Raw genomic sequence first — 72,089 nt, 5'->3', positions numbered from 1 at the left:
CATTTGGTATTTCGAGCCGAGTATACCTCTCCTATCTATATCTCGAAATATGTGTTGGTAAGCTTTTCGCTTCGACCAAGTTTATCTTTACCTAGTGACGAAAGTCATGAATGTTTTCAATCACTTTGAAAATTGCTTTGACGATAAATAGTGTAACAACTATATAACGTCCTCTAAGAATGTTTCAATGATTGGAATGAGAGTTTAGATTACATAACCAATGGATTCCTTGAACCGAAGTTTTCTAACTTTATTGATCAAGAGAACCGGAAGAATGGCAAGTGCCAAGTCCGCGAACTCAGTCCGCGAACTGCCGAAGTTCTCAAACCCGAGAATTTATGCTGGAGTTGACAAACTACTTGCGTGACCAAGTCCGAGAACCGGCGTAGTTCTCGAACTCGAGAATTTTTGCTGGAGTTTGTAAACTCTATCCGGTGTCTTAAGTCCGCGAACCTAGTCTGCGAACTTGAGAAGGTTATATATCTAAAGATGATTTCTGAACTTAATCTTAAAAGACTAAGGAATGCATTTGAAAACCATGGCTATTAAAGTTCATGAACCGATTCGAGTGAATAAAATCATCTTTGCTTCAATTATGTCTTGTGTAGTTACATAAGATTTCCTTGCAATTGAACAACTCTCTTAACTAGTTCATTTTAGTCAATTGAAATAGTTATGGTGAAGAAGGAAATGGTTGGTATGAAACGCTCATATGGTAAACCTCTTTGGGTAGACTATTGTTGAACCAACAATGTACACGTTTGGGTGCGGTTAACAAACCTAGAAGCGTACAGTCATTTGTGTATGACAAGCTAAGTTTTTGATCTAACGGTTGAGAAATATTATCTTGAATCTAAATCAGGTTTTCATCTAACGGTGAATATTGATTGCTTTGTAACTAAGGAAAAACCCTGATTTGAAAGGATATACAAAGGAGACATCTAGTATTGTGCAAAACTAATCCCCACACCTTACGTGTGATACTAGTTTGCATGCTAGAGTCGTTTCTCCTTTAACCTTAGGTTTTCTTCTTCTAAAACCAGTTTAACGACTTAAATACTTCATTGGGATTGTGAAGCCAGACCGATACTACTTTTATCGTAGTTGTGTGATCTGATTTTGCATCTTCTATCGTAACAGTACAATCATATTGATTGTCTAGATATCGTGAGAGTTCTCCGATAGGCAAGATATAAAAAGTAATCACAAACATCTTCGTCTCATTGTTTGTGATTCCGAAACATGTTGTTTTGCTACCATACGATTAAGATTGTTGTGAGGTGATTGATTAATTTAGGTTGTTCTTCGGGAATATAAGACCGGATTATCAATTGGTTCCTGTTCACCTTGATTATTATCGAAATACGGAATAAAAACTTTTAGGGTTTATCTGTGGGAGACAGATTTATCCTTTGATAGACTTTTCTGTGTGAGACAGATCTGTTTATTATCAAGTCTGTGATTTTGGGTTACAGCAACTCTTGGTTGTGGGTGAGATCAGCTAAGGGAATCAAGTGCGCAGTATCCTGCTGGGATCAGAGGCGTAGGAGTACAATTGTACCTTGGATCGGTGGGAGACTGATTGGGGTTCAATTATAGTCCAGTCCGAAGTTAGTTTGCAGTAGGCTAGTGTCTGTAGCGGCTTAATATAGTGTGTATTCAATCTGGACTAGGTCCCGGGGTTTTTCTGCATTTGCGGTTTCCTCGTTAACAAAATTTCTGGTGTCTGTGTTATTTATTTTCCGCATTATATTTTATATAATTGAAATAATACAGGTTGTGCGTTCGTGATCATCAGTTGGAAATCCAACCTTTGGTTGTTGATTGATATTGATTGATCCTTGGACATTGGTCTTTGGTACCGTCCAAGTATTCCTTGTATTTGATAAAGACTCGCTATTGTTTTTAGCTTGAGTAAAAATAAAATCAAGAGAGAGATATTAACCCCTTGAAATAATTTTATCTAGATTGAGTCTGACTGTCTAGTTGATTCTCTAGCAAAGTATTTCGGAGTTAGTCCATACAGATTGCTAAGCGAAATATTGGGTGGTGTTGTTAAACCCCCGCTTTTTCAGTACTCACATGGAGGTAGAACCGAAACTTGTTTTGGTAGAACCGTAAACCCATGATTGTGATTGAATGTTGGTTTGATGAATCACATAGTTCATGAAAGTCATATGAACCAATTCTAAACTTGTTTGGAAGTGTGGCAAATCGGTTTCAAGGTTGTAAGTGTGAAAGAGAACACACAAAGTTAAGATGTCGAAAAACTTTGAACACGTGCTGAGAATGTTTATTTCTATAATTGTTCAAAGATATTCCTTAACGGCTAAGGGAAGAGAATCCCAGGATCGAAACATAAGTAAGTTAAGAATCTTTTAATTAAGGTTATTAATTTCATTTTGTAGGGAAATTACAGAATTAGTAATGTGCATTTACTAATTAGATTTTCCGAGAGATTTCGATCGTTATTTTTGGACATAGCATTTCCAGGAATTATGAAAACCGAATGTATGCTTTTATGAATATCTTGAGAATATTTTCGGTTTTGGAAATTCCTTGGTGTCCAAACTTCCTTTTCTATAAATACACGAAGTTTTCCTTTCTAGCAAACTAATCCTTCGTAACAACCGACTTCCTCTTTTGTCTTTGTTATTGGTGTAGCCGCCTATCGGAGAGGAGAGTAATCTAATTAGGTGAAGTCTCTTACGACCGCTCGTTTTAAAGTCTTCTTTGGGATTGAGAAGCTCTAGCGCGACCCGTTGGTGGGAAACTAGATAATTGCGGTTTATCTTTGTTTTCGATTGATTTGATTGACTACGGTGGTTGACATCTGATTGCACCTAGTTTGTTTATTCTTGAGAATCTTCTCTTCTGATATAACATTCACTCAAACTAGTTCATAGTTTCGACAGGGATCTTTAGACTGTTGTTAGTTCTAAAGACGATCTTGTGATAATGCAACAGACTCCGTTCTGTGCGTGATTGATCACAAGAGATTCAAGTGATTGTGTGCAGGTTTTTATTGAAGATTTAAGAAGATTTGAAGACAAAGAAGATATTGAAGATCTGACTTGGGTTTTATAATCTTTGGTGTGCACAATACTTGTTTCGGTAAAAGAGGATCCAATTAATAATCGGTTTATCCTTGTGGTAGATTAGATTGATTAATTGAGTAGATCGGCATCAATACGTTTCCTTGTTATTAAAGGTATTGATTGGCTTAATCTTAAACGATTACCTTAGGGTGATTGAACATAAGATAGATCTAAGGACACGATGAAGGAGTTTATGTTAAGATAAACGGAAGAGCCTTTGTCTGACTCATATCACTTGGTTGAATAGAGTTAATACCACACAGATTTGTTGTTCCTTTACTGTTTGGAATACGAATCAAAAGAATTTTTCCAAGTACGTGACTTATTCATAAGTCGGTCGCGTGGGAATACAAACGGAAATAAGTGAACTATAGGGTTAGTTACTTGGTCTCAACTATACGAAGTTAGGTGTAATTTTGTGTAGCGGCTTAATCCTGAGAGTATTCATTTCTGGACTAGGTCCCGGGGTCTTTCTGCATTTGTGGTTTCCTCGTTAACAAAATCTTGCTGTGTCATTTACTTTTATTTTCCGCATTATAATTTTTTTATCATAATTAAAGTAAATCACACAAACGTTAATTCCTATTTACTTGATAAGCAATCCTATTGTGTTTGGTTAAGTCCGAACCTTGTATCAAGTAAACATACTTCGTTGTTGTATTGTACCGATCTCATATCCATAGACGATCACACGAAGTGTGAACCTATTAGTTGCATTATCTCGACTCAGTCCATAGACAATCACTTTCGGAGAAATGACTTATAGGTAGGAAAAGTTTTAGCTTGAGTTATATTTGGGTACCCTCACCTTTTTAATTGGTATCAGAGCAGGCAAACACGAAAATATCTAACAATCTGTGTTTGGCGCGATCCAACCGATAAGAATTGAATCTAATGTCTGATTCAGTCAACGTTGAGCAAGAAGATGATATACTTCTTAAAGAAAGTTTTTTTTCAAAAACTGATAAACAACTCTGTACTGTAAGTTCACTAGTTGAACAAAACAATATTAACCATGTTGTGTTAATAAGAAAACAAACTGATGTGGCAAAGTCAGATTCAGTTGATTGTAATGAGATCAAGTTTTTCAGAAAGCTTGCTGAAAAATATAATCTAAAGGATAATGCCTATTATCCATCTGTTCAAAAGATCGTCAGGGATTTCTTGATTCATGAAGATGCTGAATCTAATGGTCTTGAACCTTCTCAAGGCAAAGGAACTATATTAGTTAAAACAAGGATATGTGATTCTATCCATCAGAATATCTTAACTAATATACAATATTGTGATTCAAACGAGAATCATGATGGATGCATTTCTAGAGATAGTGATTTGACTAGTATCCAGTCAAGATCTATTGTCATCTATGATGAAGACGATTATCTCTCAGACAGTTGTAATAGTCAACTTGTACGCTCAAAAAGGAATGATTTCAGATCATGCTGTTTTGTTGTAAATCAACTGTATAAGATTAGATCCAGGAAACAAGTTCATCTAATGATGATGTCATATTTCGAAAAATTCCTGGGTCAATATAAGAGTTTTGTCCATCGCACAACTCAAAAAAACTTCATGTCACAATTACGATCATCAAGATGATTATTCTGTTAAATCAGATCACTCCTATTGTGACACTATGAAAGAAGTTTATTCTCGGAAGAATCCAAAATGGATAGATATTTAGAAATATCATAATGGATCCTGTTCCACAAATTCTGAGCTATCATTAGATCACACCAACAACTGAAGTTGGCCCATAGAATTTCCCTAGATGTGCTCTGTTCAAATAAAAAAAAAAGGGAAATTCTTAAAAGGAGCACAAGAATTTGTAGAACATCAAATAGACTCTTGAATATCTAAAGTATTTTTATACTTTGAGTATCCTTCCACGTTTGGAAAGTCCCAGGCAAAAGTTTTGGTAAGTTCTTCACGACCTTTTTGGTCATACTTTTTCGGAAAAACTTGTGTTGTTTCCTAGAAGTATATTTTCGAAAATAAGATACCACAATTAGGTATTTCATTCTTGGAAATCAAGTTTGAATTATTATATAAACCATCCTTTGGACCGATACTCTTCTATGTTTTGCTTGCGGTCAAAGATGGGTGAAAATACTATTGATACCGAATCTCAACTTCGAAAACTTGAAACCTTTCCTGTTGAATTCAAGTGTTACTTCTCGGAGGAACATAAAAGGAGTCATATCTCCCTTGAAGTTATGTTAGCTTTAATGGGAGATTTTGAAGTTACTCGTGAACTTTTGGAAACAGCAGTAGCGAATGAAAAACTGCTCGAATTGAACCTCTTAAAGTCGATTGTGAAATTGAATCTTCTGAAGCAAAGACTCAATCACCTGAAAGAGAAGAGAAGATCAAAGAATCAATACACCGAAGAATCTTCAGTAAACAATTAGAAGTCTTCTAAAAGATTAAGTGATATGTTGTATTACTTAATCTAGTTTAATAGACATCAATTTTTGATTTCTTTCATTGATTGTATTGGTCTATTATGAATAAAATTATTATGAATAAAATTATTTGTTTGAGTAATTTTTCTTGTGATAGTTTTTGGTTTACATGGCCTATGCTTAATTGCTTTTACCTTATTGCTATGTATGTTTATGGGATGTTTGATTTCGGTTTTACTACCTTAATATCCGATATCATATATTGTGAACCCTCATGGTTTGGGTGACTTTTTGATTTAGCGGGATTAAGTTTTAGCCCTAGTAGGTAGGCTTTATCAAAGGATTATGAGGGGTTCTGATAGAAACAATATGTGAAAAAGTCACAATATGTTGAATCGGTTTTGGTTTAGCATAAAAGCATATGTGTTTCGACGGTTTTCAACTTTTGCTTGCAATTGTTAAAACCAGTTTTCAACCTTTCTCTGGTAAAGGTTGAGGTGTGTTGTTATTCTTTAGTTCACGCATAAGGATGACAACGTGGTGATATTTCGATATCAATTCTCCCTGGACGAAGATGCAATCATATTGGAGAAGTGGATGCGAAATTTGAGGTAACAATCTTGTTAGTTAATTATTTTCCTGTTTAAGAAAAGCCTGAGTTTATATTATATATATTTGTTGCTTTTGCTTAACAAAATTTAGGTTCAATTGATATTTATTCCATGATGTGTGTGTGGATGTGTGTTTTAATTGGTTCTTTTTAAGAAAAACTATTGTTATCTTGATTTATTGTGTGATATCAATTGTTTAGGCTTACAAAAATTTCGGTACTATTGATGTGTGTGCGATTCAATTGGTTCCGATTAAGAAAAACTATGGTTATCTTGTTTTTGTATGGTATCAATCATTTAGGCTTACAAAATTACGGTGCAATTGCGGTGCTTATAATGTCTATGTTGTTTCAATTGCTTCCGGTTGAGGTGAGTAATTATGCAAGTTGATTTATTTTGGTTTGTATGAATTATTTATGGCTTAACGAAATAATATGTGTACGGGATGAGTTGTCTAGTCCAATTCGATTCCGGATAAGAGACTAAGTTAATTCTGATCTTAGTTAGACTTATCGAAGTAAGGTTTCGGTTATTCAAGTCTAATCGAATGCCTAAATAAGGAAATGCTAGTTAACTAACCTAGTATTTGGCTTGTTTAAAATTGAAAGGTATAAGTTTATGGATAATTAGAACCTGATGAGAAAAATGGAGTTTATTCTTTATTTAGGTCTTATCGAATTAAGCGGTTGTTTTTGAATCGGTTTAGCAAAGGAACTAATGTGCTTAGTTGTTTTTGGTTTGCTAAACTAATTTGGAAAAATTGTTTCGGACAATTGTTTCCTTGGTAACATATCAAAATAAGACTACTTGTAGTTTCGGTTTTGATATTGGTTATCAGAACATGATGTGTGGAACCCTCGTGCCTAATTCTACAGGTTTGCAAGTCTATTATGAGATTTGTAAGATTCTTTTCGTGTTGTCCTTTATTTTTTCGTTTCTTTGTCATTTTTGTGACAAAAAGGGGGAGAAATATATGGAGTAAACAGGTGATGCTGGCATTGATTTTATATTGATTGGCATAGCTAGGGAAAATAATATTGGTACTTGAATGTTTTTATCTAACGAAAGAGTGAAAGCACAGACTAAGGGGGAGTAACATGTCATATGAGTAGTATAACAAAGACGTGCGTATTGAATATCTACCTATCTTCCTTCGGGGGAGTATTTTCTTTGTTATTATAATGTCAACAACGGCATTTTCAAGGATTGAATGTAAGCAGTTTCACTGTGCTGTTGAATCGGGAAGCGGATTGTAATGAATTAATGTAATTTTTTTATCCATATGATGTAAGAGTTTTGTCACTAAAATTGAAAAAGGGGGAGATTGTTAGAGCATGGATCGGTTGAACCCACCAAGCGTTGGTATGTCAAGTTTGGTTGTCATATTTTAGTGAATCAAAACTCATGTTAAGAGTCGCTTGATTATGTACTAGAGTTAAACTTCGTATAGGTTAGCTTGAAAGTATTAGGACATGAGATATTACAAGTATTGCGAAGACTTGAAGATGTGAAAAAGCAAGGAGCTACAACGACAACAGTCATCCTTCCACTTGAGGTTAGTGATATTTGACTTGAACTGTTTCATTCCCTAACGTATCTTTCAAGTCGTGCATATTGAAAACATAACTGTGAAGCATATATGAACTCTAGATAAACATAGTATTAAGGAATACAATACGAGGTTTATTGCTTAACCATTAAACTTTGTAAATAAGCCATCGCCATAATTATTTGAATACTATTGTGATTATGTATGGGTATGAGGTGAGGATTTCATCATAGGGAACAATGTTTACATGTGTTCCAAGGAAGTAATTTCATAAACTTGTTTGTGAAGCGAAAAGGAAATTTCCAGGTGTTATTGGTTTTGTTATTCATTGCATATCTTATGAACAACCAATATGTGTGATAGAGTATAACCGCTCACAACTTGTTGTGTTCTTGGTAGAACTGTTCACAAAGGCCTGACTTATATATTGGTATAACTTTTATTAGTAAAACCAATCTTAAGTAATCACCTGTGGTATGATCGGATTTTGTATGTTTGGCCTTGTAAGGGAAAGGGAATCGATCCTTGTAAGGGAAAGGGAACCGATCCTAGTAAGGGAAAGGGAACTGATCCTAGTAAGGGAAAGGGAACCGATCCTAGTAAGGGGTGCAGTACATCAAAGGGAAACGATCCTTGTATGGGGTGCAACAAGGTTTATAGCAGAAAGGGGAACCGATCCTATGGACATGTGCAACACATATAAGTTAGATACCATATATATGTGGGGAACCGATCCTAGTACCTAGTCAACCGAACTTTTGGGAAGCTAGTGTGAATATGTGTAGTACTCACATGGAGGTATAACCAAAACTTATTTTGGTAGAAACGTAAACCCATGATTGTGATTGAATGCTGGTTTGATCAATCACATAGTTCTTGAAAGTTAGATGAACCAATTCTAAACTTGTTTGGAAGTGTGGCAAATACAAAGTTAAGATGTCAACAAACTTTGAATACGTGCTGAGAATGTTTATTTCTATAATTGTTCAAAGATATTCCTTAACGGCTAAGGGAAGAGAATCCCAGAATCGAACATAAGTAAGTTAATAATCTTTTAATTAAGGTTATTAATTTCACTTTGTAGGGAAATTACAAAATTAGTAATGTGCATTTACTAATTAGATTTTCTGAGAGATTTCGATCGTTATTTTTGGACAGAGCATTTCCAGGAATTATGAAAACCGAATCTGTGCTTTTATGAATATCTTGAGAATATTTTCAGTTTTGGAAATTCCTTGGTGTCCAAACTTCCTTGTCTATAAATACACGAAATTTTCCTTTCTAGCAAACTAATCCTTCGTAACAACAGACTTCCTCTTTTGTTTTTGTTACTGGTGTAGCCGCCTATCGGAGAGGAGAGTAATTTAATTAGGTGAAATCTCTTACGACCGCTCGTTTTAAAGTCTTCTTTGAGATTGAGAAGCTCTAGCGCGACCCGCTGGTGGGAAACTAGATAATTGCGGTTTATCTTTGTTTTCGATTGATTTGATTGACTAACGGTGGTTGAAATCTGATTGCACCTAGTTTGTTTATTCTTGAGAATCTTCTCTTCTGATATAAGATTTACTCAAACTAATTCATAGTTTCGACAGGGATCTTTAGACTGTTGTTAGTTCTAAAGACGATCTTGTGATAATCCATTGTTAACAGACTCCGTTCTGTGCGTGATTGATCACAAGAGATTCAAGTGATTGTGTGCAGGTTTTTATTGAAGATTTAAGAAGATTGGAAGACAAAGAAAATATTGAATATCTGACTTGGGTTTTATAATCTTTGGTGTGCACAACACTTATTTCGGTAAAAGAGGATCCAATTAATAATCGGTTTATCCTTGTGGTAGATTAGATTGATTAATTGAGTAGATCGGAATCAATACGTTTCCTTGTGATCAAAAGGTATTGATTGGCTTAATCTTAAACGATTACCTTAGGGTGATTGAACATAAGATAGATCTAAGGACCCGACGAAGGATTTTATGTTAAGATAAACAGAAGAGCCTTTGTCTGACTCATATCACTTGGTTGAATAGAGTTAATACCAAACAGATTTGTTGTTCCTTTACTGTTTGGAATACGAACCAAAGGAATTGTTTCAAGTACTTGACTTATTCATAATTCGGAGGCGTGGGAATACAGACGGAACTAAGTGAACTATAGGGTTAGTTACTTGGTCTCAACTATACGATGTTAGGTGTAATTTTGTGTAGCGGCTTAATCCTGAGAGTATTCAATTCTGGACTAGGTCCCGGGGTTTTTCTGCATTTGCGGTTTCCTCGTTAACAAAATCTTGCTGTGTCATTTACTTTTATTTTCCGCATTATAATTGTTTTATTATAATTAAAGTAAATCACACAAACGTTAATTCTTATTTACTTGATAAGCAATCCTATTGTGTTTGGTTAAGTCCGAACCTTGTATCAAGTAAACATACTTCGTTGTTGTATTGTCTCGATCTCGTATCCATAGACGATCACACGAAGTGTGAACCGATTAGTTACATTGTCTCGACTCAGTCCATAGACAATCACTTTCGGAGAAAGGACTTATAGGTAGGAAAAGTGTTAGCTTGAGGTATATTTGGGTACCCTCGCCTTTTCACACCATGCTTTAAGTCTTTAAGAGATTACCAACTGGTGTGAGCTGTGAAGCTTACTGAACTTACTTGCACTTAAATACCAACATCGAGAAGGAGTTGGATCCTGATAATTATCTATGACCTATTAACATGCTAATAAGTAAGAACCGAACTGAATAACTTCTATACATACTCCGCTAATAATCTCCAACAGTATGCCCTAGCCACTAAGTGTAAGCTTACACATTAGGCAAAACTAATAGTTCATTTTGCTTTTGTTTTTTTGCTTTAACAACCAAAATGGGGAAACATTATAAGAAATCACAACAGTGCGACTTACAGAAAAAGCAAGTACCAACGAAGCAAGAAAACTCCAAAGACGGGAACCCACAAACAAACAACCCTTAAACAAAGGCAGGACATAGCTAAAACAGAAATCAAAAGGCAACAAGCTATACAGACTCCACAAAACTTGTAATTGTGTTGATTGATGAGCACGCAAGTGTGACACATTTTCACCCATAAATACATTAGCTGGGACTCATTTTATCACTAATAAACTTGTTTGTAGGTGTTTTTGGCAATAACCATTTTTGGAAAAACAAGCTCAAAAAGTTGTTAAAGGCACCCCCGGAGGGCAGTTGTTATTTGGACTCTCACTGTTGGTTAAGGGGCACCTCTTTCTACTCACACTCAACAACATCATAAGGGGCACCTTCTTCTCAAATTCAAATTTCATATTTGGTGGGAAAATAGTGCAGACTCGGGCAGAATTAAGGTTGAAGTTTTGATCGTGATTCAAAGAGATTCAAGGGTTGATTTTTGTTGGTATGATCATGTTATAGCATAACAGGTCTGGTATGGTCGTTATGAACGTTCAGATTTGGCTGCATAATCTTGTTGGAGAAAACAGAGGTGTAGAAAGTTCACGGCGAGCTGCGGTATTTCCTGGATTCGGTTTGTATGTGTCTTACACGGATTCAGTTGCTGCTTGGGATTGGAATAATCCTGTTTCAACTAAACAGGATAAGTATATGAGCTGGATTCGAATAATTCACTGAGTTAGAGAAAATAGAGCAAGGATATAATGTGAGTTATTCTCGGGATTTCAGTTTATGGTTGGAGGTTACGTAAGCTACGAGGAGATTTTTCTGCAGATTTTCATTCCCACCATGTACACATGTCTTTCACGTGTTTTGAAGAAGCAAAACTCGGTTATTTTTGATGTTTGATCTAAAACAGGGAAGAGAATAATACTTGTGAGAGTATCTGCCGTATATTTGGAATAATGGTGTGTGGATAGAGCGAGTCTTACTCCAACTGAACGAGAACCCACCGTGTTGAATGAGTTGGATTGTTAGCAGACGAGTGGAGGAGATAATAATATGGAAATAAATCTCGTATCCTGCATGAAAATAAAGAGAATATTGTTGATTGATTGCGGGGATCTGATGGTGTTGTTGGATATAAATAGAGTCAGTGGAGATCAGAGAAGGCTATCGAGAGTTTTGGGAGAAGAATAGAGAGTTGCATAGCAACTTCTCTGCTGCTGCAGAGAAGAAGAAGACGAAGAACAACAGACTATACTTCTGGTTTGTCGTTTATGAACTGTCGCATGTTCACATCTTAGCAACAGTTTTTCTACGACATTTTCCATTATAGTTTTCTGTAACAGCAACAACATTTGAATTTCATTGTAACCATGGACTCTGTAACACCCAACAAGCGTTGCAAACTCGTTGTATAATTATTTTTCTCTAATAAAAACACCATTTGAGGTATGAATTATATTTTTGAGTGTGTTTTCATCATGAGCAGCTAGACCCCTACACTGGGTCGATGGAGGAATCCGAATTTCATACGTGGGTAAATTTATTTTATTCTTTTTATGACTTTTGCACTTATTTTAAATTGATTTATGATTCAAATTAATTAGTTATTATTTTATTTGACGGGTCATGCTTGCTTAGATGTTTGATGTCCCATGCTTACGATTTATAACTAATATTTTGAGAATCTACCTTGGAAAAATAAGAGTCCATGTTATTGAGTTTTAATTGTCGAGGATAAATAAATTGAACCCTATGTTATGAATTCGGTGAACTCCTAGACCCAGTAACTCTCCCTTTATTATTAAATATTTAAATTTAATCTTCACAAGTCTTAGAGTTCGAATTTATATACTACAACAACTTTGAAATCTTATCATTGATGAGGAGATACCAATCTCACTAAGAAAGCAGACCTGATATTATAGACCTCACCCTTGATTGCCAGATTACTCATTTTTTTTTCGCTTGTAAACATAAAAGTTCACCTCTCTAAAAATTGTGAACAAACAACGAGTGTCCAAAGGCATACCGATTCTGGGCCTCCTGAAAATAGAGTAAGCACACAATAACAGAAGAAATACACGTGTGTTTGCAAATAACAGATAACAGAAGACTGTGGATCAACTCACAAGCCAACGAAAACAAAACACCAATGTAAACCTTATCACCTATGAAGACAATGGGATTAATGCTGGATCCATGGAGATATTTTCCTCCTAAGAGATTACCGATGCAGATATTATACCAATGATGATAATAATAATAATGCAGGTGAAAGCCTCTCAATTTTGGTACTCAGAATACCCACCATGCTTTACGAGATTACCTAATGATGTGAAGCATATGAATATCACTTCCAAAAGCTAAATTAAACTTACCAATTTCCGACAGTTGCTTCGTCCACTAATCGCTGCCATATTCACTGCTATTTGTCCACTCAATTCCCTGTGACTTCATTATTTCTGCCTTTTCTTCTCCTAATTCTTTCTGCCTTTTCTTCTCCTAATTCTTTCAACGAAACTAAGGTATGCTTGTGTGGAAATACTTGACGAGATATTGCCTTTAAATATTCAAAGTTTTCCCAGGTCGAAGATGATGAGTAAAATACTTTGATAGTGCCTTCATCATAACGTAAAAACGATTTCGAATTCCTACATAAAGGCGAACGGTTCACTTTACTCAAGACTAGTCACTTTACTCCAACCCCATGTTTGGTGTTCTTTCTGTTCTTTCATTTCAAGATCATCACTCTTCTTCATTAACATCCATACATCATCAAAGTTACGCCCTTCAAAGGTTTGGAAAACAACATAGTATAAAATCCCACCAGAAACCCCTAACACACTATCATCATCATCATCATCGGATTCATCACTATCATCATCAGTCTATGTAAGCATAGGAGGCGGTGAAATATGGTGGCGGAACGTTATTTGGCCCAAATCAAACACCAGGACCATTCCTCCTACACAATTCCTCCAACGAAGACATCCATTCAGAAACACACCATGCATTTGCCTAGAATGTGTCTCAAATCTAAAACCAATATCAAACTTCCCAACGTGTCTCCATCCTTTACCACTTCCAACAGTGTACACCTCGACCTCTATGGATTTCCGTATGGATTTCCCTGCTTTCCGAACCTTGTAAATCCTAACAACTTTGTATTCATTAGTCGAAGCAAAGTAACCAAATCCACAAGCCTCATGAAAATGTCTAATCGGTTTTGAACTTTTTGACTTAGATTCTGGAAATATAACAAAATCTGGAAGAAAAACGCATTCTTTTGTCACCGTGTTAAAAATAAAAGCAGGTCCTCATCATGCATATCAGGTTGAGTTTCATACATGCAAATCAAACCATTGAACGAACCAATAACAATGTAAGCTTCACAATTGGTTCTGAAATTGATCTTTTTATAAATGGGTTTTGCATAATTCCAATCCTCGTTATCATTAAATTCAAAATAAGAAAGATGTTTCTTAGGCTTATTACGATCACCATTATCATAATCCGTTTTCAGATAAACATATATTAACTTACCTGATTAGATCGAATCTGGATGATTGAGACAAGCTAAGTGCATTTGGGGAAATGACGGTTGTTGAATGAGATTCTTCCATGTTTTGCAGACTAACTTACATTCTAATACTGACTCAGTGGGTAAACGAGTTAGAAATTCTGAAATGATCTCTGCTGGAAAAATCTTGTTGATATTCTTCTTCGTCAAACGAATCAATAATTTTTTGTAGAGAGAATGAATTTTTAGGGTTTAAAGAAGATGTAGGGTTTTTTTTCGCACTTTATACAGAACCATTTCTAGGTGTGTTTATTCTGGAATGGTAAGAATGGGAGAATATAGCGAAGTTTCAGCGGCATTGTGGTGGTGGCACGGGAACCGATGATTTTGGAAAAATATTACGCAACTTCAATTTTTGTACTCCTAAGATTTTATGGTGCTCTTCTTTTTTTTTTTTTTTTTTTTTTGTCTACTTTTTTTCTGTACAAAATTATAAGAATATAATTTTGCAGTTACTGATTTGACTCATTCCAGGACAAATCATTCCAAGAGGATGAAACAAATGTGTGAGTGGGAAAAATTGGAGAACTGGTTGGATTTGTATTTGGTTTGGTGCAATATAGGACGGGCCTTAGAGTTGACTGCATCATGAAGAGACAGGAGACCAATAACCATTAGTGTGACGCATGGTGAAAAATATTCTACGGCCACACCTTCAAAGTGACAGGTTATCTAGATAATATGTATCAATCATTTTTTTTTTACGGAAAATGGGTTATTTGTCCAAATATATTTAAAACATGGTTCAAATGGACGAGTAAAAATTTGTATGGGTGAAATGGACACCAAAAAAATAGCAAGGATGAAACTGGATTCATCCTGACTTAAACTTAAAAAATAGCAAGGATGAAACTGGATGCATCCTGATGTAAATTAAAAATAAGAAAAAGTATTTGAAAATGGGTAGGATGAAACTATTTACATCCTGGCTATTTTTAAATTTTTGTCCATTTAAACAGTATCAAAATCTAAATGCCCTTTTCACCCAGAAATTATTGATTTTGGTCTTTTTAACCAATTTTGTGTTTTTCTATATATGTATCAAGCATTTTTTTTATAGAAACACTTAGGCCACGAGTGCCTAAGAGGAATACAAACTATAGTGTAGTGGTAAGTGAAATATCACTACTCCTAGGAATAGAATTCTTATAGGCCATAACCAGATCAAAGGAGTTCAGGTTTTGTAGTCTATGAATAACTTTGAGACCAACTAGAACAAAAGATACAACATTGATATTACTATCATTGTTATAGATAACTTGACAGGTTTTGAGTCTATGTATCAAGCTGATCTGTTGGAAATGGTATAGACAACTTGACCGATTTCCATTCCAACAATATTGCGAATTAGGAAAAATGAGTGTATTTGCAGGGAATCCTACAGCCTACACCCGAGTAATATTATTCAACAAATCTTAGATATAATAGAAAATTTCTAAATTCTTTTATTAAAGTATGAGCAAATGTAAACACAATGTGTGAAAATCCTAAATTGGAGAACAAAACAACTTTCTCTCTCCTAAATTCCTCTCACGAACTCTAAAAAAAGGTCTCTCTCTACAATGGATTTTGGTCCCTTTTATAGGGAGGTTACATAGTGGAGGACAGCTAATAAAGCCCCTAAAATCGGGATCTGAAAGGGCGATAAGATCGCCAAATCTTCTAATCTTCGCGCTGACCTTCACATGTTTGGTGTGACTTTGTGACGTCATCGCGTTCGTCATTAGTGACGTAATGGATTTGTTATTTTCCCCTATGAGTAATTGTTGTACAAACGATCTCCTAGCGCTCCTATTGGTTGAGCAGTATTTTGTATCCACATTTTGCCTCTTCTCGCATTGGTCTTTCAAAGGAAAGGGCGATAAGAGAAATCTAAATCCATCGCATCAACCCTGTCTTTTCGTATTCTCCAAATCTATCGACACTTTTCCGAATTTTCTTCGTGACCATCTACACATGTTGATCCTGTTTCTTATCGGCTAACACGTCTTTGATTCTCCCCCTTTTTAACGGAAACCGCCTCTACCTGTTGATCTCCTAATAAATGCGCCTGATAGATAAGATGTCTTGGGGATAGGAGTGATATCTTTTATCTCTTTTATCACGCCTCTGTTTACGTTTTTTACTGTCTTCTCTTTCTTCTCTATAACTTTCTTCTTCTGCTGTTGTTACTTGTTACTGATTTTCTCTTCTTTCACTGTCATTATTTTGTCTCGATTTCATCATCTTTCTTTTTGTTATTTTATTTCTGCTATTTTGCTTCTCACCATTCTAATCAGAATCTTGATCATCTTGATTTCGAAACCTTTCTATATTCCCATACCTATATGGATCCACAAGCGGGTAAGAAATAACTACAGGAACTCGAAAGACTTAAAGGTGAACTTAAACTAAAAGGAATCGATCGGATAATTCCCTACTGATTCTACTTATTCGGTTGAGCTTGGTCCTGATTGGTTTGCGCTTGAGAAGTGGAGTGACAAAAGGGTCATTATTTCGCTTGGGAAACTGTGCGCTGGTCTCCCTATTTCCCAGTTTAATTCAGAGATTCCGCTGTTTTATGCGATCTTATCAAAGTTTGAAAATCCTCGCGCGATCTATCAGTTGAGTGCTGATGCTATCCGGATTATGATGGAGTATTCTCATCGTGCTGGTCTAGAATCTCTCTATAATAAATATGTCGATCCAACTATCAACAAGGAGGATTACACAGTTGTTTACGGGTGAAAACTGTTTCTACTAGTTTTGGTAAATTTGGGTGTGTGTGGATGAGAAACGAATCTAAACCCTAAACAAATGAACTGCACGGGAGTGCTTTAGATTCGAGAGATCAATCTATACGATTCTGGACTAAACCAAGAAATGGTCGTTCCAGACTTTCTTCGGTCACAAAGTGAAGGAGACGGGGTTGATCTTAGGGAGGAAAGCGAAGAAGGTGTTGAGATTGTGAAGGTGTTGCCTGTTTATGACTTGTATCAGAATGTTGAACTGGCTTGCACAATGTAAGCTATCAGTTCTGGGTGTTTTCTGGATACTGTGACAACACTTGGTTTCTCTGTGTTGTTTGGAAATAGGTGAAGGACCTATTTATACAAGTCATTGAGCGCAACCCTCATCTCGTAGGAAGCGGAGGAGGTGAAGTGATGGAGTAGTGGGGTCGTGCATGGATAGTGATTGTCACACGATCACATCTTTTCCCACTTCCCTCATCACTGTTAACCGTCCAGCTTTTCCTGACATGTTCTCTTAATGGCGCGTTGCACGCTGTAAACCGCCAGACCAATACCCCAGTTTGTGACATGTTTGATGTCTCGAATGAACGGATCAAGTCGTGGGACCCGCCACAAGAAATAGCATGTGGTGCTATTAGGTTAAATAACTAAGTTATTTAAGGAGTTGATATTCGTGAAATATCGTGTATGCTCGATGCATGTAATGCATCTCTTTTAAGCAAGCAGCTCAAAACAATCGATATGTATGAAGAATCATTGTTTTAAAGCTTGACTGAACAAGTCGCGGATTAAGCGTCTTAAAACGGCAGCACGTCCAACCATCTTCGAGTGATCCTTTGGAGGCCGCATGGTGGGCCACCATCTGGTCGATCACTCTTTATGGCAGAGTGGCGGACGGTAATCATTGATGCGTTTCATTGATCGCCCAATTTTTAATCCAAGCCGTCCGACCAAGCTGGCAAAGTTGGACGGACGAGATGATTCGCAGCACATATTTGTTGTCGTGGATGGATTTTAGGGCTTTTAGAGGTGCGCAAACATCCCTTCTTTGGCTTGATCGAATCCTAGCGTGGCGCTAGTCTTTGCAGAGTCCGACCAGGCGTGTGTGGAGACGGCCCGCCGGTAAGCATGTCTACACCTCTCGGTTTCACAAGGATTCGATTTAGGCCACTCAATTTGACCGGCAAAGATGAGTGGTCGTGATCGATTTGCAACAGAAATTCATTATCGCAAAGGATTTAAAAGACGTGTGGCATGCCACCTTTGGGCGTGCGTTTCGAGGCACCATGCCATAGTATGCCTAGGCCGGCTGGTCACATGCAAAGGTGGGCCTACGGTGATCGCATTGACATCCTTGGGACCTCCTGAGTCTATATCTACACCCTCCGTTTAGGCTGGCGAAGATGGATGGCTGCGATCGAACTATGACAGATATATATTGCCGCAAACCTTAATTAGGGTTTTGAACAGTTACGCACACGCAACTTCGGCCAAACGGTTTAGCAATCCATGCTTCTCCTTTTGGGAGATCGATCATGTGGGGCCCATGTTTGGCTGATGGCGAACATATGTGCACCTTCCTGATGGTCTTAAATACGACCTAAGCCATCCAAATAGGCTGGCTAAGTTGAACGGTCGTGATCGATTTAAGACATGAGTGGAATTTTCCGCGACCCTTAGAAGCATCACACCTGTCATGGTTTGAGCAATCATTTTATTTCTCCATGACTTTGCTGTGATAAATCCGATCGGGTGAGGGAGAAGTGGGCCCGCCAACGTGTGCGTTAGAACTTCCCTGATCACTCACGGGATGATCTGATCCGTCCAACCAGGCTGGTGAAGTTGGACGGTCGTGATGGTTTTAAGACTTTCCTGGACAGTATACGCTTATCGAGCTTCTTCCAAAGCAGCGTGACCACCCTATTTTAGGGATGGCGTTTGACGCGCTGGGGGGCGTGATGTGGTATTCAACCGGCTAGGGCATAAGTGGGACCTCCCGTGGTCATCACGGTGATTTCCTATTCCTGTTAGGGTTTGTCTATGCTAGTTAAATCATGCGGCCAACTTGCGTGTCCGCGATCGTTTCTGAGACTGATATGGACGGTCCAGATTTTCCTTAAGGAAATTAAATTCATTCGATCGAGCTGTTTCGTGTCGATTCGAAATTCTCTTTTTCAGAGAGTGATGCAGCCTGTACGGGTATTTCGTACATATCTCAAAACTGGCACTTGGAGATTCATGTTACTCTGCTGAGAGCGAACACTCAGTCGTCATGTCATGCTAATAATGAGAGTTCGGCTAGGAACACACAGAAAATACTAGGCAAATCATGCATTAATTAATAATGCTAAAGAATTCACATAATATTTGGGATTGTTGTTGCATGCACCATTCTGGGTGAATTTTGTGTATTTATTGAATTGCTTCGAATAAATGAAGTGAGGAGGTTTTCTGTGCTCATCACTTATCAGACGGTTTTACCCTTTGCAGGATGTCAGCGCATTAAATTTGGTTTTATAACTTTAGCCCTGAACTAAAATCCACCATCAACATTAAGTCCCCTGCCTATCACGTAATAGTTGCACTATTGCGGTGTAGGCATTAGATAGTGACTGTTCGAATATTAGAACGATTAAGCTAAAGTAAATAAATATTTACCGTCGAGATAAACACCACCCTACGCCTTAAACGTCCCGGAGCTGATCAAATCATTCCCTTTTAGATATCCAGCGGCCTTTCCGACTTTGATTAGGGTTTGGAAGAAAGCACGACTTGGTCGGTTGAATCCTTATTCATCGGATAAACCTCGCCGCAGCCGATTTGGTCTTCCTTTAGGGTTTCCTCGACATATATGTGCATGCAGGGATTTAGAACCACCCTTTATCCTTTCGTGACAGGGTTTTCTTGCAGAAACTCCATCTTTTCATCATGTCGAACAGCAGTGGATCGTCTTCTTCATACCATCCAGGCTCTTATGCTAAACGTACAAGACTTGCACCCGAGGTATGATTCCGAGCCATCTCTTGATTTCAACGATGCTACCTTTTCCTTTATTTTACTTCTGCTATTTTTATTTCAGTGTCAATGAATCCCTGAGCTTCGCGATGGCTCCCCTGCTTGTATCCTCCGAGTTAAGAAGACTATATCGGTTCGTCCTTCTTTTCTTTTTCTTTTCTGAACAATTTTTTGTTCTTCATGATCAGGTGAATAAACCTCCCCTTTCGCAGGGATATCCTACTGGAACATGTGTGACAATGATCAATGATGACGACTTAAACAGTCATATGCCTTCAAACTCAAACACGCCTACCCCCGCGACCTTGAAAATGTTGATCTGGGTATATCTATCCCAACGCAGGCCTTTCATTGGATATCCACATGAGACGTCTATCTTCCAGTTACCGAACTGTCGGTGAATTCTTAGTGCGGAAGGAGTTTGTGCCTTTATACACAAAAGTATGGAAAAAGTATGGCCATATTGCAACCAGGAATGTAGTTCGACACTGTTCATCTGCTTTGGTTACCACAGTAAACTGCCTTCTTCCCATGATTGCCGAGATGGAGAATATCTCTATCCACAACGTTACTGAATCAAACCTCGAAAAGTGGGAGAACATGGTGTCTACCTGCGAATTCATGGAGTTCAACGTGGGCTGGTTGCGGCAGCGTCTCGACATCATCAAGGTTGATCGAGCTGGTATCCTCGTGAATGTAGTTTCTGCTGCGAAAGCTATCTTGGAGAAAGAGAAGGCTCTGGCTGCGGAATCAGAGAAGGTGGAGCAGGCAGTTCAAAACTTGAAGAATAGAACAGAGAGATACCAAACTAGGTTGAAGATGATGCTCTCAAGGAACTATAATCTGCTGGATGACCTCTTCTAGGCTGCATTCTCTTATTGTCAATGACGCTCACGTCATCTTTTTTTTTTGAACATTCTTGAGAAATGAATTGCATTGGGTTTTTTTGGTAGGTGGAAGGAGTTTTTCATTAATGTATCTTTGAATAAATTGATAATTCAGATGTGTAATGAAAAAAGAATGCATGTATTGCCATGTCATGAGACAGCGGCGGGACAATGATCAAGCATGATATTCCTTGAGGCATTTTCCATTTAATGACTGCTTCTAACTTGCCTCCATCCACCTTAACGATCTTGTAGTAGCTGGTACCGTAGGCCTTGGTAATCACATAGGGACCTTCCCACTCCGGAGAGAACTTTGGTGCAGACATGTCTTGCTGAATGTGCTTGGCCGTCTTTAAGACCAAATCTCCTACTTTAAAAACACGCGGGCTTACAGTCTTGTCATATGCCCTAGAGATCCTATTTCTGTACACCTGAGTACGTTCCTCTGCTTTACCTCTTCTGGAGTCTAGAGTGTCTAACTCGGCGATTCTGGAGTTCAATGCTTCAACTTCATTCCAGTGGAACCCACTTGCTGCTACAATCCTGGCAGATGGGATCTTGATTTCTGCTGGGAGGATCGCGTCTGCGTCATAAACAAGCGAATATGGAGAAACTCCAATAGAACTTATAGGTGTTGTTCGATACGCCCATAGCGCTATCGGCAGCTGTTCGTGCCATTCTCTAGGATTGTCATGCATTGTTCGACTGCGAATCCGAATCAGTGTTTTGTTGGTGCTCTCAGCTTGTCCGTTTCCCTGGGGGTAATAAATGGTGGAGAAGACTTGCATAATTCCATATCCCTCAAGCAACTCTCGTACTTGTTTGTTGGCGAAGGGAGTGCCGTTATCGGTGATGATATGTTTAGGCACGCCAAACCAACAAATGATGTACTCTTTAATGAAAGCCGCAATCGTTTCTCCTGTAGTCCCTCGTAGAGGAATGGCTTCAACCCAGTTGGTAAAATATTCTGTCGCAGTTATGATGAACTTGTGCTGCTTTGATGACGGAGGATTGATCTTTCGAATAATATCAAGTCCCCAGCTATAAAATGGCCATGGACTGATTATCGAGTGTAAAGGGGTGGAAGGCGCGTGAACGAGGTTCCCATGAATCTGACATTTGTGGCAGCTTTGAACAAATGCAGCTGCATCATCCTCCATGGTCGGCCAATAGTATTTCTCGTGTATCTGGAGAAACAATTTCCTTTTCCCTTGATGTTCCCCTTCATGCATTTCTTTGAACATAATTGGGATCTCCAACTCGGCTAGGCACCGAAACAGATCACCTCCAAAGCTTTTGCGATACAAGATCCCTTCGTGAAATACGAATCACTTCTCCTTTTGCTTCATCTTGATAGCATCCTTTTTATTAGCAGGAGCTACTCCATTGCGAAGATAGCTAATGTACGGTTCTCTCCATTCCCCAACATGACTTACGCTGAAAACCTCCAATTGATGTGGCGGCACTTGACAATTAGAGCAAGACTTTTGAAGTAAACGAGATTGGATTTCCATTTCTGGCCAGTAATAGCGCAGGCGTTGAAGACGACGATAGAGCGTTAATACCGACATTTGTCCGCAAATTTCATCGTGAACTTGGTTAAGCTGCAGCCGAGCTTCTTCATCTCCGAGACATCTTGATAAGGAACCATCCGGGTTTCGATGATATAGCATACCATGAAGCATGAAGAAGTTCTGCAGGGTTTTGAAACTGGCCTTTCCTTGAGAAAAGCGAGCTTTTGAGCTCCTGAATGATCGGAGTTCACCAATCGTAGGTTCCAGTGTCTTTGCATTGTGAAAGCCACGTTGATTCTACCGTTATCCTCTTCACCGTCAAGGTTTCTTCTAAACTTTCGAACTGCAATTTGGATGCCAGTGTGGCTAAACACTCGGCATGTCTGTTGTTGTTGCGACCAACATGGGTTATGGTTGCATCAGCAAAGTAGTTTAGTAACCTTTGCGCCTCTGATCGGTACAGAGCCAGTGTTACCTCCTTCAACGCATATATTCCATTCGTTTGATTAACTAGTAACTTAGAGTCACCTCTTATTTCCAGACGCGTGGCCCCTGCTTGCTTGGCTAATGACATCCCTATGAGGAAGGCTTCATACTCTACTGAATTGTTAGTGCATTGAAAGTCCAGTTTGAAGGAGTGCGAGAAGACTTCACCGGTTAGAGACACTAGGACTACGCCTGCCCCTCCAATGTTATTGCTAGGGGTGGCAGAGCCATCAAAATATAATAGCCACACTTCTTCTTCAACAACGGAGATGTCTGGAAATTCTCCAAGGAGGTCCTCGCATAGTGCAGCAGTGCCTTCCCTAGGGAATGCTGCTAGTAAGTCTGCAAATGCTTGTCTTTTGATAGCTCTAGGTGATGCACACGTTATTTCTAACTCTGACATTTGGAGAAGCCACTTGGCCGACCTTCCCATCAGGACCGGTTTTGAAAGCAGAAACTTCGCAGGATCAGATTTAGATATGAGCACCACCTTGTTGGATAACAGGTAATGTCTGAACTTCTGAATGGAATGAATTAGGGCCAAGCATGCCTTTTCCGCCTTGGGATATCTGAGTTCAACATCTCTCAATATTTGACTGAAATAGTATATATGATGTTCGATTCCCTCGTCATCTTCTTGAGCGAGCAAAGCCCCGACGGCGGTATCACTGAAAGCAGTGTAGAGACATAGTGGTCTTCCTTGGACGGGAGACTTCATGATGGATGGAGATGAAAATATTCGTTGAATCTTCCGAAACGCTTCCTCTTGTACTGCAGTCCAGACGAAACTTGCCCCTTTCTTCAGCAAGGGGGTGAATGAAGCAACGAGCTGGGACAAACCATGTATAAAACGTCGAATGCAGTTCACTTTGCCCATGAAGCTTTGGAGATCCTTCACAGTTCGCGGTGGCGTCATCGTGAGGATATCTTGAGTCTTGGATGGGTCCACTTTGATCCCCTCATCAGTTACCTGGAATCCCAGAAATTTTCCTGAAGAGACGCCGAAAGCGCATTTTCAAAGGATTCATCTTCAATTTGTATTCGACACCTTTTGAACACTTTCCGTAGGATTCCCCTGTGGTCCGCCCGAGCTTTTGATTTGACTACTATATCATCCACGTAGTCTTCGACTTGTTTATGCATCATGTCGTGGAAGATTGTCGTCATAGCCCGTTGATACGTTGCACCAGCATTCTTCAAACCAAAAGGCATTACAGTATAGTAAAAATTATAAGAGGAGTTCGAAAAGTTGTCTTACTTGCGTCATGCTCATACATCCTTATCTGATTGTAGCCGCTATATCCATCCATGAAGGAGAACATTCCGTGTCCGCTTGTGGCATCTACTAGCATGTCGATGTTAGGTAAAGGAAAATCGTCTTTAGGGCAGCATTTGTTCAAGTCTCTGAAATCCACGCAGCACTTGATCGGCCCATTTTTCTTTTTCACCGGAACCACATTATCCAACCAGGTCGGATGATGAATTGGTTTGATGAATCCAACATCTAGCAACTTCTGAATCTCATTCTTGATTTGCTCTTCTACCTCGTGCCTGAATTGCCTCGGAGATTGTTTGACCGGTTTGGATCCAGGTATGGCATGTAGATGATGGGTGAGCAATTTTTCATCTAAACCGGGAATTTCTTCATATGTCCAGGAGAATATGTCCTGGTATTATTTGAGAAGTTCTACAAGCTTCGTGCGTTCATCCGTACACAGGGTTGAGCTGATGGGGATAGGCTTAGGAGATTCCTCGTTCCTGATATTAACGACTTCGAGCTCATCAGTGGTGGAGTTGGTGCCATCTTGCAGCTGTCGTGGAGCATCTAATACTTTTTCTTGTGGCTCGTCGTTGTTGTAGCATTCGATTGGGCGGAGAGACTGGCTAGCAGTCTCCCTTGATAATTGCTAACAACAGCGTCGGTATACGGTTTTCCCTTTCTGGTCACGGCTTGCCACAAAAGTTCGTTCCTTCTTTGTGTGAACGTGGGTCGCGGCTTCACATGATGAAGAAGAATTGGAACGCCTTGTCATCAAAGATGCATCATGGGACTTAACCTTCAATGATGCAAGTCGGTCCTCTTCCTGGATTGACGCCCACGTGGGGAGTGGGATGCAATGAACTTTGTCTGACTCTTCGCGCGGAGCCTCTCCTGGTTCAAACAATTCCACTCCACATTGGTGTGTAAGGAGACAATGATGCAGGAATACGAACGACTTCTTTATTCAGCATAGTCTTCAGGCATTGGTGATACGTCGAGGGGACGATCCTATTGTCATGAAGCCATGGTCTCCCCAGTATCAAATGGTAGTCCGGCTCCTTTTCTATGACTTCGAATTTCACCTTTGATTGGACAGGTCCTACAGACAAATTCAGATTGACATACCCGTACGTGTTGGTTTGGTTTCCTTCAAAGTATGTTATCGTGGTAGGCTGTACCACGATTTTGCTTGGGCGAACCTTGGTCGTCCTGAGTGTTTTAAGAGTAATCACATTCGAATACGCTCCCGTTTCGATGAGGGACCTCCTGAACTCTGAATCCTTGATGCGTGCAATAACGTGTAAGGCCCGGTTGTGACCTTCTTCCGCCATCATGTCTTCCTCTGTAAATGTAACATTATTCACAGACATCTCTGATGTTTTTGAGGCTTCTGGACGTAGAGAAGTTAGATGCACGTCCAGGGCTATCCGGTTGATTGCAGCAAACGTCTCCACTCGCTGATTCTTCGAGAGGTGTAAAAGTTCCCATAAGCTTTCCACTAGAGAAGCCGTTTCTTGATCCACCGGCCTCTGGTTCATATTGAAACTATTGACTTGACGAGGATCGTTGCGAGGATCAGTCCCCAGTCCAGAAATCTCCGTGACAGGAGAACCGCTCATATCTGATGTCATCTTGATGAGGAGATCGAGTATGCCGTTTATCGTTTCTTTGATCAGGTCCATGTTCTTCGTGTGAATCTCCTGCACCCGTGCTAACTTGATCAACGTTGGGATCCTTCCGGTTACACCATCAGATACACCATTGGGAAGAGAGGTACTTCATTGGAGGAGCTTCGACCGGGATTTGAAATTGTTGGGGAAGTCCTAAGACCAACCATTTTGAAATCATCCAAATGGGATTGTGTATTGAAGAAATTGACTTCACAACCGAGAGACTAATATCCCACTGTGGTCGCCAATTGTTTATGGGTGAAAACTATTTCTACTGGTTTTGGTAAATTTGGATGTGTGTGGATGAGAAACGAATCTAAACCCTAAACAAATGCACTGCACGGGAGTGCTTTTGATTCGAGAGATCAATCTATACAATTCTATCCTAAACCAAGAAATGGTCGTTCCAGACTTGCTTTGGTCACAAAGTGAAGGAGACGGGGTTGATCTTAGGGAGGGAAGCAAAGAAGGTGTTGAGATTGTGAAGGTGTTGGTTGTTTATGAATTGTATCAGAATGTTGAACTGGCTTGCACAATGTAAGCTATCAGTTCTGGGTGTTTTTTGGATACTGTGACAACAGTTGGTTTCTCTGTATTGTTTGGAAATAGGTGAAGGACCTATTTATACAAGTCATTGAGCGCAACCCTCATCTCGTAGGAAGTGGAGGAGGTGAAGTGATGGAGTAGTGGGGTCGTGCATGGATAGTGATTGTCACACGATCACATCTTTTCCCACTTCCCTCATCACTGTTAACCGTCCATCTTTTCCTGACACGTTCTCGTAATGGCGCGTTGCACGCTGTAAACCGCCAGACCAATACCCCAGTAAGTATACCCCAGTTTGTGACATGTTTGATGTCTCGAATGAGCGGATCAAGTCGTGGGACACGCCGCAGGAAATAACATGTGGTGCTATTAGGTTAAATAACTAAGTTATTTAAGGAGTTGATATTCGTGAAATATCGTGTATGCTCGATGCATGTAATGCATCTCTTTTAAGCAAGCGGCTCAAAAAAATCGATATGTATGAAGCATCATTGTTTTAAAGCTTGACTGAACAAGTCGCGGATTAAGCGTCTTAAAACGGCAGCACGTCCAACCATCTTCGAGTGATCGTTTGGAGGCCGCATGGTGGGCCACCATCTGGTCGATCACTCTCTGTGGCAGAATGGCGGACGGTAATCATTGAGGCGTTTCATTGATCGCCCAATTTTTAATCCAAGACGTCCGACCAAGCTGGCAAAGTTGGACGGACGAGATGATTTACGACACATATTTGCTGTCGTGGATGGATTTTAGGGATTTTAGAGGTACGCAAACATCCCCTCTTTGGCTTGATCGAATCCTGGTGTGGCGCTAGTTTTTGGAGAGGCCGACCAGGCGTTTATGGAGACGGCCCGCCAGTAAGCATGTCTAAACCTCTCGGTTTTACAAGGATTCGATTTAGGCCACTCAATTTGACTGGCAAAGATGAGTAGTCGTGATCGATTTGCGACATAAATTCATTGCCGCAAAGGATTTAAGAGCCGTGTGGCATGCCACCTTTGGGCGTGCGTTTCGAGGCGTCGGGCCATAGTATGCCTAGGCCGGTCGGTCACACGCAAAGGTGGGCCACGGTGATCGCATTGATATCCTTGGGACCTCCTGAGTCTATATCTACACTCTTCGTTTAGGCTGGCGAAGATGGATGGCCGCAATCGAACTACGAAAGATGTACATTGTCGCAAACCCTAATTAGGGTTTTGAACAGTTACACACACGCGACTTCGGCCAAACAGTTTGGCAAGCCATGCTTCTCCTTTGGGGAGATCGATCATGTGGGGCCCATGTTGGGCTGATGGCGAACATATGTGCACCTTCCTGATGGTATTAAATGCGATCTAAGCCATCCAAATAGGCTGGCTAAGTTGAATGGTCGTGATCGATTTAAGACATTAGTGGAATTTTCCGCGACCCTTAAAAGCATCACGCCTGTCATGGTTTGAGCAATCGTTTTATTGCTCCATGACTTTGCCGTGAGAAATCTGATCGGGCGAGGGAGAAGTGAGCCCGCCAACGTATGCGTTAGCACTTCCCTGATCACTCACGGGATGACCTGATTCGTCCAACCAGGCTGGCGAAGTTGGACGGTCGTAATGGTTTTAATACTGTCCTGGACAGTCTACGCTCATCGAGCTTCTTCCAAAGCAGCGTGACCACCCTATTTTAGGGCTGAGGTTTGACGCGCTGGGGGGTGTGATGTGGTATTCGACCGGCTAGGGCATAAGTGGGCCCTCCCGTGGTCATCACAGTGATTGCGTATTCCTGCTAGGGTTTGGCTAGGCTGGTTAAATCATGCGTCCAACTTGCGTGGCCGCGATCGTTTCTGAGACTGATATGGACAGTCCAGACTTTCCTTAAGGAAATTAAATTCATTCGATCGAGCTGTTTCGCGTCGATTCGAAATTATCTTTGTCAGAGAGTGATGCAGCATGTACGGGTATTTCGTGCATATCTCTAAACTGGCACTTGGAGATTCATGTTATTCTACTGAGAGTGAACACTCAGTCGTCATGTCATGGTAATAATGAGAGTTCGGTTAGGAACAACACAGGAAATGCTAGGTAAATCATGCATTAATTAATAATGCTAAAGAATTCACAGAATATTTGGGATTGCTGTTGCATGCACAATTCTGGGTGAATTTTGTGTATTTATTGAATTGCTTTGAATAAATAAAGTGATGAGGTTTTCTGCGCTCAACACTTATCAAACGGCTTTACCCTTTGCAGGATGTCAGCGCATTAAATTTGGTTTTATAATTTTAGCCCTGAACTAAAATCCGCCATCAAGAACAATTGAGAACTTCTTCGAGTATTACGATATTAATTTTGTTGCTGACAGGAGTAAACGGTGGGGTATTCGTCTCAGACGGGCAGATGGTATTGCCGAGAAGGATAGGATTATGTAAGATTGTTGATTTTCGTAACTACTCTAATGATTCTGCTCACTTTTCAAAATATCCCCATTGGGAAAATATCCCCTTATTATTGAAGGTCTGTATATTTGGGGGTAAAAGTGTTGATGGATCTAATCGCGTAGGTCCCTTCGAATTTCTTGGCTACAAACCTTGGGCTTTTAGTTGGCCTGAAGAAGCTAAAGAGGTATTTTTTTTTTCTTCATATCTTTGCATTTCATAATTTAATCTTTTCCGCGCTTTATTTATTGCTACAGTTAATCTTAGAAGAAGAAGATGAACAAAAGATTGTGAAATGCGAAGTCCTTGCGCTCCAAGAGAATAAGAAATAATTTTCATGTGTTTTCAAATAATGTTGTTGTCTCTGTTTCTTATCTTTCTTGGTGTGTAGGGCGAGTCTAGGGATGATGCTTCTGATGCTGATCTCCTCAATCCAAGAATGCTCACTTTTCTCAAAAGGAGAAGGGCAAGGATAAGGACGCACATTCAATGCTTGTGAGAAAGAATGTTTCTAAGAAGAGCAAAAAGGGTCCAACTGCCTGCCCGAATACTTCATCCTTGGATGACGTTCTACTTCCGTTTGAAGGTTCTGTATATGAATTTTCCTTGAGTCTCCTTTCAGAAATCTTTAGCTCTTCCTTATCAGCTTTCACCGATCCCGCACTCTCACAAGTGTACGATATAATGGTTAATCTTTGCGCGTCTTCTTCTCCCGATCATAGTCCTTTACGTGGGATTGCCTCTGCTTTGAGTCCAGATTTTAGGTCTACTCTTGAAATCTTGGTAAGTTTTCTTCGGTGCTCTATCTATATCTAGTATTTGTTCTAGCGCTGTTTTAATAATTACTTGCTTCGGGTTGATGTAAACCTCTCGATTTTCAGAAGCCTTGCTTTATGATCAACGCGAGAAAATCCGCCGTCTTGAAGAAGAAAATTCCAAAGCATGAGAGAAGATTCGTCATCTTGAAGAAGAAAATTCCAAATTTAAAGGCGAGCTATCTGTTTATTCTAGGGACGTGATTGAGCTTCGTGATAAGAATACTCAGCTCATTGGTAAGTTCTGGAATCTTCTCTTATTTGAATATTATCGCGTAGTCGTTCGCCTTTATTAAATACTGCCCGTTTGCAGAGGTTTACAGTCTAAAGATTATATTCTTTTAGAACGCCTCAACTCCGCATTGGATCATCCTCATGCTGATGATCCAGAAAATTGTAGCTTGGATGAATTAAAGTTGCAATATGAGGCTCTTAAATTCGATCATAGATCGATGCCATCTGTTAATAATAGGTTCAAGGTGCGCCTTCATGATCAGAGAGAAGAGATTAAGGGTTTACGGGAGAAGAGAGATGCTTTGATTATTGAAAAAGATCAGGCAATTCTTAAAGGCGCTCAGGATTTAGAGAAGTTCCAAAGACTTTTCTTCTAGCTAAGACTGAGAGGGATCGAGCTATAAGAGAGAATAACGCTCTTGTTGCTCGGGAGAAAATGATCCGTTCTTGCTTGCTTATTGAAAGTAATGACGATTTTGAGTGGGCTTTCAATGTTATTGAGAATGCTATGGTAGGACTGCCACACGCGATAGCTTAGAAGTTGATCATGCTGAAACAGTTAAGACGATTATTTCGGGAAAAAAAGGTTGTCCTAGCTGGCTCCTCCTTCAATCTAATGTTGTTCCTTTACTTGTCATATTCCCATGCGATGCTAACTCTTCTTTCCTTCTTTTGTAGCTGCTGAGAAAAATTAACTTCAGCAAATCGAGGATTTATCTAAGGAGTCGGAAGAAGTCGAGATTGGGGTCTGTGGAGTCAAGACTTTCTGCCAGGGAAGTATCTCAGGCTCAAGGAGAAGCTGGTGGTTTCTGTTCCCAATACCATGAAGGATATAATTCGCGAACGAAATGAACAAGTTCGATCAAATGCTGATGCGATCTGCACAAAGTATAGACTCCATCTTCTTAATTTCAATTTTCATTGTTGTTCCTCCTAACGAGGAAGAGATATATATTTCTAGTAGCGAAGATGAATATGAAGAGGAAGAAGATGAACAAGAGTTGGGAGATGGATCGGGCAATCACTCTGCCAGTGAGGATCTGAAGGCGATAAAGAAACTTTTGGGGGAGGCTCGATAAAAATACTTCTAATAATGAGGGCTAAAAATTAATAAGTAATATATTATTATTAGGGTTTCGAAAGAAAGCGATGAGTGAGTAGTGGAACGATATGTATAGTTAAGGATAATTTATTGAAAATAATCCTACATTTATTGGGTCATGCGGATAATCTAAAGTCAATCTCGAACCAACCAAATTATATTTATTTGTACCGTTATACTTTGTGAGGAAATCAATTTTAGAAAATCAAAATTAAAATTTTTATTCAAGTCAAGTGCTGGCCAGATCGTCTGTACCTAAAGTTCTGGCTTATCATCGTTGGACTTGGGAGAATATCGAAGATTATATAATCGTTCAAGAATAAGAAAAAAAATAAAAAAGGAAATGAACATCATGAAAATCAAACTTTTTTTTAGCAAACTAAAATTTTGAATCTACTGGTTGCTCTGTGAATTGAGAGATCCTTTTAAAATAAAATTTTCAAAAATAAAAATTTATTCCATTTGTTTAGTGATGAAGTGGCCGAAATCAATGATTCACGTACGCCCATAAAATATCACATAATCTCGTATTTTTACTAACTTCACTCCTCTCCTCTCATTGGGCCGACCGACCGGAGAGCCCGAAGGGAGGGAGTCCCTTTTATGGCCACCTTTTTGTAAATTGAAACCTATCATAAATGCGTAATTTGATAAAAAGATTGAATTTGGTGTGGCTTTTGGTGGTGAAGCCTTTTCGCATAATTCCTTATGTATCCTATAATTCCTTATGTATCCTATTCTTTTAGAGGTATAATTGGAAAGAAAATTTTAATATAACATATCAAAAAATCCGTGCCTTGAAATTTTACAAATTTTATCTCGTTGGAAAGGTTATAAAAAAATCTACGCAATGAGTACAAACAACAGTATCAAATTTAGAGTTTTAAGAAAAATTCGGAGGTGTTTATCATTTTAGGCACAATTTTAGAAAATTAAATGTAGGGGTAATTTGCGTTACCTCCCTTGGCGAAGATCATAATTTAAGTTACCTCCCCTACAAAGATCAAATTAGTGAAACCTCCTCTCGTTACATATTCCGTCCAAAGGTCAGTTAGCTGAGTCACCGGCTGTGTACAGGTGGACAAAAACAAACACGTGGCCTTTATCTACTAAAAATACCCTCGTCTTCTATATCTCCGTCCTCTTTCTTGGTGAACAGAAAAAAAAAAAAGTACTGTATCGTTTTCTTCCCCAAACCATCAACCTAACCATCAGTAGCAGCCACCGATGGGCGATGATGAATCTGAACAATTAGAGGAAGAAATCAAAATCCAAATTTCATTATAACACATGTTTTCTCTTTTCCCTAAAAATGATATGTGTTACCTGAACAGACGAAGAAAGAAACAGATCTCGTTCTTTCTGTTGAAGTTCGATGATGAATCTGGTACTGATGAGAGGAAATACAGTGGATTAGAAGATTGGGTTTGATGTAGGTTTCAGTAAGAGTGCATATGGAAGGAATTGAAGAATGGTTATTGCGTTGGTGATAATCAAAGGCCATTGACAGATTCAGATATGATATTGACATAGAGACGCTGCAGAGAGTGAATCAAGACATGGATTCACTTTGAATCAAGTTTTCTGAGTTATGATGGTGGTGATTGAATAGGTAAATCAAATTAGGGTTTCGATCTGGAACTGCAATTGAAGATATTGTTGCTGATGATTTTCATGGTATGAGGTGTATTTGAGTTCAACCGTGAAGAATTGATGGGTTCGAGTCTGAATCGAGAAGAAATTGAATGCATAGAAATCAGTTAGGGCTTGTAGTGGAGCTGATGGTGGTTGCAAATTTGAGCTTGATGATGAAATTCAGGCAAGATGGGTTTCTGGTGGAGATTAAGGTCACTTAATTGAGTCTACAACAGGTTGAATACAAAAGATTAATAGATGTATGTTAGGATAGAGGATTTGTGTACGTATGGAGTTGAAAATAGGATTGAATTTGGCATGGAAATGGCCTGGAATAGAGGAAACTCTGTCTAAATCTCCCTATGGGATGATTTGTTATTCTCTGTTGTTGCTGTTACTCAATTTGGATGAGTTGTTGTTATCTGATGTATTGCTGTTGTGATGGACTGGATAAACCTTCGATGTATGTTAGAATTGTTACAGGGAAGAAGAAATGACCTGAAAAATGGTGTTATTGAAGATGAGGGTATTTTCGGAAGCTGAGTACCACGTGTTTGTTTTTGTCCACCTGTACACATCCGGTGACTCAGCTAACTGACCTTTGGACGGAATATGTAACGAGAGGAGGTTTCACTAATTTGATCTTTGTAGGGGAGGTAACTCAAATTATGATCTTCGCCAGGGGAGGTAACGCAAATTACCCCTTAAATGTATATCCATTATGCAAAGCACCACAAAACAATCTTTCAACACTTTCCAGAATCATCTGTTGGAAAGTAAAGATCCTTGATCATGAACAACATGTTGAGGACGGAAAAGACATTGCTTTCAAAACCCTGAAAAACATCAGCGTACTTGATAAAAGTGAAAATATTAGTGCTTCTGGGAAATGTCATGTTGATGAATGGGATTGTTAGATGAAGATCTTGATAATTCTGTGTCTCTTATCAAAAAACAGTTTAGAAATCTTAAATTGAAGGGGAATAAACATTTCCAGATTACCTTTGTCATCATCAAACAAGCCACCGCGTTCCTCCTAAAAATAGAGACTCTAACGATAGTAACGATAAGGATATGACTCAGTGCTTCAAGTGTATAGGGTTCCTTCACTTTGATAATGAGTGTCCAAATCGCAGAAAATACAATGGCAACAAGGGTCTTGCTGCAACACTTAATGAGACATCTGATCAGTATGACTCAGAAGGGGAAGAAATTCCAGTATTGCTTTCTTGGTCACTAAATACACCCGCGCTTCTTGCTCGGGGTGCCCCAAATTCCCAAAAGGTAAATATCCATTATTTTCCATGGAATTCGACTGAGAAAAGCCATGGATCATGAATAGATGAACATTTATGGTCTAATTAGTATATAATTTCTGGGAATTCAATCTGATGAATGCTGCGACTATATTTAATTAATCCATTGCTCTATACTAGCATATAATATGTCTGGGAGCGTTCATATATGATGTGATCAACACCATATATTATTCTGGGTTAATTCAGACACCGGGAATGAATTCCAAATTCAAATAAAATGTCTTGAATCTTTCAGCTTTTAATAATGAAATGCATGGAATATTAAAAGCTCTGCCTCAGAAACCTCAATATTGCTATTATACGTTATTACCGCCATGATATTACAGAACTGCTATTCACTCCTTATGAAGATTCAAATTTCTTATGATTCCAATACTGATCAGAGATATATGATTTCTGATATGATTTTACGAATATGACCTTCGTCAAAAATCCACCATCAACACCATGATAAAAATCCACCTTCATAATAAGCTAGAAGAGGAATCATTATAATTGATAAAAACTGCTCTGAAACATAGATTTTGCTCCATGTGTTGTTTCTCCCTTCCAATACTTGCAAAATTATGCTCAAGATGTCTTCTTAATGTGAAGGAGGTCTCCTTATACATTCCTCACGAATTAGGTCTTCAAAATCTCTATAAGAGGGCGTTTTCCTTGACTTGTAACCCCACATACGTGCCTAATAACCTTAGTTACGGTTGGCTTTGTCTGAACCATAATTATGACAATAAACTTGTCATGTGGTCACCTAACACCTAGGTTGTACTTATCTGAACCTAGCGTGCCTTCATCCATTCTTATATTTTGTTTACTTTTTATGTTTTTAGCCTCTAGGAGTCTCACACGTGTCATGTGTGGACTGAGTCCTACTTTGTTAGTTTTTCCCTATTAATGGTGTAGGAAGGGTGTATGTAAGGATATCAATTTATTGAATTTATCAAGAACTTAGTTCTCAAGCTGATTTCCGAATCAGAGTTACCATTTTCGATTCATCTGTTGTTTCAATTTGTTCACTATAGAACAATTGGCATCAAAGCTAATCGATTATGTCACCATGGGAGGACAGGGAGCTCAAGCTACTAAAGATTTACAGGATACGCAGAGAAAACAACAAACCCAGATTGATAAGGTGAATCAAGATGTTTCGGAAATAAAAGAACAACTTAATCAAGTGCTTCTACAATTACAGAATCTAAACAACAGAGAAAATGATCATGGAGAATCAAATGTCGTACCAAAGGAGGGGAGTATTGTACTAGTCGTTAATCAACTCACTAAGAATCGGAGTTTCAATGGCTACAATCGGTTTCCAAATCTAGACTTTCCTTGATTTGATGGTACTAATCCAAAAGGGTGGATCCAAAAGTGTGACAGATTCTTTCTTCTCCACAACATCAGAGAATAAACTCAAAAAATGCAGATGGCATCTACGCACATGGATGGTAAAGCAGAAAGGTGGATTTCTAACTTACAAACTTATAGATCTATCTTATGCTGGTTTGAATTAGCTGAACAAGCCTGTTTTCGTTTTGAAAACCCATCAAACGATAATATTTTGGGTATGTTTAATAAGCTAGCTCACACAACTATAGTAGATGAATTTTTTGATGAATTTGAGGTTGCTAGGTCCTTAATGATGAGCATTCATCCTGAATTTCCCGAAATTTAGAGTTTCATTGGAGCTCTTAAGGAAGAAATCCAACACAATGTGCTGATTTTTCACCCTACCACCCTCATGAGAGCATTTGCTCTAGCAAGGCTACAGGAACAACCCTTACTTCATCAACAAAAACCTTCAAAACCCACCACAATTTTTTTTCCAATTCTTTTTCCATAGGAAAACCAACCTATCAATCTAATTTGTCCCCAAAACCACCAGCTCTCCCACCAACAAATCCAAAACCACCACCACCACCACTTCTTCCTAAGTCAAACCCCACCTTCCCTCCCATTAAGAGACTCACTTCTGAGCAGCTCAAACTCAGGAAGGCACAAGGATTGTGCTACAATTGTGATGAAGTGTATAGACAAGGGCATGTTTGCAAAACACAACAACTATTTTGGATAGTTGCAGAAGAAGAGAGTGCTGACACCATTACTGAAGAAGACATACTACATGATGAGGGTATTGATTCTCCAGTTGACAGTGACATGGAAATTTATCTAAATGCTTTAACATGTACTAGTAGAGGAGACACTATTAGAGTTCCTGGTCTTCTTAAGACACAAAATATCTATATACTTATTGATACTGGAAGCACCAACAGTTTTATCGATTCAACTTTATCTAAGCAACTACACTGCATTATTACTCCTACTACTCAGTTGGTTGTCACTGTGGCAAATGGTGCCAAAACTTTCAGTTCAGGCATATGCAAGTCATTACCATGGACAATGCAAGATCATACATTCTCTTGGGATCTCCGGCTGCTTCCCTTAGGTGGTTGTGACATAGTGCTGGGGGCTGACTGGTTAAGCCAATTTGGTAATTTACTTTTTAACTTCAAAACTTTGAGTGTTTCCTTCCTGCATCAGGGTGTAAATGTTACTCTCACTGGTACTTCTACAACACCTAGTTTGAGACCCATAAGCAATAAGGGTGTCCATAAATTCTTCCAAAACAATTCTCATGGCATTTGTGATCAACTAATGTCAATCTCAGACACTCCCCCTCCTACTTCACATCCTCCATAAATTTCGTCCTTATTGCAAGATTTTCAAGATGTTTTTGCAGAACCTACATCTTTACCACCTCACAGAAGTCTCGATCACACTATTCCTCTAAAGCCCAATTCACAACCAATCAATCTAAGACCTTATAAATTCCCCTATTTACAGAAAGGTGTCATCGAGGACTTAATTCAGCAAATGTTGCATCAAGGCATCATCCAACCTAGAAATAGTCCATTTGCCTCACCCATTTTATTGGTCAAGAAGAAAGACAATAGCTGGAGATTTTGTGTTGATTATAGGAGGCTAAATGATCTCACAATTAAGGATAAATTTCTAATTCCTATAATTGATGAGATATTGGATGAGTTAGATGGTTCTGTAGTTTTCACCAAGATTGACCTCAGATCAGGATATCATCAAATCAGATTATTTCCACCTGACATACCTAAAACAGCTTTCAGATCTCATCATGGTCACTATGAGTTCCTTGTCATGCCTTTTGGCCTCACCAATGCCCCTGCCACCTTCCAGACACTCATGGATGACATCTTCAAACCCTTTTTGAGAAAGTTTTTTTGGTTTTCTTTGATGATATCCTTGTTTATAGTCCAGATATGGAATCACATAAACTTCACATTCAACAAGTACTCTCTGTCCTGAGACAACATCAGTTACATGCCAAGTTATCAAAATGTTATTTTGCACAAACTGAATTGGAGTATTTAGGTCACATCATCACAGCTCAGGGTGTTGTAGCTGACCCTGCAAAGATAGTTGCATGACTTCTTGTCCAACTCCCACCACTATCAAGGCATTAAGAGGGTTCTTGGGCCTAACTGGCAACTATAGAAAGTTTGTCAGAGGGTATGGCACTATTAGTAAGCCATGGATTGAACTTTTAAAGAAAAATGCTTTTCATTGGTCCCCAGCTGCTGAAGAGGCATTCAACAAACTTAAAGTGGCAATGACAACTACTCCCGTGCTGGCACTTCCAGACTTTTCAAAGAAGTTCATCCTAGAAATAGATGCTTCTGATTCTGGCATTAGAGTTGTATTGATGCAAGATGGCATACCCATAGCTTTTCATAGTAAACCATTGGGTCCCAAATCTATGGGATTATCAACATATGAGAAGGAGCTTATGGCAGTGGGCTCAGCAGTTACTAAATGGAGACATTATGTCCAAGGACATTACTTCACCATCAAGACTGATCATGAGAGCATTAAATTCTTTCTAGAGCAGAAGATCACCACTGGCTTACAGCAGAAATGGCTGATGAAGTTATTAGGATTTGATTATGACATCCAATACAAGAAGGGGACTGAAAACAAAGTTGTTGATGCCTTGTCCAGGAGAAGTCATTCAGATATTACACTCCAAGCCATCACACTGTCCAAACCCATCTGGATGCAGGAGGTCATTCTTAGTTATGTCAATGATCCAAAGTCCCAACAATTGATTGCTCAACTGCTGCTCTCACCTTCTGCAACTCCTCACTTCACCTATCATGATGAGGTCCTCAGGTACAAGTCAAGATTATACATAGGTACTGGCAACAACATTAAATCCTCTATTTTATCTTCATTACACTCATCTGCCATTGGTGGCCATTCTGGTATTCAAGCCACCTACAATAGAGCCAAACTACATTTTTTTTTGCCAAAAATGCAACAAGATATTATTGCTATGGTGGCTTCTTGTGATGTTTGTCAAAGAAATAAGCATGAGCACACTCTGCCTGCTGGTCTGTTGCAGCCACTACCCATGCCTGAGCAAGCATAACAACATATATCAATGGATTTCATTGAGGGTATTCCCCAGAGTGAGCACAAGGATGTATCCTAGTAGTTGTGGACAGACTCACCAAGTACAGCCATTTCATTGGCCTCAAACACCCCTATACTGCACTCGTAGTGGCTAAAGCATTCCTCCATCATATCTTCAGATTACATGGCTTGCCTGCTTCCATCATCTCTGACAGAGACAAGATATTCACCAGTAATTTCTGGAAAGACCTTTTTCATCATTTGGGTACTACTTTCAAACTCAGCACTGCCTATCACCCTCAGACAGATGGTCAAACTGAGAGGGTTAATGCCTGTTTGGGGAATTATTTAAGATGTATGACAAGATTTCAACCCAAGAAATGGTTCAACTGGTTAGCACTTGCAGAGTGGTGGTACAATACTAGCTACCATATTAGTATCAAAATGACTCCTTTCAAGGCTCTGTATGGTTATGATGCTCCTCATTTGGCTTTCCCAACCACTCTAACTACTTATGTAGCTGCAATTGAAGACTATCTACAACAAAGGGATGGCATGCTGGATATTCTTAAGGACTCCTTGTCAGTTGCTCAGGACGGAATGAAGTTTTTTGCTGATCAAAAGAGGACTGAAAGATCTTTTGAAGTGGGTGAATTAGTATACCTCAAGCTGCAACCCTACAGACAAGCCTCTGTCTCTCTAAGAAAGAATTTTAAACTTTCAGCTAAGTACTATGGCCCTTTCCGTATTATTGCTAAAGTGGGTTCCTTGGCTTACAAGTTGCAACTTCCTCCAAAAGCTAGAGTACATCCTGTTTTTCATGTGTCTCAGCTTAAGAAGAAGATTGGGTCTACTTATGCCCCTTCCCCAACTCTGCCCTTAGTGGATCATGAAGGACAGATTATTGTCACTCCAGTCTCAGCTCTTTCTTACAAAACAGCTACCAAGGGTGATCACATTTTCCCACAGGTTCTTATTCATTGGTTTAATGCCACAGCAGGAGAAGCAACTTGGGAGGACCTACCAAACATTACAGCTCATTTTCCAACTTTTGTCCTTGAGGACAAGGACAATCTGAAGGAGTAGGCAATGTCATGTATTCACCTAACACATGGGATGTACTTATCTGAACCTAGGGTGCCTTCATCAATTCTTATCTTTTGTTTACTTTTTATGTTTTTAGCCTCTAGGAGTCTCACACGTGTCGTGTGTGGATTGAGTCCTGCTTTGTTAGTTTTCCCCTATTAGCGGTGTAGGAAGGGCGGCTGTAAGGATATCAATTTATTGAATTTATTAAGAACTTAGTTCTCAAGCTGATTTCCGAATCAGAGTTACCATTTTCGATTCATCTGTTGTTTCAATTTGTTCACCATAGAACAAAATTATTGCCAAAATCCTTAGATTTACGGCTAGCTTTATTCGAACTGTAACTATGACAAGAAAAACTTGCTAAAATACGCAGAGTTACAAATTAGTTCCTAGTTCCTGAAAGCTAGCCTAGTTCCTCATGGATACTTTTTTCTACTTCTCCTTTTCGGCCAAAACTTCTTCATCCGATGTACGATTGACCTCATTCTTTTTGGGTTGCATTGATTTCGTTGTCATCTACAAGATAAAAATTACTGAATCTTCATAGATCTTAAATTCCATTTATGGTTGGCTTGGAATGAACCCCTAACTGCTCATGAACTTTTAGTGGAAATTCAACTTGTTTTACGGTTAGCTCTGGGATAATTCTTACCAACCATAAATTCTCCTGGGACTTATTTCTGAGAGTAGTGTTTGCACCTTCCAACTTCTTCTTTTTATACCGGAATGAACTCTTTTCCTCTCCTTAGCTCTTTCTAACACAGCTTCTAATGATTTCGGATGATTCACCTAAAGAAATGAATAAAACAGGAAAAAAAAAAGAGTAATACAAAGATAATATGCAATAAATCTAATTGAAACAAGTATGGATTTGACACTAAAATCACTTAAGTTGTGCACTTATCAGATTTCACTTGAGTGAGATGCAAAAAGTTAAGGAAGGCATGATGTTTGACATGAGTACTTTGGGATATTCCAGTAAAGGTGGTACATGTCCAAGTCTTGTTGGTGGTGGTGTTATAGTTACGAGTCATGCTATAATCTCAACTCATGGAGATGGAAGTCAACGAAGTTCGAGAAGTCGCTGAAGTCATGGAAGTCTATGAAGTTTGAGAATTCGTTCTATGCGAAATTTCGTGGTAGATAATTATACTCTAAATATAGTGTTAGATACTCAAGTACGTGGTGGTGATGAAGTCGTTGACATGGAAACAGTTCCTGGAAGTTTGTTTAACCAATTAACGACTGACACTATGATGCCTGGTGGAGGCTTGAACATTGAAGCAGTTAGGTAATTTACTCTCTGTACCCCAATTTCCATAATCACATCAGCATTTCAACCATTTTAAGGTCACCCATTTACGTATTTCTATCATGTTCCCCTCCGCGCGAGTGATCTCATTAGTTTTCAACGTTTTGACGATTCTAATGAGGCTCAACCCCCAAGTGAGTCCCAAACTAGTGAGATCTCTGCTATGTTGCACAACACTCTTGATCCACAAAACATGACCAATTTGATATTTATTGGTCAGGAAAATCAATGGTTTATAGATGTAATTTAATTTCATTCTTTCTAATTTAATCTATTTGTTTTTATTAATAAAAATTATCTTAAAATAAATGTTCAAATCTAAACTAGTTTTACATCTCATTAAGTTCCAACATTTAATTAAAAAAAAAGCGACAATCACATTACATACCTTACACATGAATCTTATAGAATTCATAGCATTAATCATGCTTAAACTGTCTTCTGTTGTCTTCAAAATAATTGGAATGAGCTCAAATTTTCTGAAAAAACAAATAAACTGAGTTAGGAGTAATAAGTTAACATGATTTTAATCAAATAAAACTAAGTTGTTAAAAAAAGAAATATGTTATTAAGATACAAGATACTCACTAGTTCGTCGATGGATGACCCAGAATGATCTCCTTTGTCATCCACAAAATTTGCGCATACGCTCTTTCGTCGTCATTGATAAAGGAAAATCTTTGTTGAATGCTCGTATTTGTTCTTATTGAATTTTCATCACCGGCTATGCGATAAACTTTTCGAATACACTATCTCATAAATTAAAAGTGGTTAAGTTGAAATCTCCATTGCTTGCACCTGATATCGAACATCGAATTAGAGAAACATCTTCTTTTTCGGTGAAGCGAGCACTAGCCATGTTGAAATTAATTTAAACTTGATAAGGTACGAGGTGAAATGCATTTAAGGTGAAGTATTTATAGAGGGAGGACTTCTGACCGTTGGATAGGGAACGACTTAGCAATGAACATGGCCTCGAGCGATAGTCTTTATATCACTGCCGTTGTGCTGACCATCGAACGCTTCATTGATCATCGAGCCGACTCTATTGCTCGTTGGTCAGCCTCTCACACCATATAAGTGGTATGTTTGACACTTAGACCATTACGTTTGCCACTTTTCCACATCCATTGTTGGTGCAAAAGTGGGAAACTACATCATGTATCCTGTGCGTAGGAACTAGGCTTGCACAGGAAACCGACCGGGTTGAGGAACCATGCCGGAACCGTCGGAACCGGCGCCGAACCGAGGTGTGACGAATGTCCTCCGGTCGGCGACGGTATTGAAAGTTAGAACCGAGTGATGGTCGGCTCGGCGCACGGTATCTGTTAAAAAGCCGGTCGAGCTGAGCCGAATAAGCCGTCTGTAGTATTGATCATTGATTTCATAATATGTTTTAATCCCCGCCCTTCATTTTATCACATACATATAAAAACACTAGAAATCCTAGGCTAGTGGAACTCACTGCCTCCTTTTTTTTCTCTTTTTCTTCTTCTTCTTCTTCTTCTCTACTGTCACCCACCACCACTCCCCATTAGGGCTAGCACTACAATCACCACATTATCCTTCTTTAAGTACTGCTTTTTCTTCTTCATGTTTCCCAACATCAATAACGTTTGCACCACCACCTTCTACACCAATAGCACATGTTACATCACCATCGTGACCACCATCACCTGCTACACTACCATCATCAGCACCGCCATCTTTTGATTGAGCAAAATTAGAGATTGATATTTGAATACTGCAATTTTAGGGTTCTTAGAAAATTCTTCATTTTTTAATCTTACATTCTTTTCTAATTGTATTGATGAACCACTGTTCTTTAGATGAAATTGATTTTCTCTGTGTTGATTTAGGGTTGTTAAAAAAACAGTTTTTTTTTAAATTTAATTTTACTGTGTTTTCTAATTGAATAGATGAACTTGTGTGTTGAAGTAAATTGATTGATGAATCTCTATTGGGTTTGTTTGATGAGATAAATAAAGTAAACTAATTGAGGAGATGAAATCAAGAGATAAATTTCTGTATTGAATTGAATCTGTTGGACAGAAACCGGCTGAAAACCCGAGACCGGCCGATCCGACTGGGAGCGGTTTAAAACCGAGCCGAGGGGTGGACGGCTCGGTGACGGTTTCAAATTCCAACACCGACCTATGATCGGCTCGGTGGACGGTTCTGTCTAAAAACCGGGCCGACCGGCCGATGTGCAGGCCTAGTAGGAACCGGCCTAATAAGTCGGTAATCGTTCTTGTTGACGGTTGGTCCGTTGGTGTTTGTGATGCAGTGTTGCACCAAATTATGTTTGGGCCCTTTGATGAAATTTCCTTCTAGAGAAAGCAACTAATGGGGGCAGTTGGGGGTATTTCCGTAGTTTGAGAAAGAGTTTCGCCTCTTGGAAGAAGGCTGTTTTTAGGCATACCTAAATCTTTCTAGGAATACTGAATAAAGACAAAAAAGGATGTCAAATAACAAAATCAGAAACCCCCTTAACCAAATTTTTTTATAATGGCAAATCTGCCCTTTCTGTATTAGTGTTAGTAATCTGGATTAGTGATTAAAACTTTTGTTTAGTGATTAAGATAATTCATAATTATAAAGTTTTGGGTAGATGAAAAAATTTGGGGAAAAAATCAAGTTTTTATTGAGAAGGAGAGAAGGAAAAGGAGAAAGTAAGAAAAAAAAAATTCTTGATTCAATGGAAGATGAGGAGGGTCATTCTTCATCTAAAAGACCTAGGAAAATACATATCAACTACAACAATGATCCAGAAATGGCTGATTTCTTAGATTATAAGAATGATTTTACACAAACTCAAACTCAAGATGATGATTTTTATGATCCAAATCCAGATGATGAATACATAGATGAGGAACCCAATGCTTCTAACACACATGTACACTTCTATTTTATGTTTAATCTCACTTTTTTAGCTTGAAATCATCAAAAAATTGTATTTTTCATCATGGTTCAGCGAACCAGGACTATGTTCGGCTTGAAAATATAAGGCGAACCCACTAAATTGATGAACAGTTCGGCTAGCTGAATTTGTTAACGTTATACGCCGAACCTTCATTTTCCAACTTCCAACCTATTTACAAGATCCTAGTTCGGCTTATATTAAAGTCTAATAACAAGCCGAATTTATTCATGAGAGTTAGGTTCGGTTTTCACTCTAAATATCGTATCAGCCGAACTATATATTTTTCCAAGTTCGGCTCATATTCAAAAAATCACATCAACCGAACATGATACTGATTTTTCATGAAACACTTAAATTCATACACATTTAGGGGTTAGGTTTTTTATTACATATGTTTTCTATTGTGTAGCCTTTTCATAGGACGATCCAAACAAAAAAAGTGAAAATTACTAAAAGTGTTAAGAAAGTGAAGTCTAATGATGGAGAATACCAAGGTCCATATTAAACTCATTAGAATCAATGAGATCTTATCTTCAACTTCAAGAGAATGAAAAGAAAAACACAACGCAAAAAGAATGAGGTCATTCCGACATCGGACGAAAAAGTTATGGTCAAAACAAGATTGAAAAACTTGAGTGTGCAAAGAGAAGGTTCGGCTGATAACTCAACAACATGAGCTAGCCGAACCTAGAGCCTACAAATCAATATTTTCGAAGTGTTTACAGAGACAGGTTCGGCTTGAAAGTGATCTAATCGAGTCAGCCGAACCTGACAACCACCTGGGGTAAATTTCACTTCTCAGGTTCGGCCGGGAAGGTTTGCAAGGTATTAGCCGAACCTGACACTGTTCTGGGACGTATTTAATACATATTTTGGGGTTCGGCTAAAAATTGACATTTACTGTTAAGCCGAACTGTTCATAGACACTTTCAGGATGAAATTTCAAGAACAATTCGGCTCAAAACTCAACTCAATTATCAGCCGAACCCGCTACTGTAACCGTCAAAAACCCTAAGTTTTTAGCAATTTAACCCATTCAATCCATGAAAAACAACAAATAAAAGATTGGGTTTGTAGGGAATACCTTCTTATCCTCATTTCAGTATTTGGAGCTTTAAATGGTTGAATTTCTGATTCAATTTCTGGTTCAATTATAGTTTTTAGACCTTCATCTTCAATTGGTTCTTCTTCTTTAATTCATGGACTGGAAGAGGATTTAGAACACCCGACGTTTGCTTTTTTCTTTGTACGATCCATTATATAGTTCAATTTAACCGATGATCGAATTTTCACGAATCGATAATTAATTACGGTGATGAAAAAAAAATCTGAGAGAAAAGGAAAGTGATTTGGATGGAGGAAGAAGAAGAAGAAATGTTTAGGATAGTTAATTTTTTTATTTTAGGTTCAAGAGTATACAGGTAATTGAACTATCCAATAAACACCCCTTATAAGGTCACATAGGATGGGAAAACTATCTTGTATGCCTTGAAAGTTTTTGGTATGCCTAAAAACAACCTTCATTCTTCTCTTGGAAATGATTCACCATTTCACTGGAGGAGAGATTTTGAATTCCTAACTCAGTTTCTCTAATTATTGAAGGTTCTCTCTATTTCATTTCTTTCTCCGATTAAGAATCAATTTAACCAGGCACTTGTGTTTCTTTCTCACCTTCATTTTATGACCTATTTTTCTTGCATAATCAAGCAATCAATTTCTCACCTGTTGTATCTGTTCTTAACTTTGCTTTCAGTTTCTAAGGACTCAAGTCGAGAGTTTTTAGTCGATAAATTTCGAAGTAATGAACCCAAGTGGCTATACAGTAGAGGTTACCAGTCTTTCTCCTAGTGCTACAGAAAAAGATGTTTATGATTTCTTTGCTTTTTCTGGCACCATTGAACATGTCGAAATAATAAGGTATTAGCTGTTCCGAAACATCATATAGATTCTTCTTTACTTAAATTAATATCTCCTATCCAGCTCCAAATTCATGGTATGGACAATTTATTATCTGTTTTTCCTTCGGTTTTCTTTTTACAGTAGGTCAGTAGCAATGTTCTTTAATATGAACCCAAATTCAGTCAATATTTTGGTTATTCAGTTTCAGTCTGTCTAGTGCGAGTTCTAATAGTTGAAAGATGGAATAGAGATCCTTCATTTGTTAGGGATTAATAGTATGATTTCACAAGCCACTAGTAGTACTGGATTGTTTTTATGATGGGTATGGGATAACAAATGCCAAATGCAGTGAAATTGCTACATATGGTGTTTCACTGCTCAATTCATCTCTTGCCCGGTACCATAGTTTTAACTGATCTAGCATTCTAATTAGACTGTATACGTTGATTTTGAATAAAAGTGAGGAGGGTCTATCCTTTGAGGAAGTACTCTCTTCTTTCTTTGCTAATTATTAGTTATCTCAAAATCTGAGTTCTCGTTGTGGACTATCAAAATCCTCATACGTGGGCATGACAGTGTGAACCTACTACCAACCACTTCCATGAAACCATTTATCACTCGACTTTTCTTTTTGATACGCGAGGTTACACTTTGTTATGTATGTCTTTTATCACTCAACTTCCTCATTTGCCTTTTACTTTTATTTACTTATGTATGTCTGCAACAGATATGGTGAATATGCTTGCACTGCTTATGTAACATTCAAGGATGCCCATGCCCTGGAAACTGCTGTATTGCTCAGTGTGAGTTTTTCGTTGTAAACTCTTCTATTATTCTTCTCTGCTCTCCCCTCACAACTCTATTCAGGGAAGTTTATTTTCTTAATGACTTTGAATTTTGATAATTCAGGGAGCTGAGATTGTTGACCAGCGTGTCTGCATAACTCGCTGGGGGCAGAGTGGAGATGAATCTGATTTCTGGAATAGGCCATCATGGAAGATTGAAGAAGAAGATGGTGGCTCAACTGTAAGTATCTATCTTTTGCTTTAGAATTTTTTGCATTAATGAGTCTGTAAGTTTGCTGAGTGCTAACCGCTTCCAAAACCCAGAGTTCAATTTGAAATGGTTCCCCAAGAATTTTCTGAGTTTGATGAGTAAAATATTCAAATCCATTCACAAACTTGGTGACCATCACAAGTCTAGTACAAATATACAATCTAGAAGCTATTGCATCTTAAGGGCACGCCTTATGGCAAAAACATACATATGGAAAAACAAATTGATGCCTCATCCATAAACACTATCCCTGGGATACCAACTTTTATGGTTCACATCTCGTTGAGATTCCTAGTGTATTCCTAATTACAAGATTTGTACATCTCCCTTTAGGAATATCACTACACCCAATACTTGATGCTTCATCTTGTGAGTTTGTTTCCAACTTTGGGTCCAGATATCTGGTGACCCAGAGCTGGAAACATTGATTTCCAAGGAAATTTGGGTACCATGAGACTTGTTTTTTTTGTAAGATTCCCTTGGATGTGGAAAAAAACAATCCACCATAAGGCTTTCCCTCAGAACTTGAGGTTGTGGCTCAGTACTTCCATGATGAATTACTAGAAACTGCAATAGCCCGATTTCTATAAAGCTAGTAATTGATTTTGAAATTTTCATCATCTTAGAGTACCCAGAGAGATGCCCACTTTGTTCCTACTACTGGGGAAGCAGTAATGATGGCTCAGGATGTAGTTAGAACCATGTTGTCTAAGGGATATGTACTGGGAAGAGAAGCATTGAGCAAGGCCAAAGAAATTGATGAAACTCATCAAGTTTCAGCTACTGCAGCAGCCAAAGTTGCTGAAATGAGCAACAAATTTGGCCTGACTGATAAAATCTGTGTGGGATTGGAGACCGTTAAATCTGTTGATAACAGGTATGGAGTATCGGAAACCACAAAGTCAGCCTTCTCTGCAGCGGGAAGAACAGCAGCAGCAGCAGCCACCACTGTTGTCAACAGCAGCTACTTTTCATGGGGAGCACTTTGTGTTTCTGATGCTCTTGCTAAAGCAGCCAAAGCCGCAGCTGATTTAGGTAATCAGGCCAGTGGAAAGTGAAAGAATTTAGATAATCTGGGCCAAGTATAACTTACGTATTTCAATGTTGCAATATTTTAAATAGTCCGATACGTACTCGTATAAGCAGTTCTGCTATTATTAGATGTATATATTGATGCTATGTTTGTGTAGTAACCTATTTGGGGTGCTGAAAATATTGCATCTTCTCACAGTTAATACTTCATACAAATATATATAAGAATGTGTTATTAAGAAATTTAGGGCACCATCCGTATTCTGACTGACATTGTTGCTATCTTCAATTTCTATTAAAATTCCCACAACTTTCTGACCAACATCTGCCTTCATGTATAATGATGATGGGCCATTCCACCTTTCCGTTCCTTAATTTAACTTATTTTTATAGATCTGATGAAACATACTGCATTGCTCCCTTGCACTACATAGGGCCACTGGGGTAACTCAGTGCCATATGGCGCCAACTACACCACCATCATAATCTGTTGGTTGAGATATTAGGCTCAACGTAAATCTCAGATTTAAATTCGAACCCTGGTCCATCAGATGATTTGGTGGAAAGATACAGATATTATCCATTGTGGATGATAAATGCCTCCAAACCTTGCTAGTTTAATGTGTAGATTGTAATATCTTCTTTCCTTTAAGATGGTACGAATGATGGACCATGATGCATTGTACATTCTCACTTTAGCTTTCACATAGAAGTGTCCATCATCACTAATAATAGGACTCAAAAGACTTAAAAGTTCTTACCTTTTACCTTTACTCAGAATTCTGCTGGTTCACATGGTGTTGGATCTGGGGAGTCTTTCTCTAAAATGATGACACATTATGAAAGCATGGTTACGCTGTTTTACTAGTCTTTCGGTACATGCTGATATAATCTTCTGCTTTTCTCTTAATTTTGTTAAAAGAAAGCTACAGGAAAAGACTATTGATTGGTACATCTTTGCACTTATTCGGGGCAGTTAGGAATCAAGACAAAATGAACCCACCAAAAATTCCTAGTAATGGCGAAGCTATTGTTTGAACGAGTCTTGTTTGATTTGGTATTTAGAAGGGGTGGGGGTTTGAACATCAACTTCTTAGTCATTCTCAGTCATAAACAATTCTCTTAATAAACAAAATAACAAAAGAATTGATACCGAAAAACCAAACTTTCGGACCACGCTGAACGTCTTGCAATTGGCGTCACTCTCTCAGAGAGAGACCCAGTTCAGACTCATTTTAGCACCATATGCAGAAATGTAAACAGGTGAAAATTGATTCATGTCAAACACTTGAAAAACAAGAAGATTATATATCATATATAAACAAGAAACAAGTCTCATTTCCACTGAACAATTACAAATTACATATTCATGAATGAGTAATTCAACATTTCTCTCAAGAAAATGGAGAGAACTGAAATGTATATACTGCTTATTACCCAGAAATTGGGATATTTAAAAATAAAAAAACAAACAAACAAACTTATTAGTCCTTTTTCCTGAATCAATCTCACTCAAATCACTTCCTATGTTCATCTGAAAGATCTTCAACTATACAACAATTAATAAGAAAAATCACTTGAAAAACCAAAACCACATAGCTGAGCAGCTTCTCTTCCCTTTGCTAGTAACAACATACAGGACATCTGACAATTCCATTTTCATTACAATCAGGACATCTTTGAAATCCACCACCATCCTCTTCACATTCTTCTCTGTCTTCGCTATCAAATTCATCATCATAGTCAGTGGCGCATTCTTCTTCATAATAGATCTTACAACTACCTGAACATCTTTCACATGGTACAAATCTTACATCTCCACAGGCTTCACAGACTCCATCATCAATATCACAACCTCGTAGTAACTTCTCCAATTCTCCGTCTTCATGTAATTGTTTTACTTCCTCATTGCTGCCAATGTAGTCTCCTTTCACGAAAACTCTAGGTAACACACCTCTGTATTCACTTCCCAATAGTTCTTTCAATTCATCTCTGAAACCACTATGCATCGATACGTCTCTCTCGTCAAGTCGATATCCAAATCCTTTCAGTATGACTCTTACATTGCAGCAGTCCTCGTACGTCTTTCTTACCCCTCGAAGACTTGTGAAGTATATCACCACCTTATTCTCACCATCTGGTGGGCATTTTGCTGGTGCAACTGCATTGCTTATCTTTTTTGAGAACAAAGAGTTGGCCACTTTCTCATTTTCCTGCGGTGTCTTGGGATTAATCACTGTATTATTCGGAGATAGTTCTTCCAGTGCTTTTCTTAATGTAGAGATCATTTCTGGATCAAAATCTTCAGCGACTATCTTAGAATTTGAGTTTGCATCAATATCTTCATGCTCTAGCCATATTGGTTTCGGTGAGGCAGACTCATTTTCTTGTAGTGTTGGTGTGGTGGGTTCATAAACTTCTTGTGGTTTTTGTAAATGTTGTTCCTCTTGATCCACCATCTTAGAACTGTAATTTGTAGACCCATGATAAGACACACACCTATTCAGAAGATTCGGAGGAAGACGAAGTGGGCTATGTTCATCTTCTAAACCTTCCATTAACTCCCAAGAATTGATTGTTTCAGGTTCACCAGGAGGTGTTCTGATCGGTGTTCTTGAAATAGCTTTAGGTATCGTCTCGTTTATCATATTAGACCAAGTCTTTGCCTGAATTACCTCCGCCGAGAATTCATTAATCTTGCCATCACTATTCTCATAGTTCCTGTTGTCATACTCATCTTGATAGCTTCCACTAAATGTAATACCATCTAAATGATGATGATCAATAGAATCGAGTTTAAGAGAACCCAATGTAGTAGAGGTAAGAGCTACAAGATGATAGCTATCACCTTTACGTTGAGCCGGATGGTGAATTGGCATGGAATGACTACGAGAAAGAGGATTTTGACAGTGTTGGCATCGCGATGAAGATTTCTTAGTACTTGAACTTGCACAACCCATTTCCAGAATTTGATTGGGAAAAAAAATTGATAGAGATTATTATAAAGCCTAACAGGGATGAATTTAGGAAAGACAGACAAACTCAGATGGCTGACTGACGCAGTCTTTAACTGTTATTATTGATGGGCAAAGGTACTTACTTTATATGAAACAAAGGGGGTTTGGATTTGGTTTTCTTTTTTGATGAATTTATTATGAGGATTTAGATCTGATAACAGCTAAATTGGAAACTGATTGAGCTTTAAATGAAACTTCAAATCAGAAAAAAAGTATTACTAACAATCAAAAATGTGTTAGCAATTTTAATAAACTGGGAAATGAATGAGAAATACCTTGATGAAACAAACCCCCCCTGGAAATATCTGATCTTTCAACCCTCAAGTAAGAAACTCAAACAGATATGTTTCTGATCTTGGAATTTGTGCAAAAATCCAGAATTAAATACATCTAAAACCCATAATTACCTTGATGATGATGATATTTGTTTAATTCAACTGATTCCATAATCTCTCTGACAAAGAAGAAGAATAAGAGGAAGAAACAGAGACCCTTTTTTTCTTAGTTCATGAATTCCTCAAAAAATCCAATCTTTATGTGTAAATGGTTTTTCTTTAAAACCTCTCTCTGCTGGGGAAAGAGGAGAGAATGAAGAAGGAAGGAATGGAAAAGTCAGAGGCTTTACATTAAGAAATCCAAGTCCACCATTGTATGCCAAAAGTGAAAACCCCCTCAAGATAAAAAATCAATTCTGTTACCAACTAATCAATTTCTCTGTCAAAAAGAATTCTCTGAAGAGAATAGGTTTAAAAACAAAAGTGGGGTTGGTGGAATTGTTGGGTTAGAAATAGTTGAAGAAATCAAAACACAAGTCTCTATCACTCTCTGTATAATCTAATCCGTCTAATATTTAAGACAATCTAAGTGGCGATGAAATTCTGGGAACAGTACCCTTTGAATCTTCAAAGAAGTGTTCTTATTTAATATATATGTAAGTCTCTTTCTCTCTGTCACTCACTCCAATTTAGACTTCTAGAATCTAGAAAGAGAGAAAGTAAACTTTAAGAAGAAAGTATTGGTTGTACTTGTGCAACTAGTATTTTTTTCTACTCGGTTTTTGCTGTTATTTTTCATCATGACTTGGTAAACTGTAGGCTAAATGGAACCTTCTGTCTTTTAGGAAACGTCCGATACGGGCGGTGAGTATTATTTTGACATCGTTGCGGGGCGCTTATTTTTTTATTTTCTATGAACGGCTTTAGTTACGCGGAACCTAAGAATTTCCTTGTCATCTAGATTTGTTTGTTTCCATGTCTTGTTATTGATCCATCCTTCCTTCCGGAAAAACGGATGTGGTAGATTTTTACGATTTATCCAATTGAAAATGATTAGCAATTAGGTTAATCTCACTTTTGAGTGTAGTAATTGCTTCCACATTCTAGCAGTGGGGTGGTAAAATGACAGTCTAATGTGCTACTATCAGAATGCCATTGCCAGCCGTTGCTTGATGGTAAGGTTTCATTAAATAGTCAGCTAACTAGTAGTTAAAAGTAAACCGAGCTAGTGGGCCGACAGAAGTCACGAAATTGCAATCACAAAGTCTTTATCTACGGAGAAAAATATCACAAAATTGGTCAAAAAGACCAAAACAAATAATTTGTGGGTGATATAAATATCTAACTTTTGATACTTTTTATATAGCCAAAAATCAGAAATATATTGTTCAATTATCCATTTTGGATATTTCACCCAATTTTTTTTTTTATTAATTAACCAGAACAGACCAATATACCCCTATCTTCTTTAAATGCTTTGCGGAAAGCTTCGATCCAAATAAGAACATGCTTTTTATTCAGAGAATGGGTAGTGGTGTGGTGTTGGTGTCGATATGTAAACTAAGGAGCTCCAGTTTTGAGATGTCGATCTGAAGAACTCAATCTTCAAAATTTTGTTTCAATCGTCGTTCGATTTAGTATTATACTTTTCTCCAACCTCTATGCAAATCAGTAAGTTTGATTTTAGTATTTTGAAAAAATCGATACATAGTTTGATTCTATCAATATTTAAACAAAATACTTGAGATTAAACCGGTGTATTTGAGAGTTTGAGAAGAATTAGGAGTTGGGTTTTGTTCGAATTCCCTGCAAGTCAAATCCACTGTCGACATATGAGTTAATTTTGATTTCCTCTTATGGCAAGTTTGACACAGATTCTAATGCAATAATTCTCCAATTCATTATAATTTGAAGTTTCATTAGTTAATGTGATTTTCTTTTTTGAAATTTTTGGTTTTGTTCATGCTTTTTTAGGGTTGTCTGAATGGAGTACCAAATTAAGATTAAACAATAACATTTGCTTTGTTTTAGTGTAATTTGGTTTTGAATCATGTTCAGTATGATAACAATATGATTTTGAATTATTTACCTGTTGTTTGTGGACTGTTCAGTTTTCATGTGTAGCGAAGGAAGTGATGAGGGTTGAGTGGTGGATGGTGATGACTGGTGTTGGTGGGGAGTGGTAGATGTTGTTGGTCGGTGGTGGGTATGGTGAAGATGGTGGATTGTACTGTGAGTGGTAAGGATGGCGAGTGTTGCGGGTAGTGGGGTGAGTTTTAAGTGGCAAGGATGGAGATTTTTGAGTAGTATGTGGGTGGTGTGGGCTGGCGGGGGAGGCAAATGCTGATGGGAATGATGAATTGTGCTGGTTTTCCGTGGTAAGTGTTGAAGGTGGTGGGTTGTGCTTGCTGTCAGTTTTCTGGTAAGTAACTAAACCTAGCTAAGAATGAGCTAGATTATTAGATTAATTCGTAAAAGAGTTTGAATAATAGCATAACTTTGTTGAGTGCGAATTCAGTAAATGTTTGATAATAAGAGCATTGTTTCTTACTTATTCGTATACTTCTTTTCATAATCCGCAGATGTTAGAAATTATGATTCATTGTATAATGAAATGGATGCAACATGATTTATTAGTCAACTTGCTTCTCGATGTGAGCCTTAAACTGGGATCTGCTGGAATAAGCACCGGGTTGAAGAAGAATTATGGATGTACATGAAAGATTATGTTGTTCAGGATGAAATTGATTGTGAATTGAAGATGGTTGCGAACACTCAATAGATTGATGCCTGATGTTGATTCGTTTCCATATCCATGAGACATTAAAAGTTTAATTCCTATACTGTTGCAGCAAAAAGCTTGGACCGACCGTAGGCAATGTAACTGATTTTGTGGTCAGTTCGAGGAAGGAGTAGTGGTGAGATGGTCATAGTAGAAATTACAGTTAGTGGTTATGCAAATATGTTAAGGGAGAAGTGGCTTAATGGTTAAGACGAAACTGGGTTTGCTATATTAAATGATTTCAGTTTGAATTGGTTGGAAATGTTGATGTTTGTGCTTGATGAAGCAAATAGGTTGAGGTGCAGGTGATGATTGAACGTGAACTGAAAATATGTTTTGAACGTTGTTATTATTGAAAAGTTGTACTGCAGCTGTAAGCTTCGGCATATGGATCAGTTTTCTTTATGTATTCAACTGAATAATAACATTAACTCTATTCATATACTTCTTGCAGATGCTTTGAATTTCCAAATTCTATTTATAGTTATGCATTCTACTGACTCATGTTCAATCGTAGATGCTCTTCATTTTTTTTATGCTAAAATTTGAATGAGTTCAGGAACAACACAGATTAAACCGGTTTCATCCTGCATATTTTGAAAAACCCAGATTTTTGGACAAGATGAAACCAATTGCATCCTGATCATTTCAACAATTTTTTTTTTATCCTGGACACTCATGGAAATTTTTTTTTTGTCTTGGATGAAACCAGTTTCATCCTGCATATTCAAACAAAAATATACTTTTTTGTCAAGATGTATCTGGTTTTCATCCTGCATATTCAGACTAGATTGTATGAAATATCATGAAGTTACAATTAATTTAAGTAAATTTTTCGTATTAATTGACCTGCAATTAAGAAATATACATCCATGGATGAATCCAGGTGATCATAAACACATGAAAAGATAAAGTTTTTACAAACAAAAAACTTAAACTTAATTTACATTAATATTTTTTTTGTTGCGACTTATTGCTAAAAAATTGAAATGAAACTGCATTGTTAGTCCTTATTCAATTTCCATTACCTACTTTCATCATTGAGTATTCCATATACAAGGTGTACTCATTTTGTGATCATCTTCTTCCTTAGACTACACCCCATGAACAAACAATACCAGAATCAGTTGATTCTCTTCAAATCATTATGTAACTCCCTTGAAAACTCCACAAATCGAGCAAACCTGAAATCTATTATTCATGCCATTGTATCATCCACTTCAAAACTTCACCAGCTCATCCATGTTTCACCAGCACCATTAGGTCAGCTGCAATCTCAACCCGCAACATAATCACTATCTCAGTAAAATCATCCTGCAACTTTAGCTATAACTTTTCTTTTCTAATTCAAACTAGCACCAGATCCATAATATGCAATCTCATACGAAATCACCACCACTGTATTCCTCGTCTCGGCTCTAACCATCCTATCATAACTGCAACAATCAATTAACCTGCAATTGCATGTACCTGCATCTTCTTGTCAATCTCTGCTCAAATCTTTGTAATATCTCCTAACATTCATCTTTCATGCTCCAGCTCCAATGCTTGGCCTGCAATTCATACGCAATCTTCATCCATCAACACAGAGAATCCCATTTACTCCATTTCTGTCCAAATCTCACACAACTCCAGACACTGCATTCGATAGCACATTCATTTACAGCCTCAACTTCATAATCAGCCATTACAACTCCGTTCAGACCATTAGCTGCAGAACATTTGTTGTTCACCTGCAACATCACATTTCCATTGCAGACTCAAAACCCATTTTAACCACCACTGAAACTTCATAAAACTGCAGCCACTACTACTCCTTGTTCTTGACATCACTACCAACAAACTCAGTTCAAATCCTACCCGAACCTCAATACCACCAGTTTACAACCCAAGCCAACATGCATCAACTCCATCACCATCTTCACTGTGTTCAAGAGCCAGCCACATCAATACAGATTCTTAACAATCCAGACCTGTAGTTCAATAGCAACATCAAGACAACAAATTTCAGAAACCCATCTTCATTGAATCTGAACCAACCTGTTCTTAATTCATCATCATAATCTTCCAGCAACAACAACTCAACCTCGAATTCATCTGTTTATCAGCAAGAACAACATCTTCTTAGTCTCAGTTTCAACTGCAACCAAGCTCGGTCCAATCCTGCAGCCGCACCTTCAAAACGAGATGAAACTGATTTCATTCAGCATATTCCGATAAAAGTACAATTATATCATAGTCTATAACTAGATGAAATTAGTTTTCATCCTGCATATTTTGACAAAAAACAATTATATTATAGTTTACAACTAGATGAAATTGGTTTCATCCTGCACATTTGGTGAAAATACAGCTATATGAAAGTTTACAACTAAATGAAATTGGTTTATAGTTGAGTATTCGGACGAAAATGGTGCATCAATGAATAAATTATATGAAACTAGTTTTCATCCTGAGTATTTTGACGAAAACGTAATTATATCACATATTATAACTAGATGAAACCAGTTTCATCCTAGTATAACATGGATGCAAATAATTTCAGGTCAATCCAAAACAGGATGATACTGGTTTCATCCTAGTATAACATGGATGAAAATAATTTCAGGTCAATCCAAAACAGGATGATACTGGTTTCATCCTAGTATAAAATGGATAAAAGCAATTTCAGGTCAATCCAGATTTTACACAAGCTTAACCCAGATGAAACTAATTACATACAAACAAAATTCAATGAATTTTAAACTGGATTTTACAAAAGTTAAACCAATAGGATCAAGAAACTTACCAGTGAAATTGATGGAAGAAAATTTTTAATGCTCAGCACCACCATTGCATTCAATCGGAAGCAGCTTCAAACCCCCGTTTCCTCTGTTGAGTCAAACCATGAATTTCAAGTTCATAACCTCACTGCAAGCCATCACATATCCAACCTCAAAACCATTACAATTTCGTTTTAGATTCAACAGCAGCATCTGCTGCTCCTCCTTCTATCCCATCTGCTTCTCAATCTTCCACTGCTGTAACTAAGTTCAGTCCCATATCAATTTCTGCAACTTCATCTTCTTGAACTCAATCGGCCATTAAACCCATCAACTACACAGTCTCGAATCAATTTAATTGTGGAAGCTCTCAGATCACGGATTCACAGATCGAACCCATCTTAATTTCATCCTCTCAATCTTCAGAAACCCTTATCAATTCACAATTTCTTCATCTGATTTACCCGAAGAAGCAAACCCTAACTCCATTCATTCACTGCAGCTCCACCCTTGTTTTTCACATTACTAACAAACAAATTCACTTTGCTATTAGCTTCATTTAAATCAAACCCAGTTTCTTTTTCACTGATTTACCAAAACTTGAGAAGAATCGTTCAGATCCACGACGAATTGAGTGAGAAATTCTAGACCAAAACAAATTATTAGACTCATTTTCAAAATCCCCAGTAGATGGTGATGAAGAAGAAGCTCGAAAGATGAGTTTTTTATGGGAAATTTTGGTTGTTCTTTTTTGTGGATTGAGAAACAGAGATAGATTTGATTGGTGGTATGAGAATTTTGAAGAAACTGAAAGTGGGTTGAGAAATAGAGATGGATTTGATTGGTGGTATGAGAATTTTGAAGAAACTGAAATTGGGTTTTGTCTGTAATGGCAAATTGGCGGAGCTGGTTGTGATGGTGAAGTTTTTTTGAAGAGGGAGTTTCTGTGATATGAAGGGCAGTAACGTAAACTCAATATTTAAAGATTCCTTTGGACATTTGACCCAGGCCGAATCCTAACTGTCCATATGGCCCAGGAAACACCCAATTTTAGCTATATAGCCCATTTTCTGGAAAAATATTCCTTTGCAGATTAATTAGGATCACTAACGCGTGTGATCGATAACGAAGGATCACCTCAGATTTTTAACCTCGAATTTTTCCAGCCATTCTCTCGCCTTGTTTCACTGGAGATTGGGTCATAACCGATTTGACACTAACTCTTAGATGATATGTTGTTGGCTTCCTGTTGTTTTTTTTGTTCTTATTTATTATTTCCCATTTTAGCCTGAGCCGTTCCATATTTCTCGATAAGAACTTCAATATACGACCGAGAACACACCTCTGAATCTCTGATTGTACTCTGGAGTCAATTTGACTTTACACACAACACGTTATATTTTTGTCTTCTCACACGGTTAATGACTCATTTTCGACGTCTATACTCTAGTGGACTCTTGAAGTAGTTGGCTCTTGGCTAGCTGGGGTAAAGTTTTCCGGAGCTCGTGCTGGTTGATTGTATTAAATGAATTCCTTTTTTTTCTTGGGGCCTTGGTTACAAGTTCACGGAAGTCTAGAATCCACTAAAAAGCCAAACCAAAACTAATTAGCTGCGGAGTTTAGACTTATGCACCCGGACATTGTAAATTAAATAAAATCGCCGCATGCTAAAGGAGACCAACATTTTTCTCGGTTACTTTTGGCGGTGAAATGACTTGGTGTAGGTACAGCCAGCATTATTAACTTATTTCGAATATCCATCTAGCTGCTAAATTATCACTCATAGGACTAAGCCTAATGCTGAGTTACCAAATTAGGAGTCCAGGACTCAGAGGGCGCACTCATGAATCATGTCATTCATGCACCTTCGAGCCAAAATCCGACTGGACTGTCCATTTCTGCAACGAATTACAAAAACCTTTAAAACTTTTAAAGGAGATGTGAGTTTTACACATTTCGCGCGGGATGTGTTACAAAAGGGTCCCACGTGTAATGTTTACGTTGTGTTTGGCGCACCGGTTCGGATTGTTTATGGCCAAGAAAAGACGTGCTTCCAACTGTTCTTCTTCTTCTTCTTAAAAGATAAAAGGTGCGATTTGATCTTGTTTATGAAATAAGTTAGGAATGTCTTGGAAGTTCGAGAAGAAGATATACTTCTTTAATTATGATAAATTATAAACTAAGATTTTAATTATAATTATCGATGGGAATGTCTGTTGCAGATCCCCTCCTCGTACACGTACACACACATTCAATGTACATTATACGTTAAGCATCTTGTAGTGTTATATATTCATGCTTTCCCCTACACAACCAATCAGCAACAAGACTAATTGGTTAGGTGGAGGAAAATTTCTCAGTTGCGGTTTGCGGATAATGAAAATCTGATTCTTTTTACCCAAATTCTTAATAGCAGCCATTAATTAATGAGAAGCTGATACAGGCTTCGATTCGAACTGTATATCTTCGCAAGAAATTTCTAGTCAAGCACTGACAAATAGGTGATCCGCCTTACTGATTCAAGACAGATTAACAATAATAGACTTTGCTCAATAAAGAGGAAAATCCTACTGTGGATACCTCAGAAACAGCAAGTGTTGTTACAATCAAACATCTGGCACAGCCTAATATATGAGAAGCACCAGTTGTTTGCATACCTTGCGAAGATATACATCAAAAAGTTATTGTTTGCATACCTGAACGCGAAGCTGCATGACCAAAACCTAGACTGAGACGTAAAGAAATAGATATGCATTTTCATGATCATAACATTCGGTTCTAAAAGAGCCAAACCTGGTGCTTTCTACCCGTAGTTGGCGAAGATAGCGAAATAAAGATGCATATATGCAATACAGAAGAGCCATACGTAAGCCCAGAAAGGTGCTTTAGATATATGTCGATCAAAACGCAGCAGTTGGGCCTGAGGAAAACAACCACTATTAGTATTTATGACTTGGAATAGCTCAGTACCGATAAACAATAGACAATCTGAAGAATACCTTGCGATCTCTTCTCAAATGGTAGCAGCTGACCTGACTCCTGAGTATACGAGCATTAATTAAGAAAACTAGATTTTGTGCCCGTGCTACGTTACGGGCATCTTTTTTTTAAACATTTTCATTAAAAATATGTCGCATTTTCAAATGATCGTGGCTCGGCTTCGCCTCGTCCCGTCACTTAGGGTTTTGATTTGGTGTGGCTCGGCTTGGTCTCGCCCCGTCTGCATTTTTAATTTGATGTCGCGGGACTTCCTCTTTTCCGATCGTGTTACATTTTTGATTGGGTATGGGTCGGCTTCGCCTCGCCCGTCGTTTAGGATTTTTAATTTAGTGTGGATTTCTGATTTGGTCTTAGAATCTTTCATTTGGTGTGGCGTGGCTTCGTCTCATTCCGTCGCGATGCTCATCTGGGTGAACTGTAGAGAGTTCCCGCAACAACACGGGATTTAAAGAAATATTGTTATTACTTACATAATGAGTTACTACCAAATCCAATGATCAACCAAAAAATTAAAATAAGCAAGAGGTCAAATACTAACCATTTTAGATCAACCCAATGATCTGAAAATTTCAAAAATTACATAAAATTGAAAAGTGCAAGACTATCGAATTTGCTGGCTAACTTTCAATATTATTAGTTATTATTGGGTCGTAACCAAGAACTTAAATCGTGCAGCTAAATATTAATTTACAATATTGAGGTTTACATTTAAATCCAATTTTCAATCGAATTACAACATTCGACTACAGAGTTTCATTTAATCTTTTGGTAGTCTAAGATCTTAATAATTACACTAAACACACCTTTCTTGTACGTGTTAATACCATACCAAGCCCTTAATGCAATATTAATCCACATGGTAAACTAAATATCTCCCCTTGTCGAAATGCTCCAGTATATATAAACCGAAATATATTCAGTTTCTCCTTCCTCTCTCGTTGTCCTCATGATGATTGTGCTCTGTCCATTGTATATCAAGACTTGCTTTTCACGACTAATAAAAAATGGATGCAATCCAATTAGTTTTCCTTACATAAATGTAAATGCTCAAATAGAAGCACGCAACACGCAAACATGCAAATAGGGAATGATATTTAAGAAACAACAAACAGGGAAGGATATATTACCTGGCCAAACTAACATTCTAGTACCCCAAGACAATCACGGGTACATCCATTTGTTTCTCTCACGCAGACAATTCAACGCGAACTATCATGCCCTGGATGAAGCAAACATCTCAAGCAATTTCCCGCATATAGAAATTCAAATAGTACATCTCAAGCAATTTTCTGCAGAGAACAATTCAAGGAGTACACTATTTTCTGAATACATCTAATAAACTCTCTCGGAGTAGATCATAATGGTTCTTACCACTGCATAGGAGTCCCACTGCTTACATAGTTTTCACCCTTTAGATGAATTACCAAATTCATCTTCATACTCAGCTATTCGTATAAAACCACGACCCCCATCCTCCCTTATTATGCTGCAAATTGATTGAAAATGTTTATCAACGGACAATGAACAACTGGAAACCAATTTAAGTTCATCTTATGAGGTATTACTTTGCAGTTTTCCAGATACCGATTAATAACTACATCAACAATGATTTGAATTGGGTTAGCAACAGTTAACAGATGAATGTTGTCCATTGCATGTTTGATAATGTTACGACTATGCCATATATTTGAGTTCCAGTAGGGACCCATTTACCTTGGTTCCGTCATGCAATCTGTGTTACACGCTGGACTCCAAAGCATACTTTCCGTGTCCTTTTTGCAATGCATGTACTGGCCCATTCTGCCCAACTCCTTGTCCCGTAAGAACACTTATCATTTTCTAGTTCAAGATAACTATTAAATAAGCAAATATACATAGCATCGCATAATTTAAAATTTGAAAATCTTTCATAACAATTACCATGATTGAAGTTGTATCTGCCTTGTTCACCTCCTTGTCAACCATTAGAACACCCACATTTTCAACTGTTTTATTAGATTAGAACAAAACTTGTTTATCCAAAAAACAATTTTATGTGCACTGTAACTGTGCTGAACTGTAATTTTAGAGCTGAACTATGACAGAGTTTCTTGTAAGTGGTAAGTATTTTTTACATTTCTTAGCACGATAAAGTCATTTTCTTAAATAGAATGAGATTATGAAAATTTACAGTAATGGTAAAAGCTTAAGGAACTCGTTTGATAAGGCATGGTAATGACCATTACCATGAAGTGAAATCAGCATGAAAATGTCTGGCATAACTGATTATTTCATCAAAGTCGGCTGATTAGGCACAGTAATGACCATTACCATGAATGTCAGTAACCATCAGAGCAGCAGGTTCGGAAGACTCATTCTGTTGTTTGAGTGCTTCATCTGTTTGAGTATGAGTATTGTCTGTGTCACTTTCAGCTCCAACGAACGCCCTTGCTAAAAATCAGAGCTTGAAAATATTCGCGGCCAGTAAATAATGAAGAAAATGAACATAAGAAAACAATATAGTGTCAATTCCGTATAAAAAGTCATCAGAAAAGGAGTTACCTTGCGAATGGAGAAAACTTGGTGTGGCAAGATAATGAGTCTCTTCCTCCAGTTCCAACAATCATTATGTGGTCCATGTTATTTTCACCAAGTGCTCCCAATTTATTGAGATCAGGTTAGACAATCTTCCAGAATTCTGGACTATTTTGTCTCTTATACTCGGCATACATGCAAGCTTGGCAATCACCACATCAATTGCTAGGCTAAATAGACATGTAAGCGTCAACATCTCTCAACTGTGTGCCCTTTCTATTGCCCGCTCTACACAATTAGTTAAAACATAGGTGGCTTCACTGTTATTATTAGTAAACGCATGATACCCAGAGAGTACATATTGTCTGTTTTCCAAGTATTCTGTAGTACCAAATCTCCAAGCAGAATTTTCATTTCATTATCACAAAAATAAGGTGTTTCAGAATAGTTCCACCAACATCACCAGCACCACCCAACACCAGCATCATTCACCACACCCACCATCTAGATTTCAGTACCAAATATGCATCAGATTAATGTACTTCTGATGACTTTTTATACGAACTTGTAATCTCCCACCCTAACACCTTGAAGATTCTGCGAATCTAGTGCAGATTTTGGACCTGAAAACAAAGCAAAGAAGAAAAGAGGATTCAACTTTTAAATAGCATAACCAAAACATTATAATTATATACGTAAGAGGTGGGTTTTAGGATTACAACAACCTTGTAGCGATTAAAACTCAAGAAAAAATCATAAACATCATACACGTTCTTAGCAACAAAAAATCTAATTCATACTGGCAATGATAAAATTGTATAAGACCTATAGGTTGAATTAACACCCTGCAACATCTTCAATACATTAACACCTGCACAAAAGAAACCCAATTTAATAGATAGTGTGTAACGTACTTGAACATCAACATACATTTTCTCTAGAAAGTATACAGTTGTTTCTGTTTATGATTACTGGCAGAACTTCTCCACCGCTGCTACAATCTGTACCCACCATATTCTGTTTTAAGAAAATTATGTGAGATATGAAAGTAATGTCATTATTATAGTATAAAGACTTGCTTGGCCGCGAAGGAAAGAAGAAATTAGAGCATATTACACTCCAATACTGAACTTCTTCTTCCCTGCAATGATTTCCACATTCAACCATTCGCACACACGTTTTCACATTGTCGATGGAAAAATTCATCTTAACTTTCATATCCATGGCATTACCAATTCAATCAACAACTGCAAACACAATGGCGCAGTTATTCCCTTGTCGTCTCTAATCCAGATCAAAACTTTAGTAGCCCCATTTCAGTAAACTGTGACGAAGTCTAACAGATCTTAATTGCATATGAAGTGCCTTATGGAGCAAAATAGAAAGCCTGAGCTTCCTGGAAAGCCTGGTTCTTTTCTAACGTAACTCTGGTATTTCATTGGACCATGGTACCTATGATTAATTGCACAATAGAATACCTCAACTGAAGCCCATTGCACTGTTCAATTGTCATTTTCTGCTGTCAAGAACAAAAATTATCCCTGATCCACTTTCGGATCAAACTAAAGTTTAAAAAACACAAACCAAACCAAAATTTAAAACTGAAATTTTATTAACCCCCATAAAAAAAGTCAAAAATGATTTAATATGAAACAGGATTTCATAGAAGGCAAAAGAAATTGTTTACCCATGATATGACACTGCAAAGGATTGTCCTTCTCCACCACAAAATCATAACCTAAGATTACATCTACATATCACAAAACAGAATTTGCAGCAAAAACTCCAGCTTGAAAGAATAAAAAATACCCACCTTTGGCATTGTGATGTGTTTACGGGAGAAAACCTTAATCGCATTAACCTAGTATCAGCTGCACGAATAAAATAATAATCAGCAAATCAATAAAACAAATTATAAACAGTACTAACTTAGAAATCATTCTCCAACAAAACTAAACATGGGTTAGGGTTTACTGATTTAGAGAAACGAAAAGACAAAAAAAAAGGGTTAGGGTTTACCAAGAGCAAAGTTTGTACCTACAAAATAAAACATGGGTTAAGGCTTATTGATTATACCTGCAAAACAAACATGGGTTAAGATTTATTGATTCAGAGAAACGAAGAGACAAAATAAAAGGGTTAGGGTTTACCAAGGGAAAAAATTAGTTTTAGAATTAGAAAAGTGAACAGATAGAAGATGGTATGAACAGAGAGACGGAGAAGGAGTGAAAGGAACAAAAGAACATCAGTTGATTAGTGATTAAACCCTTGTCAAGTTTTCTTGCCGTAGGAAACAAGAAGAAGAAGAACTCTTTAGGCCGTGTTCCATAAGAGAGAAGAGAGGAGAGCGAGATTAGATTAGGTTTTGTTGTTAGCGGTATTTTTCTTTTTTTGGGTTCTTTTTTCGGGAAATTTTGGGAGAGAAACCGTTTTTTTCTCTCCTTTGAGGAAAAGTGAAACAGAGCAATTCTGTTTGAGGGTGAGGGTCACCGTTCAACGTGGAGCCTAAGGAGTTTAGAATTTTAAAGGAGTTAGATATCAAAATTTTGAACAAATAATGAATTAAAATATTGAAATCTATTACTCGTCCTTCTGCCTCGGTAGTCGGTATCTTGAAGCAGCCGTATGCATGCAGGAACCAAGTCCACCCTTGAAATGTTACATTTGTCCCCAGCAAAGAGAAAGATCGCCATATGGAAGTACCTAAACTTCTAACGTGCCATAAAACGACAGGATCACACACAGGAATGAAGTGCCATTACTGTTCATTGAAAACTTCCATCTGGCCAAGTTTGTAGAAGCGTCGACACAGGCGGTCACTTTTTTTTTCTTTTTCTTTGATCAGCTATATACCTTGTAAGCTCAGGCCTCATATCTTCAGAAAGCTTGTAGTAAAGATTTTCCATTTTAACTTTTCTTACAGTTTTTTTTTTTTTTTAAGCATTAGAATGTTGTTTATTACTTAAGTACTGCGTTCCAGTTCCATCTAGCTATGGCGGTGACTAAATACAACCTTCAATTGGGCTAAATGCAACCCTAACAGAAAACAACTCTCCTATTTGTGCAGTTAGTTAAGTCCAACCATGATTATATTTACAATCTTTTTTATATGCAACCCACAATCATGTTGACTGTTTCTTTCACTCTAGTATGAATTTCTACTACTCTGACACCTTCAAATATTTTTGATGAGCTCACGGTAGGTAGTCCCTTCGGAATCATAAGTTCTCTTTCTTAAAGAAAATTATAAAATTGTTTGAAGAATCAACACATAATCTTCTCAAAACAAAGAATATAATCCAACAAATCTTCTCATTGTTACCTCACTTTGTTTCCCCAAGTTATCTACTGCATATATAATCATTTGATTTCTATGAGTCCATGACGTTGCAACCTGCCAACCTTGTTAAAGATGGTGTTTGAGAAAATGAGTTTCAATAAAAGGTATTATGGTCTTGGTGTGGTTTGATCTAATGACCTAAGGGTCTAAGGATACTCACTCGTTTTTAAGTGAATGAAATGGAACCTTTAGTCCCACACTGTGGAAAACTAAAGAGGTGCTCCACTATATAGCCATATTCTTATGGATATATTGTAAAATGTGGGTGGAGCGGGAAAATACATGTTTCGACCCATGCATATGCGCGTATACCACATGCTAAGTCTCGTGTCTAATAGAATTTATTTTTTGCAAGTTTATCTTTAGGAAATTTATTCCAAAAATATTTTCTTAAGAGTTTATTTATGGGAGAATTCCTTTTTCAATTTTAATTGTTTTACAAGTAAACTTGTTTTATCAGGAAACCAAAACCTAACTTGATTTTCAAGAAATCATTTCCTATAAATAAAACTCGACATTGTTTTACACAAGACACAAGCAGGGACCATCTTTCTGTCTACTTTTCTTCATTTTCTTGCTTTTGTTTTTGTGCGGCGTTTTACTTCCATCCCTATTGCTGAGTTCAAGAGTGGGTAACTTGCGTTGTGCTAACTCAAGTTATATCGGGCAGTCTTATCCTGGACACATCTTCGTTGTGAGGGGTTTAGCATTACTCATCTCGAGTATACCCGCGAACTAATGTGTTAAGGACAACTTGTTGAACCTGTGATTCTGCCCTCATTAAGTAGTTTCGGTAGAGTTGTTTCGAATTAGTTCTTTACATATTACTTTTGATACATGTAACGTGTTATTCATTGTTGCAAGATTCCAACAGATGGTACTACCATATACAGTAAAACTTCTTTAAAATAATAGCTTTGAGACTGAGGATATGGGCTTGGCATACCCAAGGCCCAAAACCCTCACCCAACCCATTTCCAATATCCATACCCGTTTCCCTTTCTAGCCGTCAGATTGGATCATCTCAGCATCCTACGGTCGCAGCATTGTCAGTACATCAAAGTCTGAAGCTCCTGTCTAACACTACAGCACCTAACCCCATCTTGAGCCGTCAGTTTCGTTGTATCAGGCATCCGACGGTCAATACCAGCCTATTCACTTGTAGCCGTTAGATCTATCTATCATTTCCGCATCCCACGACTCAGCTTCGCTGGACATCGAATTGGCTACACCCGCTTCACACTGTAACAACCTACACCTATACCCATCGCCAAACACTCCCCTTCTTCTTTCCATCGAACCCATCTTCTTCCTCCCACTCCCTCTGCAACTACTCCACTGCCACCACCAACTCCGTATGCACCTTCCATACCGCCACCACCTTCATCATATCACTCTAACAACCAACACCCATCACTCTATTACATCAACCTCTCGATCTTTTTCTCTCTGAAACCCTAGTTTTAGGGGTTGATGAAATAGGTTAGGTTAAAGATGAAATTGGAAGCAACAGGAGATGTAGGAGACGCACAAGAGGGATGGGTCGAAATCAAAATCAAATTTCAGAGAGTTGGTATGATTTAATTTCGATTTAGGTGAAACCCTAATTTTTGGGGATTTTGATATTTTTATGTTGCAACTATAAATAGGGATGTGTGGGTGTTGTAGAAGGTATGCATGGATTAGCCGGAGCATCAATAGGAATAGTTTAGGTTTTATTTTGTAATTTACATTTCCATGAACTGTTAGTTTTAGGGTTTGTCAATCTTTCAGTTCCACAATTTTCAATTCAAATGCACTGTTAAATATTTGTTGTTCAGAACTCCAACATGTTTTGAATGTGATTGTTACAATTTTCATTAAGCTCATGTTCATGTTATGTTCTTATGTTAGCATCAGTAGGATAGTTTTATACATTGTTGTCTGACAAACAACATGTTTAAGAACTTCATCATGTTTTAATTCTACTACTAAGGCAGAGATGAAACTCTAGATAAATATAACCCTATTGTATGAGCACTTCTTCTCCATGACAGTTTGATGACAAGCATGTTTTAATTTCCGAAAAGGCTATATGAACTGAATGTAGTATAATCTTAGATTGCTTGTACCTTAGAAATACAAGTAATGCTAGGGGATTGACATATGATAGCTGAGATTAAGGCATCGCTGTGATAGGAGAAGACTAGTATATCATCTTAGAGAATTATATGCAGCTAGGGGTGGAATTGAAGCCTTAGTTCTCACCTTATCCCTTAGCTTCCATCACTGCCCTTGGCTCACAGCCTTGGTTTGTTTGTCTTTGTTTCACTGTTTCTTTGTTCTCTGTCACTGTTACCTCATTGCTTTACTTACTGCCTTGTTAATTTAGATAACTAGCTTAAAAACTTCAACTATACACCCTAGTCCCTGTGGAAATGACCCGTTCTTGCACAAGCTACAATCGACACCGTGCGCTTGCGGTTAACAAGTAGGCTTCCTCTTGCTCTTATTTTCTGTCCCCTTCCCAAGCCCACCAAGTTTTTGGCGCCGTTTCCGGGGACTGGTGCTGTGTAGTTGAAAAGAAAAAAAAAAGTGTACCTGTCTTAGTGTAACTTAGCCTGTTGTAGCTGTAACTTAGTGTTTTGCTGTTGTAACTTAGTATAACTATATTAGTGTAATAGTTTTAGTATAACTTAGCTATATTAGTATAACTGCATCTGTAACTTAGTGTAGCTCTTAGTGTAACTTAGCTTTAGCTGTAACTGTAGTTCTGCATCTCCTGCATCCATATCTGCATCATTTAGCATCTGCATCTTAGCTGTAAGCATTGCATCCATTGCATCTTCTCCATATCTGCATCTTGCATTTGCATCTGTGTTTGCATCCTTGCTCTTCAGCTTTGCTCATTGCCTGTATCTTTGTCATGCCCTGTAAGCATGATGCTATGCAGCCTTGCTTCATCTGCAGCATTGCCCTGTGGCCTAGCACCTATAGCATTGCCTTGTCTGAAACTTGCTGCCTGAGCATACTTGTTATTTTCTTGCTGTGCTGCTTTCCCTTTTTCCTCATTGCTTCTTGGCCTCACCCATTTGCTTCAAAGAGACTGATCTTCTCTTTTGAGCCAACAGGTGCTGCTACAGCCAGCCTCTGGTGCTGCTGCTGTTTTCTGTGTTGCTGCTGCTGCTGTCTTGCTGCCTCCTACTGCTGCTGCTTCTTCTTATTGTTTCTGTTGCTGATGAGCCTTTGGTGCTCTTGCTGAAGTTGTTGTTGCTGTGAACCAAGCCCAACTGGGCTGTGCAACTAAAACAGAACAACTGGGCTGTGCTACAAGAGTAAGCCTGAACTGTGGGCTTGACCCAAACAAAAGTTGACAACCATTTTCAAACCCAGTTGCACTTCTTTTTGGGCTGTGTAAATTCTAAAAGTGATTATGGGCTTGTGAATTGGACTGTGGACTTAGTTACATTTTGGGCCTCAAACTGAAATTTGTTTAAACTGTGGGCTCCAACCTTTTGTGGGCTTAGACTCAACTGAACTTTAGACCCCTACATTGTGAGCTTAGACCCAGACCAAAAATTTGAAAAACGTTTTAAAGTTTTAAAACCCAGCTGGGCCTCGCATTCCAGTTAACTGCTAGCCCAAAAACCCAACTGTTTCTGAACTCTGGGCTTGTTTCCGAACTTTGGGCCTGAACCAAACTTCGAGTGGGCCAAACTTTCAAAATTCCAAAAAACCAACGGTGAGATTTACTCACCAACAGTGGGCCTAAGAATCAAAGTTTTTAAAACAAATTTGGGCTGCAAAAACAACCCATCTGGGCTTCAGAGCAAGCTTTGCCCCAAACGGTTGGGCTCTTTTATTTAAAACCTTTTGCTGGGCTCAATTCAAACTGATTCGTTGGGATTCACTTCACACTCAGCTAGGCTTCATTTTGCACAGCAGTTGTGGGCTGTTTTCAAATTTCTAGTGGGCTGTGCATTCTTCCACCAATGTGGGCTTGCTCCCGATTTTAAAACCAAATTTTTCTTTTCAAAACCCATTAAAAACCAAATGATTCCCTAAAAACCAAAAGTTTCCCATAAAAACCAAATGATTCCCACAAAATCAAATGTACGTTAGAATTTTCTTGTATATACTCCGGTAGATAAAATTTTTAAATCCTATGCTTCTTTTGTACATATTTTGCTAATCCAATATGATCTCGGCTGAAATATGTTGGATTTTTGCCTTGAATAACGGAGTTCTAATTTTGCTTTCGCCGTCAAATCGGGTATTCTCTTTCCTTTTTCTCTACTCAGCATAATCCTCTTCGTACGTTATAATTCTTTTCATATTTTGAAACATTGGGAACAATGTTTAGTTTAGGTTTGGGGGTATGGTATAGATACTTTGATAACATGCTATAATCGAAAAACATAACTCTTTATTTTTGAAAAAAAAAATAATCAAAAATCAAAATTAAAAAATTAAAAAATTGAAAAAAACATAAAAAATGGAGCTCATTTACCTTGAAATGTTGACTCTTATGCATGTATGTAAACATAAGGATTCTTAGTCTAGATATTTAGGCACCCCTGATTCTAGCACAATTCACATAGTGCTAAGAAACTTGCACGCGCACGATCTACCAATACATGTATAGCCTCATCCTTGAGGTGTTCTATCGGAAGTCACGATTGCCAATCACTTTAGAATACTGAACGAAACTTGACTAGCTTGTTATTTGGTTGGTTGGGATAGAAGGTGGAGGTTACATTAAGAAAGACAACCATCGAATTTAACTGGGTGCATCAAAAAGGGCTACCTCTTGCTAAGAGTCATGTAATTTTTTGTTTCCTTTTGTATATGTATCAAAAGTGTTACCATGTTAAAAAAAAAAAAATATGATGTATTCAAAAAAAAAAAAAAAAAATATCAGAAAAAAAAAAATACAAAAAAATTAAGTATTTATCAAATTCCATTTGTGTCATGTAAAGAAAATAGTTCTCTCTTGTCCAAAAATAAAAGAGAGTAGTCAATGTAAATAAGAGTCATTTTTTTGTTTTAGTAAGCAAGGAAGGTTGTACGCCATTGATGTACAACACGAGAAATTGTGAAATACCTCCAACTCATTCACAATTCTCGTAAAGTCCGGACAGCTAGCTAGATTTCGACCTCAGTTCTTAGCCTGAGAAACTATCTCTTGGTGATTAGTAGTCATAACATCCGATCTTTCTTTGCACATGTGTAGATACACTTTACACTCTTATCACATGTCTTTATTTGTTATCAGTGCTAGGATTGTGCCTTAGATAGCTAGATTGACATCTCCATTTGTTGTGAGCTTAAACTGTCTTACACATGTCACATTTGATGGAATCTGAGCTCATATTTTGTCCTAGAACTTTGTAGGTACATTCTAAGAAAACCTTCACGAGACTTCACTCGTCCACTAGGGACACTTAGTGGTTTAAAAGGCTTATTGCATTCGCTAAATGCAATCGAGAGACTAGCGACAATGGTATAGGTAGGATTCCCTTAGTTTTGTTTTACTTGAGGACAAGTAAAATTCAGGTTTGGGGGTATTTGATGAGTGCTAAAAAGTGCATATTTCTATATATTTTTCTTGGCATTTAACTCATCTTTTGTGCATTAATTCTACATTTTATCCCATATTCTGTATTTTCTTTGTTTTCAAGAATAAATATTTTTATTAATTAATTTTGCATTTTTAGGTTGTAAATAAAGTTTGGATGAATTGCGGAGCGAAAAGAGCAGAAAAGTAGTGAAAAGTCGGGAGGAGTTACACAAGGAAGCCGCGAAGAATGTTGTGCACAAGACCAAAAGGCTAGAAGTGGGATTGAAGAGGAATAATTGTTCTTAAAGAAGATATGGGCTTGGCATACCCAAGGCCCAAAACCCTCACCAAACCCATTTCCAATATCCATACCCGTTTCCCTTTCTAGCCGTCAGATTGGATCATCTCAGCATCCTACGGTCGCAGCATTGTCAGTACATCAAAGTCTGAAGCTCCTGTCTAACACTACAGCACCTAACCCCATCTTGAGCCGTCAGTTTCGTTGTATCAGGCATCCGACGGTCAATACCAGCCTATTCACTTGTAGCCGTTAGATCTATCTATCATTTCCGCATCCCACGGTTCAGCTTCGCTGGACATCGAATTGGCTACACCCGCTTCACACTGTAACAACCTACACCTATACCCATCGCCAAACACTCCCCTCTTTCTTTCCATCGAACCCATCTTCTTCCTCCCACTCCCTCTGCAACTACTCCACTGCCACCACCAACTCCGTCTGCACCTTCCATACCGCCACCACCTTCATCATATCACTCTAACAACCAACACCCATCACTCTATTACATCAACCTCTCGATCTTTTTCTCTCTGAAACCCTAGTTTTAGGGGTTGATGAAATAGGTTAGGTTAAAGATGAAATTGGAAGCAACAGGAGATGTAGGAGACGCACAAGAGGGATGGGTCGAAATCAAAATCAAATTTCAGAGAGTTGGTATGATTTAATTTCGATTTAGGTGAAACCCTAATTTTTGGGGATTTTGATATTTTTATGTTGCAACTATAAATAGGGATGTGTGGGTGTTGTAGAAGGTATGCATGGATTAGCCAGAGCATCAATAGGAATAGTTTAGGTTTTATTTTGTAATTTACATTTCCATGAACTGTTAGTTTTAGGGTTTGTCAATCTTTCAGTTCCACAATTTTCAATTCAAATGCACTGTTAAATATTTGTTGTTCAGAACTCCAACATGTTTTGAATGTGATTGTTACAATTTTCATTAAGCTCATGTTCATGTTATGTTCTTATGTTAGCATCAGTAGGATAGTTTTATACATTGTTGTCTGACAAACAACATGTTTAAGAACTT

The 72,089-nt window shown here is 38.0% G+C and overlaps 2 protein-coding genes and 2 long non-coding RNA genes across 5 annotated transcripts; 2 read left to right on the top strand and 2 right to left on the bottom strand.

Moving 5' to 3' along the window:
- Nucleotides 1-45,020: 45,020 nt before the first annotated feature.
- Nucleotides 45,021-47,772, top strand: LOC113297983 (binding partner of ACD11 1-like). 2 transcript variants are annotated; one of them, XM_026546610.1, is made up of 5 exons: nt 45,021-45,144; nt 45,296-45,459; nt 46,169-46,244; nt 46,351-46,467; nt 47,133-47,772. In XM_026546610.1, exons 2-5 carry the CDS (start codon nt 45,344-45,346, stop codon nt 47,553-47,555), a joined length of 732 nt encoding a protein of 243 aa, XP_026402395.1. In that variant the 5' UTR covers nt 45,021-45,144; nt 45,296-45,343; the 3' UTR covers nt 47,556-47,772. The 2 variants fall into 2 exon arrangements, with proteins under 2 accessions (XP_026402395.1, XP_026402394.1); XM_026546609.1 differs by having other exon boundaries at nt 47,124-47,772.
- A 1,051-nt stretch (nt 47,773-48,823) lies between these two features.
- On the bottom strand, nt 48,824-51,490 carry LOC113297982 (uncharacterized protein At5g39865-like). Its single transcript, XM_026546607.1, has one exon. The coding sequence runs from the start codon at nt 50,487-50,489 to the stop codon at nt 49,152-49,154; it is 1,338 nt and encodes a 445-aa protein (XP_026402392.1). The 5' UTR covers nt 50,490-51,490; the 3' UTR covers nt 48,824-49,151.
- Nucleotides 51,491-52,294: 804 nt separating this feature from the next.
- Nucleotides 52,295-54,058, top strand: LOC113292855. The gene is made up of 3 exons (XR_003331908.1): nt 52,295-52,492; nt 52,933-53,243; nt 53,404-54,058. It is a non-coding gene; the product is annotated as an uncharacterized LOC113292855 (long non-coding RNA).
- Nucleotides 54,059-60,280: 6,222 nt separating this feature from the next.
- Nucleotides 60,281-60,750, bottom strand: LOC113300448. The gene is made up of 3 exons (XR_003335801.1): nt 60,737-60,750; nt 60,493-60,584; nt 60,281-60,359 (listed from the first exon to the last, which is right to left on the bottom strand). It is a non-coding gene; the product is annotated as an uncharacterized LOC113300448 (long non-coding RNA).
- Between the last annotated feature and the right edge of the window lie 11,339 nt (nt 60,751-72,089).

The sequence above is a fragment of the Papaver somniferum genome, chromosome 7 (genome assembly GCF_003573695.1).
Source record: "Papaver somniferum cultivar HN1 chromosome 7, ASM357369v1, whole genome shotgun sequence".
Taxonomy (NCBI): domain Eukaryota; kingdom Viridiplantae; phylum Streptophyta; class Magnoliopsida; order Ranunculales; family Papaveraceae; genus Papaver; species Papaver somniferum.
The sequence above is the reverse complement of the archived record's forward strand: the minus strand, read 5'-3'. Positions and strand labels throughout refer to the sequence as shown.

Bases quoted from the DNA above. Each gene is read 5' to 3' on its own strand.
- LOC113297983 (XM_026546609.1), top strand. From the start codon at position 45,344: ATGAACCCAAGTGGCTATACAGTAGAGGTTACCAGTCTTTCTCCTAGT. The intron at 46,245-46,350 runs GTGAGTTTTTCG...TTGATAATTCAG, and splicing joins AAACTGCTGTATTGCTCAGT to GGAGCTGAGATTGTTGACCA. The intron at 46,468-47,123 runs GTAAGTATCTAT...TCATCATCTTAG, and splicing joins AAGAAGATGGTGGCTCAACT to AGTACCCAGAGAGATGCCCA.
- LOC113297982 (XM_026546607.1), bottom strand. From the start codon at position 50,489: ATGGGTTGTGCAAGTTCAAGTACTAAGAAATCTTCATCGCGATGCCAA.